General features: G+C 53.2%; 1 protein-coding gene across 1 annotated transcript; it reads right to left on the bottom strand.

The window, feature by feature from the left end:
- Positions 1–23,207: 23,207 nt before the first annotated feature.
- On the bottom strand, positions 23,208–50,766 carry ST8SIA2 (ST8 alpha-N-acetyl-neuraminide alpha-2,8-sialyltransferase 2). The gene is made up of 6 exons (XM_056124648.1): positions 50,635–50,766; positions 34,535–34,597; positions 32,187–32,315; positions 29,268–29,525; positions 26,382–26,675; positions 23,208–24,049 (listed from the first exon to the last, which is right to left on the bottom strand). Exons 1-6 carry the CDS (start codon positions 50,733–50,735, stop codon positions 23,764–23,766), a joined length of 1,131 nt encoding a protein of 376 aa, XP_055980623.1. The 5' UTR covers positions 50,736–50,766; the 3' UTR covers positions 23,208–23,763.
- Between the last annotated feature and the right edge of the window lie 19,832 nt (positions 50,767–70,598).

Raw genomic sequence — 70,598 nt, forward strand, 5'->3', positions numbered from 1 at the left:
GTGTGTGATGTCTTACACACTTCCATTTTCTTGCCTTAGTCTTGAAAGTGGGTTATGAAAGCTTATAAGGTAGGGCTTTTCACTTGGATTCACTGAGGCTGATTTTACTTGCGCAGCCCAGGATTGACCACGGAGCAATATCCACGCAAGGCATGTGCCTGCCACTCAGCTGCCATGTCAGCCACGTGACTGTGACCACAGCGACTCCATCATCAATAGGAACCCTCCCTCGAAAACTGGGGACATTGGTGGAGGGAAGTGAGCACACTCCTGGTGAAGAGACTGGTGGTATTTGGAAGTGGACCAAACCTTGGAGGAGGGAAGTGGACACCGGTGAAGGGATTGGTGTTTGAACATTGCACACCTGAAACTTAATCATAAATAATTTTGTAATTCACAGTGATTCCAAAGAAAGAAATACCACCCTTCTTGGTACACACTGGTGAGGGATGAGGTGTCAGGAACTATGTGCCTGGCAAACTATTATTAACAGTTTTGTACGTCACAGAACTGCCATCAATTAAAGCTTGAAAAAAATAAATCCTCCTTTTTGAAATAAAATTTTTGTCTTAAATTTTTTAAAAATCTTATATATGTGTTACTATTCTTGTTTTTTTGGGGGGCCACACTGGGAAGTGCTCAGGGGTTAGTTCTGGTTCTACACTCAGGAATTACTACTCAGGTAAACTTGAGGAAACATATGATACCCTAGGGAGCGATACTATGTTGGCTGCATGCAGAGCAAGCACTACCAACACTGGATAGCACTACCCACTGTGCTATCTCTGGCCCCTACACAAGTTACTATTTTTTATTTTTGCCTTGGTTATTCTTACCCATTCTTCCACTTTCCATGCATTCATGTATTTGAATCCAGAGCGGCCTTTATAGATAGCATCTATTTTGATACAATTATGAATCCAATCTCTGTATTTTTACTGAAAAGTGCTTTCAGTGTTCTCCAGAAAAACTGAAAAAGTGACAGGTACATGTTTATATACATTGTCTTTACATATGAATACACATACTTGTACATGTGCATGTGTCAATTATGTCTGTAAGTGTATGTGTCAATTATGTCTGTAAGTGTGTATGTGTGTAGTGAAGGCATGGTTGGTCCAAAATCTCATGAAGTTGGAAGGCCTTGGAGACTTGGAAGAGTTTGAGTTTGTCATGGCTTTTGTGGAAGATTTCTTCTTGCTCAGGGATGTCAGTCTTTGCCGTCTGCAGGCATCCCATCTGCATTCAGGGAAGATAATGTGCTTTAGTCAGAATCCTGTGATTGGGCTGTGCTGTTCACCCAAAGAACACCAAAAACCACGTAACACCACTGAGGGTGTCACAGTTTGGCCAACCGTGGTCCCTGTGGCCCTCCCAGGCACCCACAAGCCACATGGCCTCTTCCCTTTGTAACTCAAATAGCTTCTTTAAGACCTTTCCCAAGGACAGGAGAAAGAGAGAGAGAGAGAGAGAGAAGAGAGAGAGAGAGAGAGAGAGAGAGAGAGAGAGAGAGAGAGAGAGAGACCATGGGGTAAGGAGGGCTTCTGCCTTGCTCGAAGCTCCTATGTGGTCCTCCAAGTCCTGTCAGGAGCGATCCCTGAGTGCAGAGTCAGGAAGAAGCCCTGAGCACTGCCAGCAGTGATCCCTGAGAACACCTCATGGTTGTATTCTGGCCAGGAGGAGATCTGTCAGACTGTCCCTTGGTGGCCAGTCTTGCCCCTCCCCCCCGGCCCCCTGCTTCCCTTCTCCTGCTGCCTGCCACCCTTGATGGCCGAGCCTGGGAGAAGCCTGTGTCTTGGTGGCTGGGAGTGGATACTGATACCACCTGGCCCAGAGTGGACAGGCGGATGGACCACATCTTTCTGACCCTTGGTTTTCTCCTCTGCACGTTGGACTCTGCTGTGACTCGGTGTGACAGGCCAATTCTGTGGAATAAAAATGAAATTTGATCTGTACATGATTGCCTCCTAAACATGCACACAAAGTGCTTGGGAGCTACCAGGTGCTTGGCTCTCGGATGCCATCTGTGCCGTATAGAGAGCGTGGTGTGGCGGCTTCCTGTGGCAGCCCTGAGGGAGGAGCAATGCCTTCCATTGTGGTTTGCAAAGCTCCTTGGCGTTGTTACCAAAGTTGGTCCAGGGGACCCACTTTACTGTCACTCCTATTTCCCCCACTCCCCCAAACACATCCACACCCGTCTGTGCTAAGGCCTGACTCTTGGCTCTGTGCTCAGCTACCACTCTTGGCGGGGCGTGGGGGTCCTATGGGGTGGAATGCATTGAACCCAGGTTGGCCACATGTAAGCCAAGTGCTCCTCCCCCTGCTGTGCTAAGGCTTCTACTCTTATTTATTTTTGAGGTGCAGCAGTTTTATTTAAAGGTGAGGAGGAGGAGGGACAGAGAGAGACAGGCAGGCACATGAGTGGAAACATGGGCTTCTCCAGAGCAGGGAGAGTCATGTGTACCCTGGCAAGTAAAAGGAATGACAGGCCCTAAGCTGAGATGCGGTGGATGGGGGTGGGGGTGGGGCAGTGCAGGCCATGCCCAGCCTGGCTTTTTAGAGTTTGGTTTTGTAGGTTCTCCCCCACCCCCAAACTATCCAGCTTGGGGCTTTCTCTGTAGACCAGAGTCCACTGCTTGGGTCTGGTTACTGGGAGAGTTTTGAATTTGTGGGGGTTCACCTTTCTGTTCTCTCTCAGCCTCTCCTTGCCTGGAGGGGTCCAGCCTTCCCTGGGCCAGACTGGTGCCAGTCAGATGCTTACGGGGCCCGAATTTCAGACTCATTTTAGACTCACAAAGTGGGGCCAGCCTTTATGATTTTGGGGGATACTTTAGGGCATAATGACCTATGATTTAGAGCAGCTTCATCGAAGGTAGGATTCATAGTATTTCATTAATTTTAGTTTTGGGGCCACATCCAGAGATGCTTAGGACTTACTTCTGGCTTTGTGCTCAAAGATCACTCCTGGTGGCCTCAGGGGACCTTACGGGGGTGCTGGGATTCGAACCCATGTCAACAACATGTGAGGCAATCACCCTAACCATTGTACTATTTCTTGGGCCCTTGACTTGTGGATCTTAAATGTCCTCCCCACGAAAGAGAGATGGCAGTGATGTCATTGTGTAATACAGGTGATGTTTGCAGTCCTCATACACCCCATTTCCCCTGTGGGTGAGGCAGAGACCAGGCAAGGGTCACTCAAGGTGTAACGGCCAGATTTTATGGTTTGGACCATAGGGAGCAGCAGGATTTCGTCTTCTGGGAATGCTGGAGAGATACACCCACGAGGGCTTCAGAAATGGTGGTTTCTCAGTGGGCCTAGAAAGCAAGCTGCTCGTTTGTCAGAAAGATAATTCGCAGCTTGTCTTCAAGAAGGGGCTCACCCCAGATCTTGGAAGGGGCTGCCCCTTGGATAGAGGAACCTAGTCCATGTTCTCCGGTGGGCATCAAAAGAACAGTTTCAAGAGTGTTTCTTACAGCCTCTGGGCTTCAATAAAATGCTGATGAGAGCAGTCGTGGGGCTCCCATGGCGTGCAGAGCAGCTGTCTGCGAACTCACTCATCTCGCTATAATGGGGTTCCTTATTAGGGAATGAAGTCAGATGGTGCTCCCAACAACTCGCAGTAAATGATTCAGGATCTGTTGCTGGGAGGCTTGAGAGAAGCTACATTTATTCATTTTAATCTCCCCTTCCCCCGCCCCCCACCTCCCCGCTCCTCACCTGCAGACTTGCGCTCCAGGACATGCGATACAAAACCCAAGAGTTTTTTTTTTTAACAGGATTGATGGATGATGTTTTATATGCATGGGCTGTTTTTCAGAGGCACTCAGAGTCACTCTGGTCAGCCCACAGCACGAAAATGCAGACCACTGACCACTGTGTGGATCCCTGTCCATCTTGCTGGCTCTCCAGAGCTGCACTGACCAGTCCAATTTGGCAGATTTTGTTTTGCAGCCACACCTGTGGGTGCTCATGACCTACATTTCCCGTGGGCGAGGTGGAAGATGAAATCAATCTCAGGGCTTGCACCTGTCCTCAGGGATCATTCCTGGCGGTGCTTGGGAGACCCTATGGGATGCTGGTTATTGAACCCTGGTTGGCCGTGTGCAAGGCAAGGCAAATGCCCGTCACATTGTACTGGTGCCCAGAGCTGGGTCTTGCAGATTTTAAAGCAGTTGAAGTAAAATAACTCCCTCCAGTGGCAATGTGGGGCCAGTGGCCACCATATTGGAAAGGACAGTGTTTAAGTGGTGACAGAGACAACTGTGTTGGATGAGGCTGGTGTTGGGTCCTTCTGGGCTCCCTGGATTGATGGATCACTCAGGACAGCTAAGGGATAAAGGCACCCCTGGGCAGGTTTCCTGTCCAGAATTTGGACATGGGGCCACTACTGACTGTGTGGACCTGGATTTGCTGTGTTTGCTCTTCAGTAGCACTGAGAGGCTAAGAGAGGGAGAAGAGGAGGGAGGGAAGAAAGAAAGAAGGGAAGAAGGAAAGGGGGAGAGAAAGATGGAAAGAAGGGGGCCAGATGGTACAGTGGGGAGAGTGCTTGCTTGCAATGTGGCAGACCCGGATTCAATCTCCAGCACCCCATATGGTTTCCCAAACCCACCAGGAGTGATCCCTGAGTGCAAAGCCAGGAATAAGCCCTGAGCACTGCTTAATGTGCCCCGAAAACCCAAACAATAAAAACTATTTGGGGCTGGAGCAGGTAGGCTCTTTGCCTTACATGTAGCCCTGGGTTTGATCCTTGGCATCCCATAGGGTCCCCTGAACCCTGACAGGAGTAATTCCTGAGTGCAGATCCAGGAGTAACTCCTGAGTATTGCTGGGTATGGCTCTAAAACAAAATAAAAAGGGAAGAAGGAATAAGGGAGAGAGGGAGGAAGGAAAGAAAAGAAAGAAGGAAGGGAAAAAGAAGGGAAGGGAAAGGGGGAAGGAGGAAGAGAGGAAAGAAGGATGGAAAGATGGAGGGAAGGAGGGAGGAAGGAAGGAGGGAAGGAAGGAAGGAGGAGAAAAGGAGAGAGGGGGGAGGGAGGAGAGGGTGGAAGGAAAGGAGAGGGAAGGGAAGTTGGGAAAGCAAGATCCAGGTGGAACTTCCTGCACTGGCCAGCAGGCAGTGGTCAGCTGAAGATAGACTCAGCATAGACTCCCCTGGGGGCCCGGCCACTCTGCCCCCCATCACCCGGTGGGGAGAAGGTGCTCTTTATCTTCTGTTGACCCTGTCACCTGTGCCCTGGGCAGTGGCCTTGGACATGGGAGGCTGCCCTCTCTCAGTCACACCGTGTCTCCCAGGTTCGAGAGAGGGGGAGCGACCAGGGCTCCGTCACTTGATCCAGCTAAGCCGGTCACCCCTGGACTGCACCCAGACCTAGAAAACGGACCCCCCTGGGGAACCATTTCTATTCAGAGCTAGGAAAACCGGCCGATTCTCAGCCCCATGGCCTACATTTCCCGTGGGGGAGGTGGAAGATGAAAGGGCAGTCCACCCCCCCCCGCCCCCCGCCAACCTGCTGAGGCCCATCAAAGGTCTACAGTAGAGCACTTAAAGGAGTATCTGCAAGGGAGCACTGGAAATTTCTGGTCCCCGCCACCCGCAGCTGAGCCAGTGCAGTTCAGCACGGACGAATAAGGCATTTCTGCTGGTAGTGGTATGATTGTTGGCCTGTTGCCTCCCCCTTGTGTAGCTGTGCCCCTCTGTAAGGCCCTGGGGATGATCAGTTTCCTCGGCTGGACCTCCAAGAGTTTGACGCTGGGGATTTCATGCTTGGAACTTGCATTCAATGCCCTGTTTCCCCCATCTTGTAGTCCTCTGCCACTCGGGAGGCCTGAGTGCCCATGAATGTCTGTGGTGGTATAAGTGGTGGCCTTGTTAGAGCTCCTTAACCCCCCATGGGTGCCTCATGCAGATCCTGGGGGGTGGTGGTGGGGTGGGTCAGAACAATCATTTGGGGAGGGTGGCTGGTTGGGAAATACCCCGACAGGCCTGGGAACAATCAGCATGTGGCCAAATCATGGGGTTCTCTGTCACTGTTAAAGTGGAGGGATGCAGAGAGATTTCGGACTCCAGGCCTGTGCCCCGGTATTTCTTGCCTCAGTCCAACTGGTGCCCATGGTCACCCCTGGACTTTCTCATTGCAAAAGAGCAGACTCAGTCCCACGGGCAGGTAAAGCACAGGGTTTACTCTGGGCCCTTGCTCCTTATTGCACCCCCAACACCCCATACTCCGAGCCCAGCCACTTCAGAAGGAGGATTGGGGCATGGGTCGGCACCCTCTGTGCTCACAAGGTGACCTGAGTGGAGAAGAGCTGGTTGTTTGATGTCACCAAGCTTGTGGATATCTGTGGCCCATTATAGCCAATGTCAAGGCAGAAAATGTGAGGTTTGCTCACACAAAATGCCAACTGAGACCAAATGGAGATTGGCTGATGAGACAGTAACATTCCTGGAACCAGAGAGCCAGAAGGAAGGAAAGATGGAGGGAAGGAGGGAGGGAGGAAGGAAGGAAGGAAGAAGGAGAAAGGGAGAGATGGGGAAGGGAGGAGAGGGTGTAAGGAAAGCAGAGGGAAGGAAAATTGGGAAAGCAAGATCCAGACAGGGTGACCATGGGCACCAACTGGACTGAGGCAAGAGATACTGGGGCACAGGCTGGAGTCCGAAATTTCTCTGCACCCCTCCACTTTAACAGTGACAGAGAACCCCATGATTTGGCCACATGCTGAGTGTTCCCAGGCCTGTTCCAGAAAGCAATGCCTAGAGCTTAAAAGACAGGAACTTATGGCCCACCTGGTGCAGGAGGCTACCAGGCGGCATCCCCTGCTTCCTCACCATCAACCCCCTACAGATAACGGGTCCAAGTGCACTGGTTCCACTAGTCTTGATTCCCCTTTCCTGCCCAAGACAACTGAAAATCTCCCCTAGTCTCTCCCAGGGCCTGGCTCTACCCCAACCTCACCTGAGGTTCAAGGTTTGAGGTTCATAGAGTCCACCCTGGAGCAACCCTCAGTAAACTTTTCCTACTTCCTTCACTTTATTCGTCTCTGTCCCTCTGTCTGTACCCATCAGGGTTCCGAAATCTATCAGAAATCAGTCTCTCCCTCTCTCTGGGCCACACCTGGAGGTGCTCCTTTACTCGACTCTGCACTCAGGGATCACTCCTGATGGGGACTGGGGAGGCCATATGGGGTGCTGAGGATTGAATCTAGGTCGGCCACGTGCAAGACCAGCATCCTCCCTACTGTACTATTGCTCCTGCGCCAGATTTCCTTTAACTAAAAAGTGCCCAGCACATGTCCAGCATCTGGCACTCAGTTCCCCTATGTTTATTCGAACACTACCCCTAGAGGCCCAACAGACAGTCTCAGCCAGGAGGGACATGCCCAGCCTCTGCGGCCTGGACTGGTCATTTGGTCATTTTGCCCCACAGCCTCAAGTCTCATCTGCATTACAGCCTCCAGTGCAAACACAGTCTCACACACAGACACACACACACACACACACACACACACACACTCGAGTCAAAGACAGAGGCCAGGGACTGACCTGTCTAAATAAAGAATCAAGAGTCATTGGTACCCATATGGTTTAGAAAAAAAGATAGATTTGTAGTATATATACTTACACAGGGAAAATATGTCCATTCATCCATCCACCATCCACCCATCTATCCATCCATTCATTCACCCATCATCTGTTCCTCCATATTATTTATCCATTGATGCATAAATTATATATACTTAGCAAAAATTTATAATTTTATGTTCATGCTATATTACATAATTTTATAAATGTGCATGTAAACAATTATGGCATGATAAACAGATATAAATGATACAAATGTACATGTATGACATATTTAATGAATTAATATGCCAGCAATTAGTCAAATAGTAAATGTGATTATCACAATTATTATAAAATAATAAATGAAAGGAAGAATCAAGATAATGAACATCAAAATGTTAATCTCATAAATACACATAAAATAATAGAAGTAATGTAAGACATTGATGTTCATAAAATTAACATCTATGTCAGTAATTAAGTGATATAAATAAATGTTTAATGTTCAGTGACATGAATAATGATGACTCATGTATGATGGATCTTTGTACCACGTGTACATGATTGTGTCCTGTCCTGTGTACACTTCAGCAAGGCTTGTTTGCCCATCCCCTGTAAAAGAGACCAGCCCTGGCCCTACAGTACCCACCTTCTCACTCTCTTTCACAGATCTGCCCTCTTAAGCACCCCCCCCTCCTCCCCTCTCACATCCTTTTCTCCCTCCCTTTCTCCTCCTCCTCACCTCTCTCCCTCTTTCCGTCTCTCACCTCTCTCTCTCCCTCCCTCTCTCTGACCTCTCTCCCTCCCTTTCTCTCACCCCTCTCTCTCCCTCTCTCTCACCTCTCTCCCTCCTTCCTCTCCAGAATATTGGATGTCTAGGGGCGACAAAGATGAGCAGGATACTTGAATTGTACATGGCTCTCTGGGTTTAGGACCTTGGCACCACATTTGGTCCCTAGAGCCCTGCCAGGAGTGATCCCTGAGTACAGAGACAGGAGTAGTTCCTAAGCATCACAGATGTGCCCCCCCACTCCAAAAAAGACCATCCAATATATGAAAGCTTAATCTATAGTGAGAACAACTCCACACTAAGTCTGTTCTTTTCTATTTCGCCTCCTTATTCCCAGGGATGGGTACCCAGAGAGCCTGTAACCTTTCCTCATCTCCAAATAAAGCTACGATAAATCCTGCCTTGTTATCCACTTATGGACTTGCATTCGGGTGAATTTGAACTTTGTCACTGGAGAAAAGGAATTGGAACTAGTGCCCAGACATGACCACGTCTGCCACACCTGATACCCAGCTCTAGAATGTTCTGTCATTGTTGCCTGTGCGAGGGTTGGGTTGGGAGGAACCTTCTTTCTCCCATCTTTGTGTGTCCCAGAGAACCTTCATTTGTGGCAAACGCCCACCTCTCTCTAATGCCTGGCTTGCTCCCCGGGAGGAGAGGGAGAAGTTGAAGCTTAGCTGCCCCGCTTCTGAAGCTTCTGCCCCCCATTCCACCTCGGGCTTCCCCTCTAGCAGTTCTACCTGGAACCTATGGTGCTACTGACTGAATAGGCATAACCGTTGGTTTGGGGGCTCTCTACTGGGAACCCTATAACAAACCCTTCTTCTTCCTCACTCCCTTTCCCCCATACTGTATATGCAGCCCCCATGGATGGGAACACAGCTGTTTCTGTGTCTTGTTCTCAGACACAAGATCGCAAATGTTCTTGCAATGTTTCCTTCCTGTTTTTCGGATGGCTTCATTTGGATCAGTTTCTGGACGAACAATGGTTGGGTCAGGGGACTTTTAATTTGGGCAGATTTACCTAATTTTTTTCTCAGCTCTTCGCCATTGGTTGACAATGGGAATCATTTTTTTATGCCCCAGTTAACACGGATGGATTCTTTAAAGGGGCGTAGAGAGTATATACTCATTTACTTGCTGAAATATTGTTTTAATTTCCTATCCTTTTATGACTAGTGAAGTTTTACACATTTTTCTGTTTGTTTCTCATCTTGGGTGTGAAGTTTTACCACTCAGGTTCCCCTCCCCCCATTTTGAGGTTCCTGAGGGGTGATTTTATGCCAGGGATTGCAGTCCTTGGGGCATGGCGGATTAGCATGGTGGTGAGTTTGTCTGTACCAGATGTGGCTTTGGATGATGTTGCCTCCACTCCATGGCTGCCCTCTGCCCACATGGAGGTGGGCCCGTGTGCTCTGCTTTCATTCCGTGTACCCCAGCTCCACATGACCTCTGTGGGGGGCTTCTGAAGGGGGTGGGCTGGCCAGTAGCCTGAAGGGAAAGCTGGCCACTCTTCCTAAGACCTGTGATGTTTTGGAGGGTGGGCATGGATGCAAAAGATGGGCTGTGAGGCGGGAAATCCTCTGGGATATGGGGGTGAGCAATGGGTTCCATTATTTTGGGGAACCCATCAAACAGTGCTCAGGGAACCTGGGTTTTACAACAGATCCTGTGTCAGTCTGGTTGCTGAGTGCAGGGGCCTGAGGATGGGTTGACCTGCTGCTAATGGGGGGTCTCCAGGGCCATGCCTGGCAGTGCCGGGGGAATCATGGATGCCAGGAATCAAGTCTGGGCTTGGCACTTCTAAGTAATTGCCGTCTTTGGCTAATGGTGCTGCATTGGGTACAAACCTGTGTCTCTCACTGAGCATCTGGGGACAGGTGTGGCCAGGGTGCAAATGGAGGTTGGCTCAATGTTCAGTGTGTTTACAGATGTCCATTAGCTTTCCCCAGGGTAAGGAGCGCATCATAAGACACTAAATACCCATCTTCCAGAATTGTCGTACCATATTTGATAGGGTTCAAATATGGTAACACCTACAAGGGTGATTAGAGGTCGCCCCAAAAGCCTCTATCCCTCCCGGAAAGACTGGAAAGCTACCGAGAGTATTACTCCGCACAGAAGAGCCTGGCAAGCTATCCATTGTGTATTTGATATGCCAAAACCAGTAACTACAACTGGTCTCATTCACCTGACCCTGAAGGCTTCACCGACATGGCAGCACTGAGAAGGATGAGAAAGGAGAGGCCGACAAAATCTCAAGGCCGACCTAGGCTGCCACAACGAAGGAAGACAAAAATGATCGTCTGTACTTTCAAGGCATGTACTCTAGCATCAGATGCATCCATCGAGGACCTGATGGTATAAGTGCGAATGATCAAGTACGACATCATTGGTCTGACCGAGACAAGAAGGCACGAATCTCACCATACCGTTTTCGACACTGGAGAAGAATTGTTCCTCGGAACATGCGATAAAAGAGGTGTTGGAGGCGTCGGTGTCCTTGTCAACACAAACTTGGCCAAGAGCATTGATTCATTCGAATGCCTAACAACCCGAATCGGACGTTTACATTTGAATAGATGTGGCTCACTGCCTGCAGTTTCTATCTTCGTTGTCTATGCACCAACATCTCATTATGATGAAAGAGAAATCGAGAAGTTCTACATGGAGCTAGAGAAGTTCTATAAAGAAGACCACACCTTCTACAAGATCATTGTGGGTGATTTTAATGCCAAGATAGGACCGAGAAGATCAGCTGAAGAACTTCACATCGGGACCCATGGCCTAGAATGGAACGAACAGGGTGAGAGACTGTCTGAGTTCATCATGTCGACCAAGACCATTCATGGTAACTCACAGTTCCAGAAGGCAGAATCTAAACGATGGACATGGGAGTCTCCCGGCGGACGATTCCACAACGAAATAGACCACATCATATTCAATTGACGGTTTTGCCTGACTGATGTCGCTGTTGTCCCAAAATTTCGAATGGGATCGGACCACTGTCTCCTTCGTGCAAAATTCTACTTCACAGAGCGGGGAGAAAGGGCTGCAAAGTTCAAAAAGAGAACTCCCAGAATGACCACCAACTGGGAACTCTTTGGTACTATTGCGGCAACATGGGAAGATGCCATTGTTGACTACATTGACGAGGAATACGATCGACTGGTTCAGCACCTCCATGAATGTGCGAGGAACACCAAGAGAGAGATAGCCACAAAAAATCGCCTATCTTCGAAAACTCTTGAGCTAATTCTCCAGCGTGGTTTGGCGCATGCCTCAGGCAACTGCAAGCTAAATGTCCGAGCTCGCAAAGCAGTGCAGAGATGCGATCAAGGAAGACCTCAAAGAGAGAACAGAAGTACTGGTAGATGCGGCAGAAGCCGGGAAAAGTATTCGTAACGCCCGCTTGTCCTTCGCCAACTACAAGACCAAGATGACTGCCCTCCGACGTCCTGATGGATCCATCACATCCTCCAGAACGGCAATGGAGAAGATTATCCATGACTTCTACTCAAATCTCTTTGATAGCCATGTCCACTTGCCGACATACCAAATTCCACAGGATGGATATGTCGTTCCCAACATTCTCCCTTCCGAAATCCGACACGCCATTTCGTCGGTAAAGAAACAAACAGCACCCGGCCCAGACAAGGTCAGACCTGAACACCTGAAGAACCTGCCGTCAGTACTCATCAATACACTGGCTCGGCTCTTCACTTGCTACCTGTCTGAATGCAAGGTTCCGTCCCAGTGGAAAACCAGCAGGACCGTACTACTGTTCAAGAAGGGAGACATCCATGACATTGACAACCATCGCCCAATCTGCCTATTGTCTGTCATCTACAAGTTGTTCACTCGAGTCATCCTAAATAGGATTGGCAGAACACTAGATGAAGGACAACCATGCGAGCAAGCCGGGTTCCGCAAAGGATTCAGCACCATCGACCATATCCACATGATAACCAAGCTCATTGAGGTTTCTCGGGAGTTCAAGATGCCGCTCTGTTTAACGTTCATTGATTTAAAGAAGGCCTTTGATTCTGTTGAGACAGAAGCGGTCATTGAAGCCCTAGCCAATCAGGGCATTCAAGCCCAATACATCAGGATCCTCCGTGAGCTGTATTGCGGATTCACTACCAGGATCTCACCATTCTACAAAGAAGTGATCGTTGATGTCAAGAGAGGGGTGCGGCAGGGTGATACCATTTCACCGAAACTCTTCAGTGCCACCCTCGAGAACACCATGCGATGACTGGAATGGGAAGGAATGGGAGTGAAGATAGATGGTCGGCAACTACACCACCTCCGCTTTGCTGATGACATTGTTTTAATAACACCAAACATCAACCAAGCGGCACAAATGCTGGCCGACTTTGACCGTGAGTGTGGAAAGGTAGGACTACAGCTGAATCTTACGAAGACGATGTTTATGAGAAAAGCCTCATTCCTGACGCCCCATTCGCTCTCAACGGAACGACCATCTCCGAATGCAACAGCTATGTGTACCTAGGTCGAGAGGTCAACATGACAAATGACCTGGCACCCGAGCTGCGCAGGAGGAAGAGAGCGGCTTGGAACGCCTTCAAGAACATCGAAGCAATAGCTAAGAGGACGAAGAACCTCCGGCTCCGGGCACATCTCTTTGATTCCACTGTTATTCCTGCATTAACATATGCCTCAGAGACCTGGGGCCTACGCAAACAAGATGAGAACGCTATTCAGGTCTCCCAAAGAAGAATAGAAAGAGCTATGCTTGGAATATCCCATTTCACTCAAATGAGAGAAAGAATCCAGAGTTCTGACATCCGTCGACGATCAAGAATCAGGGACGCTGTCTCATTTGCCAAGGTGTCGAAAATCAGATGGGCTGGTCATGTAATGAGATTTAAAGACGACCGCTGGATTAGAGCTGTTACCAACTGGATTCCATGGGATGTCAAAAGACCGCGTGGCCGCCCACCTACCAGATGGTCAGACTTCTTCGTCAAGATCATGAACGATCGGTTTGAGGCTCTTCATGTTCCCGGAGCGAACAGATGCCATTGGGCTACACTAGCACGCGACAGGGACAAATGGAGACGTTACTGGTGCCCGCTCGAGCAAATCGAGACGACTAACGGGAAGTTAAGTGATTAAGTGATTAAGGGAGCGCATGCCAGGTTTGTGTGAGATGTTTCCCCAGGGGGCTCCCAACTCCCCATGTAACCTCCCTTTTCACTTTTACTCATAAAAAAAAACTAAAAAAAAAAAACCCAAAGTCGGGGCTGGAGCGATAGTACAGTGGGTAGGGCTTTTTTGCCTTGCATGCGGCTGACCTGGGATCAGTCCCTGGCATTCCATATGGTCCCCCAAGCACTGCCAGGAGTAATTACTGAGTGCAGAGCCAGGAGTAACCCCTGAGTATTGCTGCGTGTGATCCAAAAAGAAAAAAAAATCTGAAAACAAACAAACAAACAACCCTCCCCAAACAAAAGTATGTTTGAGCGTGTGCCTGCTTTCTCTTCATTACTGATACGGTGTGGGTGGGGGGGGGGCATTTGCCCATTGACTTTTTTGTCTCTTCTCACATCGAAAATAAATGCACTTCTGGGTCTTTCTCTGCCACAGCCTCCCCATTGGTGTGGTTTCTGCAAGGCAGTTCTGTAGGGGGTACTGCAGGGAACGATTAGGGGAACAGCTGGGGTCGAGGGTGAGCTCCTGAGACTTGACCCAGACTTGCTGAGCAGTAGGCGGTAGGCAGAGTCCCCTTGACTTCTCAGCAGCGACTCTTCCCTCCCTCCCTCCTCAAACAGCAGATTGCAATATCCGGTCACTATGCCTAAAACAAAACACCTTTGAGCAAGCTAATTGCCAGTCAGCCGGTGAAACTGAGGAACCAGAATACCCTGTGCAGGGAATTTCCCCTGGAAAATTGTTCATCCATTATTCTCCCTTTAAAGCTTTATAAACCTAAGCCTGATTGCAATAAACTGACTCCTCTTCCTGCAGAGGCTTCCGGAGCCATTGTTTTATTTTGTCTCTCTTGTCTTTTTATACACTCCCTGTACTCATCCTTCTTCCAGGGGCTGTTCTCCTTCCCTGTCCGGCGCTCAACGGGTGGGATTGGGTGGACTGCCAGGGCACTTTCTCTTGCTGATTCCATGGACCCAACGTGTCAGAACCACACTTCTGCAGCAGGAGGATCTACTCAACACCGCACAGATCCCAGACAGGAGAGGAGACCCAGCGGCTTGGGAAGGAGGCAGAAGGGCAGCCCTGTCCCATTTGCAAATCATCTGGCTGGCTCAGAACTCCTCAGGCAGGTATGTCTCTGGGAGTGTGTTCAATGTATTTAATTGAATCACTGTGAGGTACACAGTTACAAAGCCATTCCTGATTGGGTTTCAGTCATACAATGTTCTAACAGAGTCCCTTCACCAGTGTACATTTCCTATCACCAATGTCCCCAGTTTCCCTCCCACCCCATTCCCCCTAGTTTGCCTCTAGGGAAGATATTTCTCTGTCTCTGTCTCTCAGTCTCTGTCTCTGCCTCTCCTCCCTCTCTCTCTCCTCTCTCTCTCTCTCTCTTTAGGCATGGTGGTTTACAATATTGTTAGTGAAAGGTTATCATGTACATCGCCCCTCCTTTTTTTTTCTTTTTGGGTCACACCCGGTGATGCACAGGGGTTCCTCCTGGCTCTGCACTCAGGAATCACTCCTGGCAGTGCTTGGGGGACCATATGGGATGCTGGGAATCGAACCCGGGTCTGCTGCGTGCAAGGCAAACGCTCTACCCGCTGTGCTATTTCTCCAGCCCCCTGTACATCCCTTTTACCATCGTTTAGCATTCAGTCTTTTCCAGAGTGATAATTTCCAACTGTCTTTGGCATAGTGTCCCCTTCTCTGTCCTAGCTGCTCTCCCCCCCCCCCCCCCCCCCCACCAGCTGTGGTAGCTTCCAACTGTGGAGAGTCCTCCTGGCCCTTGTTTCCACTGTCCTATGCCAATGACTCTTGGCCCCTCCATGTCTGGAAAAAGCAGTCATTTGTCCTCGTCCTTCAGCCTTTCCAAACATGTCACATCAGCTTGGGGGCTGGGGAACAGAGTGTTGATTTCTAGCTCTGTCCTGCTCGTCGGCCCTCCTTCCCCAGTGTTTCCACGATTCCCTGTTGTAGTTTGCAAACACCAGTTCTTTGGGCCTTGTTGAGACCTTTTATCAAGGCCTTCTCTCTTTCCAGGGGTCACCTTTGTCACCCACTCCATGTCGCCTCTCTGGTCAGGATAAATTCCAAAAGAAGGTTGTCATGGAGACCTCACATTCTGCTCCACCAGATTTATCTAATGTTCCCGCAAGAAAGGAAACCTCACAGACTCCCTGCTGGGTGCGGACCATCCACTGGCAGCTCTGAGTCCCTGTGCTCTCTCCCTCCCCAGCCTCTCCTCCCCCACTTTCCTGAGCCCTCAGTCCTGGCCAGACCATCCATTTTGGGGTGTGATGAGAGAATGGGGTTGGTATCTGTCTTTCTTGCAGGATGACACCCCCATTACATGCTAGAAGCAGATTTATAATGAGGCCACATTAGCGATGTTCACTGGGGCCTGCTTCCTCTCTCTCTCTCTCTCTCTGTCTCTCTCTCTCTCTCTCTCTTTCACATAACTTTATTTTTACTTGTTTCTGGGTCTCACCTGACGGTGCGTAGGGCTTACTCCTGGCTCTGCACTCAGAAGTCACTTCTGGCGGGGCTTGGGCAACCCTATGGGATGCCAGGGACTGAGCCTGGGTCATCCGCATGCCAGGCAAGCACCTTCCCCACTGTCCTTTTCACCATGACTCTTGGTACGTGGGTGGAAGTAAACTCCCAGAAACTGCTCCCTGTTTAATCTCCCGACTCTGAGAGTTAAGTGAGTGCCACCCCACCCCCAGGGTAGGTGATCCCTGTTCATCAGTGGCTCAGGGCAGAAGGGAGAAGGCACCTGGCACTTGGAATCCTCAGGAGAATGCGGGGGACGTACTGGAGGACCGGAGACAGCTTGGGCTCCGAAGAGCATTTTTTATCTCTTTCTTTATTTGTGTGAAACTTTCCTGCCACCTCACCGCCAGCAACCCCCACCCCACAGTGCTCAGGGAGCCTGGGGGCAGGGAGGATACTCTCCACAGTATCTATCCCCCCGCAGTGCAGAGTCTCCTACCCCGTGCCTGGCTGTCCTCGCCAGGGCCCCTTGGAGGGGAGTGGGTTGAGTTTTTCCTCCCCGCCCCGACCAGGGCTCCAGCAGCCGAAGACCTCCAGAACCAGCCACCACCATGCTGAGACCACTCTCCGCAGACATGAAGGTACCGGCAGGGGAACAAAGGCATGCGGGTCCCAGGGCTGAGATCTCCAAGCCGACTCGAATCGGGGCTGAGCATCCTCCACCCAGATCCTCCAAATTCCAGTAGGCAGGGGTCACACCCACGAACTGGCCCCCTGGTGCCGTGTAATCCCATCAACGGCCAAGACTCAGAGACTATAAAACCCAGCTCCTGGAAGTGCACGGCCGTAAATGCGGCCACGTGACATCTTATCATCTCACTCCTACTTTGGCAAACTGGCAAGCTACCTAATGTAACCTGCCCACATGGCAGAGTCTGGCAAACTCCCCGTGGCGTACCCAATATGCCAAATACCAGTAACAATGAAGGGTCTCATTCTCCTAACTCTGAAAGAGCCTTGAATATGGCACTTTTTAAAAAATCTCAGGGCTAGGATGAAGGAGACATTACTGGGGCCTGCTCGAGGCAATCGACGAATAACGGGATGGTCGTGATCGTGATCTATCCCCCCACCCCTTCTTGTGGTTCAACCTTAGCCTAAAGCCACATGGGGATGGGGGAAGGCACATGGTACCAGGGCTCAGACCTCACCTGGCCTGCACCTCTTGACCCTGTACCAGCTCCCTAGCACCCACCAAACAGTCCTTTTCAAAAGGGAATTTTCTGGAATTCTGGAATTCCCAACCCAGTGGTGGGAAGTTGGGGCAGGACCCACTGTGATGAGCGTGCGCCATTTGTGAAATCTATTTTTTTTTCTCTTTTCTTTTTGGGTTACACCCGGTGATACTCAGGGGTCACTCCTGGCACGTGCACTCAGGAATTACTCCTGGCAGTGCTCGAGGGACCCTATGGGATGCTGGGAGTCCAACCCGGGTTGGCTATGTACAAGGCAAACGCCCTACCCGCTGTACTACCGCTCCAGCTTCAACCATTTGTGAAATCTGGCCTGTTCACAGAAACCGGAATTCTGAGAGGCTTTTGAGGGGTAGAGGAGGGCAGGGAATGGCATAAAATAACTTAATGGAGGGGCTGGGGCGATAGAACAGTGGGGAGGACGCTTGCCTTGCATGCTGTCAACCCAGGTCCAATCCCCAGCATCCCATAGGGTCCCCTGAACACCTCCAGGAGTAATTCCTGAGTGCAGAACCAGGAGTAACTCCTGAGCATTGCCAGGTCTGGCACAAAAAGCAAAAAAACAAAAACAGAACAAAAACAAAAACAAAAAAAACCCTAACAAACCCAACCCAAACAAAAAACAACCTATAAAACCTACTTAACAAAGAGAAGAAGGGACGTTTTTATTCCTCCCAGAAGACTGTCTCTCTTCCAGCCAAATGCCCTTGGAACGGATTCGTGGCCGCCAACAAGCATCTTTTAAGTGAGGCGGAATTACAAATGAGCCTCGTGTGGTGCCCCAGCTTTTAGTGGCTTTGTCCGCTGCTGGGATCACTGGCTTTGCTCCCCCTTTGGAGGCTGACCAAAACCAGGCTGAATGGACTTGCATTGAAAGCCAGCCCTGTCTTGCAGATGGCAGGCCATATGTTTCGGGTCGTTTCCCCGCTCCCCCTCAACGCCGAGATGAGGCGCTGATCACAGCCCAAGAATAGAGGCGGCGCTGTTCCTCCGCGTCTGCCCTTTCCGGCCACCTCTGGTCCACGGGCGCTTTCCATCTTGGATGCAAGTCGGTGCGTCGAGAAAAGAATCTGAGATCCAGCAGGGCTCTTGTCTCCTCTGGTTTCAAGCCCAGAGGTGCGCAGGAAGACAGTGCCCACGACCCACAATGCCCTCACCCTGGGTTGCTGGAGAGTTCCGATCCCCTTTGATTTCACCGGGCCGCACGCCCTCCACCCCCCACCCCCAAATTCCCCCCAAGCAGAGCGTGTGGGTTTGCACGCAGGGTAGGAGGTCGGAAGGATGGAGTGAGGTGGTCCAGGCCGTTCCTGAGCAAGGAGGAGCCAGGGGAATAGAGGCGTTTGCTGAATTGAGCAAATGCAACGATGAGTCGGGGGAACATCTCAAAGGCAGCAAGGGGTCCCAAACTGTAAGGCTTGATCCAGGTGGGTGACAGAGCGGGGGGGGGGGGGGAGGGGGAGGGGCGGGGGGGGGGCGTGTGTGGCTTTCTCCATTTTTCAGGTTCGATGTGGTTTAGGGAAGACTGAATTGCGAGACTGGTCTGGGCACTGCAGCCCAGCAGTGGGGTGTCCGTGAGCAGGAGCTGGAGGGCGTTGCTCACAGGTGCACGGAGGGCTCTGGATAGGTTCTCTGTCCTGTGGGCACTAACTGATGTGACCCGGCAGGGGTGCCCTGGGTTCCGGCCATTTCTGACTGTGAGCACCGCTCACACCTGGAACGTGCTTACTGTTTCTTGAGATCTTTTAGAAAAATACATTTTCTTTTGCTGTACTCAGGCTTGATGCCTGGATCTGTGCTCAGGAATCACTCTTGGCGAGGTTTGGGGGACCCTACGGGGAGCTGGGGATTGAACCCTGTGGGGTGCCAGGCCAGCACCCTCCCCTCTGTACTCTCTCTCTGAACCCCTTAGAAAAATGTTCATGAATGTTTCCGCTTTGTGTTGGTTATTTGCTTACAGTCGGATGGGATGTTGGGGCTAGTGCTCACACCTCCTGTGGCCTCCCACTCACTAGATTCAGAATCCCTCCCATGGCCTCTGTTCGCTGATTCAGGATCCCTTTTGTGGCCTCTTGATCTCTCCTATGGCTTACTGCTCACTGGATTCAGGATCTCTCCAGTTGTAAGATAACATTGGTTTGTCCTTTCTCCCTTGCCACAGGGAGCTTTGGTTTATTGGGTTACACCCATCATAGTGCTCCCAAGGCACTCCCATTCCTTTGCTTATCTGTAACCTCTTTCTTTGTGCTCTGCTTCCCCAAACAGTCTATCACCTTTCCCCCCTAATCAGACTCTGTTAACTTGTAAAGTCAGACCCTTCTAAGGACACTGGACTTGTATCCATAAGTGAAATATTGCTTTTCTCCTTCTACTATGTCCTTTTGCATAGTTTCATTTAGAGCAATGTTCTTTTTTGTATAGACACAGGAAGACAATTAATGCTATGCTTTTGTAACTGGGAGTTTATTGACTCCCAATAATATTCACCCCTGGGCATTTGCTTTCTCGACTTAAGCCTCAGTTGCCCTTAGTTCCTAGCAACCTAAAACCAGCGTCCCGACGAGGGACTGGATGAACCCAGAGCAAACTGGGAGTTACCCTGGCATCGAAATGAGCAAGGCCAACGCGTCACAACACTTAACTATAAGAGCATGGTCATGGACAAATTCTGTCATGATCCAAAAAGTTAGGACCCTGCTAGGGTTAGGAAAGACCGGCCTGAGCACTGTAGTCTGAGATCTATAGTGAGACGGCCCCAGGAGATACACTGAGCAATCCTATAAGCTTGATGTATCTCTTACTCTGTCCATACAGAGTGACTAATATTATGAATATTTATATGTTTGTTGGACTAAGGAAAGGAGAAACATACCCATAGGTAGAATTTCACGCTTGGGTGGGTCATCTTGCTGAATGAGAGTTTGTCCTAGAAGAAGCTTCCTCTGAGGGAAGGATTCTACCTCTGTTGATTGTATGACCAACCCCTCATGACTTGGGATTTGACTAAGGCTGGAAGAGTGGGCTGGGGTAGGCAGAAGCAGGAAGGAGAAGGATGAAGCAGCAGGATCCAAGAGGAGGATGAGGGGGATTGGGCAAAGGAGAAGATCCAGAGGAGAATAAGAGGAGAATGGAGGTGAGAATGGAATAAACTGCAACTGATATCAACCAGCCTGGCCCTTGTTCATTCCTTCGTCTGCCCATCGCCATCGGCCACCCCGGGGTGGGGGAAGCAGCGGGAGACCACTGAGCGCAGGAGGTGAGAGAGCCACTGTGGCCTTCTGTAATTTATTTTTTGAATACACATTCCGTGACCTCCTGCTCTCTGGATTCAGATCCCTCTGTGGCCCTCATTCTCTGGATTCAGATCCCTCCCAGTGTCTCAGTACAGATTGGGAGAGGTGGCGTATGGATAGTCTTTTTGGACAGGGTTTTGTGTCCCCCCCTCTACACCTACCCCTTGGTGGCCAGTAATGTGGGCCAGCAAACAGTCTGTACAAGTATACAAAGGACTGAAGCCAACAAACATTTATTGAAGCACTGACACGCGTGGGGGGCAGTGATGGAAAGAGGAAGAGAGCGAAGAGTCCTCGTGGGGGTTAGGGGGGCGCACTGTCGAGGGACAGCCATCGGACAAGCGCACCAGAACTATAATACAAGGTGGGATGTGGTCAGTGCGTGAGGAGGGGGCAGTAAAGGGGGACAGTGGGTTGGCGAAGCCCAGACTGGGCAGTGGCGTGTGCGAGCATATTTGGGGGTGCCGAGAGTGCATGAGATGTGGGTATTTTGTTTTGGGGCCACACCCAGCAGTGCTCAGGGCCTCTTCCTGGCTCTGGGATCACTCCTGGGATGCTGGGGATTGAACCCCAGTTGGCCTTGTGCAAGGCGAGTGCCCTCCCCGCTGTACTGTTGCTCAGCCCGTGATGTGGATTCTGTGTGGGCTTTGTGAGGGGAACAGTGGGAGAGTGGAGTGGTTGTGGGCTGGACCAGCACGTAGAGGTTATCTGGACAGTGAGGCCACTGACCTGGAGCTGAGTCAATGGGCAAGGATGGCACTGATGGAGTGAGTGAGCTGGGAAATAGCCCAACTCCAGTTGTGTGCTGGAGAAAGTCTGAGAAGGAAAGGGAGGGGGTCTAGAGAGGAACTTAGAGGCTGAATTTGGCTTCTCGAGGGCTGGGTTAATGCCAAGGAACTGGGGTCACTAAGCCTAGGTGTGCAGGAAGCTGGGGTAAGGGAGAAAGGGCAGAACAGGTCAGCCATGGTCATCGAGGGGACAATAAATAAATCATAAATACACACATAAATACATAAATAGATGAGGCAGGGGCCAGGAGGGGAGGGAGGAGGAAAAGGGGTGGGGAGGGTGCTGTGTCCCTGGCCAGGAGGCAGGCAGGAGAGTGTTGAGAGAATGCCCAGAAGGGGGCCTTTGGGGGTGGAGGACGAGGCTGCTGGAGCTGGGACCAGAGACACAGGGGTGCCTGGGTGGGCAGAGGGGGCCAGACCCAGGGGGAGGCTGTGACGGGTGCTGGACACTCCTTTCTTGGGAACCGGACGAACTTGAGCAGGAGCTTTGGAAGGGAGACCCTCCCCCCAAGCTTCCATTTCTTCCATGTAGAAGGCAGTGATGGGGGGCTTAGAGTGCTGAGGGGCCTTAGGGGGTGATGGCAAGGCAGGGGTCAAAGGTTCCCCCCGCCTTCAGGCAGGTCTATGACTTCTGCACTTACAAGGTGGCCGTTGGGGTACTGGAATGACAAGAATCTGGGACTCTTTAGGGTGGCAGGGGTGGTGGTGGGGGAGGCAGGGGGTGAGTGCTATGGTCCAATTCAACACAAAGGAGGTGGGTCCCCAACTGTGCAGGGAATGAGGGGGCCAGGGCGGTCTTCCAGAGTCCCCCTTACCATACGGGACTGGGGGCTGGGGAGGAGACTCAGAGGGAGCTGGAGACTGGTGGGGTGGCACCCACCCCCCAAGTCCTGCCCTCCCCTCTCCATCAGATAAAAGCACCAAGACCGGGACCCAGAGGAAACCAGGTCTCCCTGCAAGTGGCAGGCCCAGGACCAGCACAGGCCTTCCCTGCCTCGCAGGAACAATCTGGAGTCCAAGCTCTCAGGTCTTATCATAGGGCCCAGTGGGCAGTCCTGCGGGAGGCGGGGGCTGGCACCACAAGCCTCAGGAACGAAATGTGGCCTGGCCTTAGGACTACATCCACAAATGTGGGACATGAGACCCAGGGGTCCCCGGGTCATTGAAGCTCCTGGACTTGCTCCATTCTGCTTCCAGATGCTGCCGCTAACCCAGCACGGGGCTCGGGCTGGGAAGCACATGGCTGTAGGCTTGCCTCTCTGGTGTCACCGCCATGTTGGGTGATTCCCTGGCCACTAGCCGCCACCATACAGCATCTGGAAACACATTTGGGGCTGAGAGCAAGACCTGGAGGGAATCGCCAGAATTCCGAGCAAGCTGCCTGTGGGGTGGCAAGAGATGGTGGGGGAGGGGTCTCCTCTCCCTGCAGAGTGAAGGCGCGGTGGGCATGGGCATTCCGATGACCCAATGACCCGCTGCCAGGTGGCAGAGGCCTTGGAGAGCTGGAGGAAGGGCGTGGCCCCTTGTCTCCCTGCCACGCCCGCAAGGCTATTTTTAAAGGATGACATTTGTCTTCCCAGTGACCTTTCGAGCTTGTGCTGCAGCTTCTCTGGTGACTGAAGGTGCAGTGGCGTGGTCCTGGTTGGAAGGAGGGTGGGATCCTGCAATTTGGGCCCAAGCTCTACCATCAGGGGCCCCTCAACTCGGAACACTCTTCTGCTTTTTTCCAGCAGTGCCCCCTGGCCTCGAAGGAAGCCACTACATTTCTTGAACATGATTCCGGGCCAGGAGGTGCTTTCTTAGTCTCCAGCAGTCTGTGCCTGGGGTTGCCTGCTCTGGTCGCCTGTTCCCCCTGGTCCATCCAATTGGGCCATTTCTGATGTGGATCCAAGGACACCTCCAGCCTCCTTCATTGCATGGCCTGCATTGTCCATTCTCACACTGAAAGCCCAGCTCCGGCCCTCTGTTCACCCCTAAAACCAGGTGCTTCTCCACTCACCCACAGTCCCCAGAGAACCCTCCAAGTCTCAGGGGGCAGCTGTCACCCCAAGTCACGGGCTGGGCTCTTTCCGCCCCGAGTCCTTCTTCGTCCCCCATTCCTGCCCTCCCTGACGGAGGGTGGAGTCTGCATCGGTCCCCGCAGATTTCTCCCAGGGCCTTCTTGCCCGGGGTGGGGTGGGGGGGCGATGTGCCTCACGCTCGATTGAACCCCACACAGTCAAACACTCAGGTCAATATAGATGGGCGGGCCGCGAGAGCGAGGTACGCCGCGTGTCACTGTTTTACACTCGAACAAAGACAACTACCCTGCTGTCCTAGAGAACCCGTGCTGCCCAACTCCCCTCTGCCTAGCGGTGGAGTGGGCAAGAAACGTGAGTCACCGCGTCCGCCGGCTGCGGGCCCTTACGTGGCCCCGTCACACTGGCCCACCGTCAGTTTCAGCGCGCCTTGCTCATGCAGGGTCTTGAGGGCCTTGAACTCCAGGGGCATGGTGTGGGGGCTGGCCTGGGATGTGTAGCCGTACTTGAGGCTGTCGTAGTAGTGGTACTTGACGGGGTTCTGGTTCTGGTCCAGTGGGAAGGGCCAGAAGCCATAGAGATGGATCTGGGTGCAGAACCGCGTGGCCAGGGTGTACATCAGGAGGCCGGTGGTGGGTCGTTTGATGTGGACCTTGTTGGTGAGCCAGTAGCTGCAAAATGGACATAAGGGGTGATAGGAGTTGGGGGGGGGAGAAGCATAAGTTGTGAAGGCAACTGTGCAGGAATGGGGGTGGTGCACAGGCCCTGACACCCCCCCACCTCAAGTTTAAGCCCTAAAACTTGTCAAGTCTCCTATGGGGCTCTGTGGTGTGTGTGTGTGTGTGTGTGTGTGTGTGTGTGTGTGTGTGTACTGAGGGTGGAGGGTGTTGTCTGATAATGATGGTTTGGCAGAGAAAGACCTCAAGACATGGATTTTTTTTTTTGCGGGGGGGGTCTCTCAAGTGGTTGCTCAAGGGTTCTGGGGCTTCCCCCAGTGATGCTTGTTCAGCATCTCTGGATGGTTTGATGCTCTCGCCAGCAGTGAGGGGACCTGTGAGGGCCACACTTAGTGGTTTGGGTAACAAGTCTAGCTCTGTGGGCAGCTTCTGGGCAACCGACAGGACATGTCGTTGTTTCATCTCCAACGCTACTTGTGGGTTACTTCTTTCCCCATGTGTATTGTGGATCAGAGAAGCCTCATGGGGTCCGGCATGCAGCAGGAATTTAGTTGCTGGCATGTCCTGGCACCTCTGAGGGTCCTGCATCGAGGAGGCAGAGGGACACCACTGTGGGGAAGGTGCTTGCTTTGCATGCATGGAGAAGGCCCAGGTTCAGTCCCTGAAACCCCTTATGGTGCCCTGCTAAGAGAGATCCCTGAACACAAAGCCAGGAGAAAGCCCTCAGCACAGCTGAGGTGGGACCCTACCAAACCCCACCCCCACCCCAAGAGCAAACAATGGAGCTTTGACAACCCCTCCTTTCCCGTGTGGGTAACTGGCATTGGGGGGCACAGTTCTGGGGAGTTGGAGGTGGTCCTACCCTTCGAGTGGCGGTATGGAGGGGGTTCTCTCCAGTCTGTGGAGCTCTCCCACTCTGCTTCTTGCTTGTACTTACCCCTGGGTTTCTGCCCCCCCCTCTCTCCCTCCCCCATCCTCTGCTGATCGGCCACCTCCCCTGCTTGGCACCGAGGGAGCTGAGGGAGCCGATGGAGCCAAGTGCCTGGAACCCTCCCGGTTATCATGACAACAGCAGGAACCCAAGAAGCAGGAAACTCTTCAACAGAGGCCAACAGCCCCAATCTGGACATAACCCAAGTGCCCCTGAGTGGATGACCGGGTAAAGGAACTGTGAGCTCTCTGCACTGGGGAATACTGCTTGGCCCCAAGGGAAGATGAAATCCCACGACTGGCCAAGGAGCTATGCTCTGCAGCCATCACAAGCCATCGTCTGAGGTGGTGCTGTGCTGGGAGCCGGGATGCCGATCCCTGTCCTGTCCCTCTTGCACTTCTGGTACCTTCCCCATGGGTCCCTCCCTGGGAGGCTGCAGGGTTGACCCGATTGCTCGCCTCTCTCCAGCGCTGGCCCTTTCAAGAACCCCTTCCCTACACTGGTCACACTGCCTGTCCTCCCACCCCACACCCGGGACTGGCAGACGGAAAGGACCTCGAATCAGGGCCCATTCCAGGCTGGGGCCTCCCACCAGACCTCCTCTTGCAGAAGGCGACCCCCTATCTCCCCATCCACCTCTCCTGCCTGAATTTTCTCCCGAGACTCCCTGCAAAGGAAGATATTACCATCTCTGGAGGAACAGCCTGTTTGTTCAAAGGGCGCCTAATGCTATTTTGACAGATGAAATTGAGTCAATTACAGCTGGAAATAGCGCCGCAGCCTGCGTTTCTCCCAGGTGCGGCCATCCCCCATTGCTCCCCGTGTTCCTCTGACTCCCCAGTCTGGGGACTGGCTTGCACGCTGCCTTCCCAGAGGACGCAAATGGGACACAACTTGATGGCGTGGCGCTCTCTGTGCTCATACCCACCCGGACACGACCCCTGGGAAGGTGTCCAGCCTCTCTGGAGGGCTGTAGTTTTCTTTCCGCCACCCCTGGAGAGGCCTGGCCAGAGGCGCCATCCATGGACTCAGCAGCTGCAGCCCCCAAGTTTACAGTAGAACCCTGGAAAACTGCCTCGCCTGAACCATTACTATCCTACCCGGTGAATCTCAAGGGCCGGCCAACCACTAAGTTGCCTGGCCCTGCCTCTTCGGGGGGCAGCTCCTGGCGGCGCATGCTCGCATCTTTGCAGCCTCTCCCTGGCCTTGCCAAGGCCCTATTTGCTTCCCTGACCTCTTTCTCCAGGAAGAAAGCTTCGGGAGGTTCCGTGACTCACTGGATGCAGGGCGTGGCCCCAGGCGGGATGCTGCATTAGGGACCCAAATGCCCCCGCCCCGCAGCAGCCCCGAGCCTGCCCCTGCAGCCCCCAGGGCACGTATGCGCAGGGGGCTCACCCGCGGGCGGCGTGCAGCAGGCGCAGGGATGGGTAGGCGGTGCGCACGCGCACGCGGTGCTTGAGGATGAGCGCGTTCACCCACTCCACGCGCTCCTTGCCCCCGCGGGCCATGAAGGCGGGGATCCACAGGATGCTGCCGTTCAGGCTGTGTAGCCGCTGCAGCAGCTTGTCCCGCCAGGTGGCGTTGACCAGGTCCTCGAAGGCCCGCTGGATGACCGACGGGTTCATGGTCACCAGGTCCGTCTTGAGCCCCACGTCGCGGGCGTACTCCTGCACCGGCGCCAGGTTGCATCTGCCGGAGGCCAAGGACAGCATATATATAGGTTGTGGGAGGCGGGCAGTTAAGACACCGAGGCTTGCCTCACCTTCTGCATCCCTTCCCTTCCTCCCAGGCCCGCTGGGCTGCTTTCCGTCGCCCCCCTCCTGCCCTCACACACTTCCGGGTTGAAGCATGTGCATAGAAAGGGATTTGGCCCCAAGGGTGTCCAACTTTGGGAAGCTAGCATGGGGGAGAGGACCAATAAAGGCAGCCACCAGCACTCTACTCCACTGCGATCATCATGCTGTTGGCCCAGGTGGAATTCAGCTTTGACACTGTTTGACACTGTCTTGCCACAGTCTTGCCCTTTCGGTGCTTTCCCAGAGCTTCTTGGTGGACAGGGACTGTCCACAACACAAGGAGGGTGACACCTTCCATGTCAGATGGCAAACGAGCAGGAGCAGTGTCAAGGCTGGACTCCTGGACTTGAGCTGGCCTCGCTATGCCAGTGTCCCCAAAGGAAACTGCTGTTGGAACCTGCAGTTTCTGGAACCTTCTGAGTCCCAGAGGGGTGGGGTCAAGGAAAACTCAAGACTTTCATTTGGACAGAGAAAGTGTGTCTGGTACCTGGGAAGCAAGGGCACCTCAAAACTGCTGGCTCCCCAGAAGTAATCTGAAGCCCCAGCCTCACCCCTTAGCTGGTGTCCAATCAGAACAAACCAACCTCAGTTCTCTTCAACCCTCCTGGAATCTTTTTAACTGAAGAGTCTTGAGAAAAGGGGCCTGAGCCATTGGTCCTGCCAGACAGGCAGAACCTGGCCAAAGAACATGGCCTGGAAGGGACCTGGGATTGCTTCTCAGTGTGCTGGCTCACCCAACCATCCCTGGGGATGCCCAGAAAACAGCCTCTGCTACCTGGGGGCTGGAAGCTCACGGATCAGGCCAGTTCTCAAATCTTGGAGATCAAGGTCTCTGCTGGGGGGCAGTCCCAGCAGAAACCTGAGCTGGCTGGGCAGGCTGCAGATAAAAGGCTAAGCAGTGGGTGCCCTGCTCCTAACCAGGACAGAGAAATCTTGTTCCCCTACAGTCTGGGTCTGGGTTAGGTGCCAGGGCAACTGTATCCAAAGTTACCTGGACGATGAGAGCGACATCAAAAACAATGGCCGGGACAAAATCTTGGTTGCACTTGGCCCTCCAACATTCCAGGTCTTGGCCACAGGACAGTTAAGTTACTGGTAGAAATTTTGTCTTGATTTTCAGAACATTTCACAAGGGGGGGGGGGTTTGCAAATGTGAACCAACCACGGGTCAGCCAGGAGACTTTCTTACTGATCTTTTGTAACAGTTGGTAATAAAATAGTTTTCAAAGTTTCTAGGGGTCAATGAACTTTTTCCTCCAAAGGTCTAGGTAGAAAGTATGTTAAGCTCTGCAGGATAAGTGCTCCCTGTTGCAACTCTTCAACTCTGCCCAGCAGAAAGGTTTAACTCTCCCTGTGGCAAGAAAGCAGTCACTAAAATGTGTAAAAATAAAAACGGGTGTTTTCCACCCAAACATTACAGAAACAGAACTGTGAGGTATGTCTGTGTTGCTCCAGTTTTTTTTTTTTTTTTTTTTTTTTTGCTTTTTTGGCTCACACCTGGCAATGCACAGGGGTTACTCCAGGCTCTGCACTCAGGAATTACCCTTGGCGGTGCTCAAAGGATCATATGGGATGCTGGGAATCGAACCCGGGTCTGTCGCATGCAAGGCAAATGCCCTGCCTGCTGTGCTATTGCTCCAGCCCTGCTCCAGTTTTTATACTTATAAAAAAATATAGACTGGGGGCAGGGGGAAGGCAGGGAGGTAGCTCAGCGGAAGAGTACTTGCCCTGCATATGTGAGACCCTGGGTTTGATTCCCCAAATTAAAAAGGGTGTGTGTGTGTGTGTGTGTGTGTGTGTGTTACTTATAGAATGTGGAGAAAGATTGTGTTCTAATAAAACTTTATTAAAACAGGCTTTGGATTGGGGCTGGAGCAATAGCACAGCAGGTAGGGCGTTTGCCTTGCATGCAGCCAACCTAGGTTTGATTCCCAGCAGCCCATATAGTCCCCTGGGCACCGACAGGAGTAATTCCTGAGTGCATGAGCCAGGAGTAACTCTTGTGCATCGCTGGGTATGACCCAAAAAACAAAACAAAACAAAACAAAAAACCAAAAAAACAGGCTTTGGGCCAAAGGAAGCCTACTTCTGCTCCAGATTTGCTACGTATCAGCTGTGTATGTGTGTGTTTGTGTGCGTGCGTGTGTGTGCGTGTGTGTTGGCACCTGCTCAGAGCACTCACTGCTGGAGGTCAAAGACTGAAATTGAATGGATCACTGCTTGACAACTCTCCACCAATCAGAACTGCGCAGGCTAAAACACTTATTTGCAGGAAGCTGCCCGAGTGGGTGCCCAGCTTCCGCCTAGGGCCCATATAAGCACGGCACTGAGGGGCTCAGTGCACACAGGCATCTGTTGCAGTGCTAGGTTGCCATGGTCTGCACTGGAGATGTCAAAAGCACGTGAAAGAGGCAACAGATGAGCCCAGCCTTGCCCCTAGCTCTGTCCCACCCTCGTAGGCCAGCCCCAACCCATGTGCATATACCTGATGACAAAGCTGTGTGTGTCGATCTCAGGCCCACAGCCGCTGTTGAGCAGGACCCCCGAATTGCCCACGATGGCGCAGGAGGGAAAGTGCTTGTTCTTGAGGGGTGAGGTCCTGGGCAGCAGCTCGTAGAGGTTCTGCGACACGTTCATCGTGCTGTCTCGGTCGAAGATGTAGTGAATGATGTCCCCAGGCTTGAGGGTGCCCTTGAGGACAGAAATGTCCTTCTCAGCGTCCAAGAACTTGAGGATTTGCTTCCTGCAGGGAGTGAGATGCGTGAGGACAAAAGCATCCCCGCCACCCTGCGGCCTGGCATTTTCTGTCCACTCTCATCCAGTGGAGGGCACTGAGCCCAAAGGTGACCACTGTGGAAACCAGCCCAGTGGACGTGCTCTCTGGCTGGGAAATGACACCCTTCGACAGTTTCGGTGAGTTTGTTCATGGGGGAGTCTAGCTGGATGGGCCAGGTGTGGCTGGTTTTAGCACCAGAGTCCAACCCATGAGATGCCTTCGTCTCGGACAAACCCACGTGGCAGTCACATGTCCTCCTCCACTTCCTGTGCCCTCTCCTGCCCGCAGATCATGAACAGGAACAAGAACCAGGATGCCTCATATTCCCTCATTCCTGGAATCTTTCTCTGGGAATCAGGGAGGGCGGAGGCAGGGGCGTGTGTCTGGGGGAACCTCCCAGGTGGTCCCCTCTCTAGACTTTGGAGAACATGGCTGGAGTTGGGGTGTTTCCCCCTAAACTTGTCTGGTTAGGGGGAATCTCTGGCCCCAGCAAGCTTGGCTCTTTGGGAACAGAGAGCATCAAAAAACAGCTCTCTGGTCTCCAGGATGGATTTGGTTTCAGGGGAAAGTTCTAGAATTACGAACCAAATACACTAAAAGAGGTGAGTTTCCTCTTTGTGTCTTGGGGAATCTGGTTTGAACCCTGCAGACTGCAACCCCAGACTCAGAGGGTTCCAATCAGGAGTTAGGGGTTACCTACATTAGCATTTCTCCACTTTTTCCAGAGCTCTGACTCCCTTCTGACTTTTCCCCCCTTTTCTGTGACCCCCACTCCATCCACTAGTTGGCCCCCTGGTCTCATGCCATGACCTCCTTCCACCACCCACACAATTTTTGCCTGTGACTGCCTTGGCATACCCTGGGGACCTACACTGAAGAGCTAAGAGGGAGAGAAATGCAGACATACAGAATTGGTACCCCAGAGGGTTTTCTGTTCTGGTGACACCAGGATGGAATCCAGGACCATGTTTGTACTTCTATTCTGTCCCCGCCCCAGAGCCCTGCCCCAGAATTCTGTAGAACAGATTCAAGCTACAAGGAAAAAAAAACAGGTTAGTGCCTAGATCTGCAGAAACTCATTTCATTGCCTGCCAGAGACGGTATGGAGGGAGGTGGCAGAGGGGAACTTTGAGCAGAGATTTGAGATGCTTCTGGACTGTGGCTATCCTGGCAGGCTGCACCCAGAGAATTCAGGAGGCCCTGGGGGGACATTGGAGAAGCCCTTATCTAGGAGGCGGGAGGATGGGTCTCAGCCCACTTTCAGAAGCTACCAGGATAAATGCCCAACCCAGGTTTGAGATGGTGGTGAGGAGGTGTTCTCGGCATAGCCTCTGGGCAGCCGGAGAACTTGCCAGACACAGCACCCTGTGTGCCATCTGTCACCCTGTGTGTCTACCTGGGGGCACTGGGAGGCTTTCCCTCCCCCAGGGAGAGCAAAGGTGCCGCCTCTGTTCAGTGAGCATCACTGCACCTCTTCCGCGATGTGCCACACAGGCCTGGGAGTTGCTGAAACCTTTGTAATTACTCACCTCCTAGTACTGAAGAACAAAGAGAGGCCCCAGAAAGCCCATAAATAAATACCTCTGTGAGTGAATTAATTTCCGGCTAATTAGCAGAGATTACTATCAATTATTAAACACCATTTGCAAGGCGCCTCTCAACCTTTTATTAAGAATAATTTTGGTGATGAATCGACAGACGTGAGAGGCTCATGCCCTGGTGAAGGAGCACACAGTGTTCCTGCCAAGGTGGCATGCGTTTCAGGGTTCACAGGGCATGCCCAAGGAAAGGGGCAAGGAAAGAAGGAGGGACCACAGGGGACTCACTCCTCACTCCCGGCAGTGTGTGGGGAGGAGGGCACAGCCACCACCTCTCTTCATGGCCCTGTGTGGGAGCCAGCTGGGTCACCTGAGACCCCCCTAACCCCCCAACTCTCTGTTTCTTGCCCAGCCCCCTCAGTGCTCCAAAACCTGAACCTTGGCAGGATGCACCAGCCCCTGGGGTGTGGTTGTGTGTGTGTGTGAATGTATGAAAGCACACGTGAATGTGAGCACGTGGGACTGTGTGAATGCACGTATGAGCATGTGTGTGAGTGTGCAAGTGTAAATGTGTGTGAGCACATATGCGTGTGTGTAAGTGTGTGTGTGTGTGTGTGTGTATGAGCATGAGCTCTGAAAACGGGTTGAATGTTCAGGCACAGATGCTGATTGGCTCTGGGTGCCTCAGGGCTCGTCTCAACCCAGGGATCGCACAGACTATGCGTTAATGTGTGTAAGTGTGTGAATGTGTACGAGTGTGTGTGAGCGTATATGAGGAGTGTGAGTGCATGTGTGAGCATGTGTGTGCGTGAGCACATGAGTGTGAGTGCATATGTGAGCGTGTATGTGTGTAGGGGTCTGAGTGCATGTGTGTGAATGTGCATGTGTGTGTCTGTGTGAACGTGTGAGCATGTGAGTGCCTATGTGAATGCCACTGGTGATTCCCAGGAAAGGTGCCCAGTGCGGGGCGGAGCGGGGAGAGGGAGGTCCACTGTGTCTCTAGATGTTGTAGCCACAGATGCCATGGCCATGCTCCAGCGGCTCATACCAAGGCCCATCTCCCTTTACTACCCCGAAGTAGCTGCGTTACCTGATCCTCAGCGAGACAGTCTGGTTGTGTGTCCACTTGGCCGAGGCCTGCTGCACGCTGTGCTTCACGCTGTCATTACCCCTGTCAGCCAGGGCTGGTGCTGAGGAACCGTTCAGTAGAGCTTCGGCTCTGGAAGGGCGGACGAAGGGGACATGGTTAGTGAGGCAGTCGGTGACACGTGGATCAGATCTGGGCTGGATACTCCCTCCTCAGACCGGCCAACTCACAGTTATTGCCTGAGAAGGTGGGGGGTGGGGGAGGTGCTGTCTGCACAGGCACCTCTGTGAGGTAACTGGGGAGTGATACCCACCCCCACTCCCTACACACACACACACACACACACACACACACACACACACACACACACACACCCTCCTACTCCCTACTCTCCAGCCAGCCTTCCAGGGAGACCTGACTGTCACTGTCCCATATGCGCTCATGTCACTTTTGTGAAGCTGCTCTAACAACCCCGAGCCCAGAAGAGGAAATGACCCATCTTCTGGCGCCTTCTCCATCCTGTTTGCAACTCTGATAGCTGCTTCCCTCTTCAGCCTGGTTGCCGAGTTGGGGTGTTGTCTGTTCCCTTCACTTCTGATTCCCCCCCTCAGATCCCTCTTGGGCCCACACAATGGGTGAATGTGCATTTTGTTCTGGGGTGCAGTCTGGAGCGGGCACAGAAGCTGGTGCCCCAGTGTCCTTCAAGTTGGGGTTCAGACCAGCTGCATCCCGACTCAGCAGTCCGTAGCATTCTGGGAGCTGTGTACATGCAGAGGTCTGAAATCTGGGGGAGCGGGATTCTAAGAACGGGGTCATTCGGACGTCTATCATCCTGTCCCTGCAGGCACACATGTTGTGTGTCGGTGATGGTGGGGATGGGGCGAGGGGCTGGCATTTTTGTCTTGGGGTGACTTCTGATCTTCAGGAGAATGATAAAAGGGTGTGTGCAGCCCAATTTGGGAGCTTCAGAAAATTCAAAGCAAACATCTGAGTGCTCTGCATTTGCCTTGAAGGTTCATGTTAAAGTAGATAAAATCAGAGCAAAAGAACAGAGGGGAGACATTTGCCTTACATGCAGCTAACCCAGGTTCGATCCCTGGCATCCCATAGGGTGCCCTGTGCATCACCAGGGGTGATCCCTGAGTGCAGAGCCAGAAGGAAGCCCTGAGCATCGCTGGGTATGGCTCAAACACTGAGATGAAATTCTGGAAACTCAACTGTGTTTTGTGAAGGTTGAGAAAAATTTATCTCAGGGTGTAAAACCCTTTCCCATTCCTTACTGTTCAGGGCTTTTCTGGCTTGCAGAGGACAGAAGGGTGAAGGGTTTGGAGTCCAGCAGATAGAAGTGTTCTCCCGGGTAGAAGGAAACCAGGAGAAGGAACCAAGTGCTGTTTTGGGCTCTGGCCATTTGCAGGGAAAGGAGCAAGAGGATGTCACGGAAAGAACCCACAAGCTCTGTGGTCATGGAGAAACCCCTCTGCCCCTATGGGTCCTGTTGCCCTTCTTCCAGAAAGGAGGGCTGAGAAGAGGCAGCTTGAAGGATCTAGGATTGTCTGAGTAACACTCCTGAGGCTCACACCCGCATGCCCCTTTGGGGTTGCCCTGCTTCTGTATTGCATGAGGTGGGATCCAGAAACTCCCTCAGCACTTCTGTGTTGTGTGTCTTGTCTTCAAGGCTGGCATTGCGAGTTAGCCTGCATCTATTTTAAGAGGTGGCAACAATGTTACTCAAATGCTTTATTTTCCAGCTTGGACTTCCAGGCCAGTCAACTCCTTAGTGACACTGGGCAAACCTGCTGGTTCTTCCCAGGGCTCTGCTGCTCAGTAAAGACATGCATAAGTTTGTTTGTTTGTTTTTTGCTTTTCAGGTCACACCTGATGATGCTCAGGGATTAAGTCCTGGCCCTGCACTCAGGAACTACTCCTGATGGTGCTCGGGGGAACATATGGGATGCCAGGGATTAAACCCTGGTTGGCTGTGTGCAAGGCAAACGCCCTACCTGCTGTACTATCACTCGGGCCCCATAAGTTTGTTTTTGGTCATCGGCCCGAGCCCATAAGCATGGGGGTGGGAGTGGGAGGGGGCGATCTTTTCCAGAACTGGCGTTTTACCCCTCTTCAGAGACTTTTCATCTTGTCAGCCTCTAGACCTGGGGCATTTTGTATGTATCTTTTATTGATCAGTCTGCCCCGTTTGTGTCTGTCACCTAAAAATGGAAGCTGAAGTGGAAAATCAAAGTGAAAAGAAACAGATCTATTTGCTAAGACAGGTGCCATCCAGCCAAGAGGAGAAACAGATTAATAGCTACCTTACAGCAAAAACAAATGAACACAAGACCTAATTTACAAACCTATTAGATTTGCTATGGAAGCCGTTCACAGCTGATCTGATTGTCCCTCTGCCACCAGAGTGCCTGCAAGATAAAAGAGATGCATTATTTATAAACCCAGCGCTTCTTTGCGAAGTTTTCTTCTGTAGCCAGATAGCCTTCCTGGGCCTAGAGAACATGGAGTGGGTGGTAACACGAGCCCCAGTATGTCAGAGGGAGGCAGGCCTTGTGCAGGCTTTTTTTTTTTTCTTTTTCCCAATTCACCAAAGTTTCCTCTTGAGATTTCCATGCGAGTCTTGAGAAAAACTTTTCTTTTTCTTTTAATTTTATTGAATCACCGTGAGGTAAGTCACAAGCTTTCATGTCTGGGTTACAATCACACAATGATCATATACCCATCCCTCCACCAGTGCACATTCCCCACCACCAATATCCCCGGTAGACCCCCCCTTTACCACTCTCCCCCTGCCTCCAAGGCAGACATGATTTCCCAAATTCTCTCTCTACTTTTGGGCATTATGGTTTGCAATACAACCTTGAGAGGTTATTATGTTTGGTCCTTTATCTACTTTCTGCACACATCTCCCATCCCGACCGATTCCTCCAGCTATCATTTTCTTTATGATCCCTTCTCTATTCCAGCTCCACAAATGGGTGCAGTCCTTTTATATCTGTCCCTGAGAGAAATTTTCCTTTGGAATTAATCTTCCCTGCAGATGTTAACAACTGTTCTAGCAGGCAATAGCATTCCTCTCCTGTGACTCAGCATCTGCTCCAGCATGACTCAGCATGCTCCAGCAGGGAACAGCAACTTTTCTGCCATGACTCAGCATCTGCTCCAGGGCAACTCAGCATCTGCTCCACTCGGAAATAGGGTATTTTCCCTTTATCATGACTCGGCATCTGCTCCAGCATGACTCAGCATGCTCTAGCAGCCCCTCTAGCAGCAAACAGTGGCTTCTCTATCATGACTCAACATCTGCTCTAGCATGACTCAGCATCTGCTCCAGCAAGCCTCAGAGTCTGTTCCAGGTCTCCTCTTGCTTTCACTGACTTTTAATGAAGTCTGGCCTCTCCTACTCTCTCCCCAAACCTAGCAGTGCAGTTGGGCCAGTAAGATTGACTCAGCAGTGGTCTTGGACCAAATGTGATCATCATTTCTGGACAGGGGCTGGGAGTGGGAGGTGGTTGGGGAACTGGGGCTTTTGCTCCTCCCTTTGTAGAATAAATTTTGGGATTGGATTATTCTAAGGCCCTTGTCATCCAGTCATGTTGAATTTCCTCATGCAGCCTTATGGCCCCCCTGGTATCACACCCTTTGTGTCACTTGTCCACGCAGCCCACTTTGTACCTTGGTTTTTTTTATTTTTTATTAGTAAAACACCATGAGGTACAGTTGTAGACTTACAAATTTTTGTGCTTGGGTTTCAGTTATACAATGATCCAGTACCCATCCCTCCTCCAGTGCCCATTCTCCACCATTTACATTTTTTAAAAAAATTTTTTGTTAGTGAAACACCATGAGGTTTTGTTTCTAATTTTGCTTTTTTTGGCTTACTCCTGGCTCTGCACTCAGGAATGCCTCCTGACAGTGCTTAGGGGACCCTATAAGGTGCCAGGGAGCGAACTGGAGTCAGCCATGTGCAAAACAAGTGTCTTCCCTGCTGTCCTATCTCTCCCACCCCTTATGTGCAGTTTTCAAAAGCTGCACTTTAGGGGCTGGAGTGATAGCACAGCGGATAGGGCGTTTGCCTTGCATGCTGCCGACCCGGATTCAATTCCCAGCATCCTGTATGGTCCCCCGAACACTGCCAGGAGTAATTCCTGAGTGCATGAGCTGGGAGTAACCCCTGTGCATCACTAGGTGTGACCCAAAAGGAAAAAAAAGATGCACTTTAAACTACTTTTATTCAAGTAAAGCAATTTTTTTTTCATTGGTTGGGAGGATGTGGGGTTTGAACAGAATTTCTTTGTACTTCTCTCAGCATATCACAAGGGCTCCACCCAGAGGTGCTGGGTGGGAGGAGTGGGGTACACCCAGGAAAGTGCCCCCTGGCTGTTCTCGGGGGCAGGAATGTGGTGGTGGGGGTTATGAGATGATGTTTTCTACCACCTGAGCCCATGCTTTTCTCATATATTTTTTTCTAGGGAAATACTACTTTATTAAAATTTAATCTTCTTAGCTCCATTTTGGACATTAACGCTGCATATTAGAAATCATTACTTTTAAGAAATCCCCTTGGAAATAACAATGCAATTTTTTTTTGGAGGGGAGCCAGGCTTATTTCCACTGTGGTAATATTTATGATTTTGATGTTGAAAGTTAGAATACCCAGGACCTATCACCACTTCCTGATTCTAACAATTCAAGGTTCTCAACCCATTCTTTTTCAGGTTTGTAAAATCTCAGATCTGCCCCATCTTTAACCTCTCTCTCTCTCCCCCCCACCTCTCTTTGGTTGGTGGGGGATTGGGCTATCCTTGGAAACGCTCAGAGTTTATTCCTGGCTCTGTGCTCAGGAATCACTCCTGGCAGGGCTCTGGAGACCATATGGAATGCCAGGGAAAGAACCCAGGCCCGATGCATGTGAGGCAAGCATCTTACTCACTGTCCAATGGCCTCGACCCCAACTTTTCTCATTATTTAAAGCTCTATTTGTTCTCTCAGTCAAGCCGTCAGTGTATTCCAAGGAAGCAGTGGAATTCACTGGCAATGTTGTATTTGAAGGGAGCCTGTAATTTCATAAGAATGCTTTGGGGGGAGTTATTGTCCAGTTCTGCTCTAGTTTTAGACAGAATTATTTTCTTTAGAATGAGCATGCCTGTAGACACAACTTTGTGTGTGTGTGTGTGTGTGTGTGTGTGTGTACGTATGTACGTATACATTCCATTTCCCGACAGACTAAAAAGCCTCCTCAGCATTTCTCTCTTTAGAAACAGGCAGGATTCTGATATGATAGCTACAACCCAATGGGTCGACTTTTATATCCCTGTATCATTGACCCATCACAGCCCCCAGCTCAGAACCCAGCCCTCAAAATTAGCAAGACCCACAGAGTCAGATATTAAGCTACGCACAGAAATGAGAAGCATAAAAGCGATGAAGACCAATGAAAGGTTCATGGAACAACAACAACAACAACAATAATAAGATTCATAAATATACTGGCTAGAAATGGTAGATGATTAAAGTCTTTTTTGTTTGTTTGTGCCTTGGGTCATGTTTGTTTGTGCTTTGGGTCACACCTGGTGGTGTTCAGGGCTTACTCCTGGCTTTGTGTTCAGCATTCACTCCTTAGTGCTTTTTGGGGATTTATATATGGAATTCTGGGGAACAAACCCAGGCTGCAAGGGAAGTGTCCTCCTCGCTCCAGATTTTAAAATATCATTTTCAATGAGAGAGCTAGTAAATGGTTTGAAGAAGTTGGTGAATAATCTGGAGGTAAAGTGGGGCCTCCGGGCAGCAAAATTAATTTCTGGTGGATTCTAACCAACTGCATTATGCTCTTCCGGTCTCAAATTCTCACTTGCTGGTTTGCCCCCCATCCATCACCCATACTAGTACCGACTTCATTTGTAAAGCTGATTCAGCTTTGAAAAACATGCCTCTATCCTAAGGAATGCTAACTATGAACGTGTGGTTTAATACCATTATTCTATAGTCATTTGGGTGGGTGTGGGGACCCACCCAGCAAAATCAGACAGCAATTAAGAAACTGTTGGGAACATATGGGAAATGTTGGAAGGATAGCAAGTCTTTGAAGAGGTAGAATGAGTGTGAGGGACTTTTCAAACTTCAGGAGGGTAAGAAGAAATCACAAGAGGAACGCAGACAGATTTGGCTTCATACATATTTAAAACTCTGGTTTCTTACCCCCTCTGGAGAGGTCCATATTCTCTCTTGAGCAGGTCTCTCTCTCTCCTCTCTCTCTCTCTCTCTCTCTCTCACACACACACACAAACACACACACACACCCTCCTCTCTCTCTAAATTTCTTTCAAAATTTTGCTTCACTAGAATTTTTTTTTTAATAATTTTTGCTTATCCTAGGGTTGGCAAGATAGTACTGCTGAAAGGGTGCTTACCTTGCCTTTCATGAGGCTGACCTGAGTTCGATCCCTGGCATCACAAACTCACCAGACCTCCCTTTACTGGGGGTCTCAACGCAGCCACTGTTCATGGTCCAGATCACCCAGTTTGTATGCTCTTCTCCCCGCCCTCCCAGCCCCCGCACCTCTTGTAGCCCTCCAGTGGGTCCCTGCTGGCCATACTCTTCAGAGTGTTCCAACTAATTATCAAAAGAGGAAACTCCAAGAGATAGCAAAGTGGGCGTTTGCCTTGCACGTGGCTGACCCAGGTTCGATCCCTGGTATCCCCTATGGTCCCTTGAGCTCCACTAGGAGTAACCCCTGAAGCCAGGAGTAAGCCCTGACCACCACTGGGTGCGATCCTAAACAGCAAAAAGCGGGGGTGGCAAGAATAGCCGAGATAAGTACCAGGAGGTTCACTCCATGGCTTGGAGGTCAGCCGCACATGCTAAGGGAAAAGGCAGCTGAGATAGAGAAGGGAGCACCAAATAAAGGGTGTTGGGAGGATCCTCCCAGGATGGGAGAAGCATGCTGAAAGTAGACTATAGACCGAACATGATTGCCACTCAATGCAAACCACAGCACCCAAAAGGAGAGAAAGAGAACAAAAGGGAATGCCCTGTCACAAAGGCAGGGTGAGATGGGGGGGGATGGCGGATGGGAGGGATATTGGGAGCACTGGAGGTGGAGAATGGGCACTGGTGGAGGGATGGGTACTTGATCATTGTATAACTGAAACCCAAGCACAAAAATTTGTAAGTCTACAACTCAATTGTACCTCATGGTGTTTCACTAAAAAAAAAAAAAAGCAGGGGTGAGAGGGTGGGAATCCTGCCGGTTTACCCCTGTGCGTGCTTGTTCAGGGTCCTCTGAGGCCATCAGTGTCCACATGAAGGTAGGACCGTCTCCCTTAGCCTCCGCCATGGTGTCCACCCCCTGTCTCCCATCGCCTGATGTGGGCACCGTCCCTCATGTCCAAGATGGTTCCCAGAAATGGGGCAGCTCAGAATTCAGGATGCAGGGGCTCGGGAAGGACCCCAGGCGCTGTTAAGTGTCATTTTCTTCCCTGCCCAGGGTCTGCCAAGGGATACTGGGGGTTACTCGTGAAGTTGAACAATACAAGGCGGGCAGGTAAGACCCACTGGTGGCGGAGGGTTCATGAGGGAGCATGTCCCTGGCTCTGCGGATCTGCCTCCCCGGGGTCCTCATGCCCTGAATGGTGGCTCTCTTGTCTCTCACTTCTCTAAGTGCAATGCGTATGGGGGTTGCGTGTGCCACTTGGCAGAGTGGACTGTAGGGAAGCAGAATGTCTCTGAGAAGGGGACGGGCAGGTCCCCATCCCTAGATGGCACTCCTGGAGCTTGGATGGCCACCCACCCCTCAAATCAAAGGATGGTCCATGGGCTGGAAAGTTCTTGCTGCACAGTGCCTGCTGTGAGCGTCTGGGATTTGAGGGCAGCAAATGGGAGTTTGCCACCAGTCCCTCCGCTCTCAGAGAAGGCAGCTGTGCTTCGCTACGCCCCCCCACTCCCCCTGCTGGGCACAGGGCCCGGTCCTGATGGATGGAGGCTGGCAAAGGAGAAGCCTCATCCACTGGCAGGGGCCGTGACTTCGAGTCCTGGGACTGTGCCAGCCTGGATGCTGGAGACACTGTCACCAGGGCCTCCGTGTCATTGTTCCTGGCAGAGCCTGCTGCATGAGCCATGATCACCAGCTCAGTGGTCATTTACGTGGGCACCACCCCTACCCTGCAGTCATCTCCCGCTATGAGCAGGTGATGAACTCGGACTTGGTGAGGAGCTGGGCAGCTGCTGGAGTCATTGGGACACCAAAGATCAGGGCCGGGCTCCCCAAACACTAGGAAGGGGGAAGTTGGTCTAGGGTCCCTCACCCCAAACACACGTGGGCCGGCTCAGCTGTGACTTTCAGCAAATCTGTGTTCTGGGGTGCAGCCAGGGCAGGGTGTGGCCATGGCGGCAAATCTCCCAGCCTTTGTGGGCCACGAGGGAACAGCCCAGCGTGTGTGCGGTTGAAGGAGTTCAGGGAAATGGAAGGAAGGAATGCCCACCAGGTTGGCGCCTGAGAGTGACTGGGTCCAGCTGCCCCACCTTCTGCGGTGTCTCCCCGACCCCCAGGCCCTCCGTGGCATACTTGCAGCTACATTGAGAGACACCAGTCATGTCATTTTGATCCCAGCACAGGTGGTCCCCTCTGACCACAATGGTTCATCTGCGTATGTATGGCCCCTAAATCTGTGTGTCACAAGTGGGTGTGTTTAGGGGGAGGTCCATGGGGAGAGGGCCGAAGCTTCTCTGGGGTTCCAGAAACCCACTAGACATGGTGGTGATCATGGGGGATACTGTGTGTGTGCAGGTGCAAAGATTGTAATTCTGTTTTTAGTTGGTTTGGGGGCCACACCCGGCGGTGCTCAGGGCTGACTCCTGGCTCTGCACACAGGCATCAGTCCTGGTGGGCTTGGGGGACCCTGTGGGGTGCAGAGGACCAGACCTGAATCAGCTGTGCTCAAGATGAGTGCTCTGTCCGCTGTCCTGTCACTCTGGTCTTCATGGTGTCCTTCCGATGGATGCTGCATCTGCTCCCCAGAGTGGGGGGCTTTTCTGAAGTGCCATGGACAGTGTGGGCTCTTGGCACAGCCACACTTTCCTGGTTGAGAAGGAGACGGGTTGGCAGAGCACTGGGCATTGAGCGTGGCCGGCAGCATGGAGCAGGGGCACTTCCCAGCAGCTGTGTCCTCGCTGTGGCCTCACAGGTCACACCTGCTCTTGGCATGGGGACTCCGAGGAACCACAGTAGCTCTCTGCCTCCAGAGTGGTGCCATGTGGCATTGGGGGGGGTACTGTGATGCCAGCTGGGATGGGGTCAGGTCGTGGCCTTGGCCCACCTCATGGCCCGTGGCTCCTTGGGTGCATCTCCTTCTGACCCCTCTTCCATCACATGTAACTAAGTTTGCCTCCAATGTCAGCCGGGTTGGGTCTATCCATCGGCGTGGAGTTCAGCCAGCTCAGAGCTGCCCAGCTGCTCCCTCGGGGGTACCAGGAAACCAGACTGCTCGGGGCTTGCCCTTGGCCCAGCTTGAGAAAACCTTGCACAGGGGTGACACCCAGACTCTTTTCCGGACAGTCGCCTTCGTCTTTACAGAGCATCACAGCGAGTGTGGCCTCAGCACAGAGAAATGCAAACAAAGCCCCCGGGTGCTGGGCATCCCCTGTTACCACTCATGAGCCTCTTACACCAGGGGCAACACCACAGGGCCTGATCAGGTGGGCAGGGGACACAGACACGTTGGGGACCGGCTCAGAGTCACACGCATCTCAGCCTCCAGACGTCTCTGTGGACATGGGTCATCTGCTTTGAGCTGAAAAAGCCAGAGTGGCCAAGTCAGCAGGGAGAGTCTGTGCTGGATTTGGGGGTTTCGAGCGATCTGTGTGAGGACTTCTGTGGTTCCTGGTGCTGGTTCCCTGGTCTGCCTCAGTGACAGCTATGTCCATGGCCCAGCGCAGCTGAACTGAGCAGGTACCACCCTCCCCCGCCCCATCCTGCCAAGTGGGGGTCTCATCACATTGCCATGGGGCGAATGGGGGGCTTATCTCCTGTAGCTCCCTTGTACTCAGGGATTGCTGAGGGGACTGGTTCAGTGAGCTGACAGGGTCCCTGGGAGCGTGGAGAAGGCTAGAGGTGGGGGAGAGGGAAGGGATGCCCCACCCTGCACCCCAAAATGACAGGCTCAGAGTCTTTGCACGGCAGAAGCCTCTCCTGAAAGCCTTTCCTGTAGGGGATCCCAGATCAGAATAGCCCCCTTTGTCCCCTCCTCCCATGGGACCCTTCCTGCTGTACACCCCCAAAATACAGCACCCCGATTGCTCTGTTGTGGGGGCCCCTAAGAGCCCAGTCCAGAGTGCTCAGTGTTGGGGAGGAAACCCTGCCAGGCGCAGAGCCTGGAACCCTGAGAAACACGGAGTACCCCCACCACTCAGGGCCCCCACTTCCAGCCTGGAGACTTCCTGTTCCAGTAGTCTCTGGGGGAGGCTGGGCAGAGCTGGATTCACCAGGATTTAATCACCCCTCTCCCCCCATTCACACACCTGCACTCACTTTTCCTCTTGTCCTGAGTGTAGGAGTGCAACTCTGGGGAGTAGCGGGCTTAGACCCCTGTGCATGAACTGTGGGGCAGAGAGGAGTCCTGCCCTGGCGGTGGGTGCTGGACCCTCTTAAAATGACCCGCTTTGGGCAGAGCTGCTGAGCGTGGGAACAGGGCAGTTTTGGGGGGTTCTTCCTGGACTGGGGGAAGATGGAAACAGGACAAAGCTCAGTGCCTCACGGAGGCAGAAGGGACCTTCTTGGGGCTGCTGCCCCCCACCCCATTGCCAGGACACCCAGTGGGACCGAGAGCAGTGTCGATGGAGACCACGTACTAGGCAGCGGGGTGTGAGGCTCTTTTCTCTCAGTCCGTCCTGACTCCTGAATGTGCCTCTTTGGAAGATGAGTTCAGGCACAGCTGAAGCCAGAAGTCAGCTGGGCCAGCATGACCGAAGACGCCCCTCCGGGTACCCCAGGACCCTGATTAATCCCCGCCCACAGATCAGCTCAGTCTCAGCCTCCAGTTCTACCTCCCTTCTTCCAGGAGGACGCCCAGCTTCTGAAAATCAGGGTGACAGAACCTTCCCTAGCATTCCTGTAAGGAAGTGTGGGGCAGCTCCCTCAGGCTCGGCCTTGAGCTGTGGGCGGCAGAGCCGTCCATCCTGGTCTCCACAGGCCGTGATCTGGGCAGCCCAGCGACTGGCAGGATACATGGGGGCAGAGGGAGGGGGAACCTCAAAGATGAGGCCGGTAGTGGGTGCATCTCCTCATGTGACCCAGGCTGCCGTGGGGTCCCTGGCCATCCTTGCAGGGGCTCCCCAAGGTTGTCTCGCGGGATGGTGAAACAGTGCTCACAGTTCAGAGCTCATCTGCGGGGTCTACACTGGAGGGAGGGGGAGGCGTGCTTGGGGAGGGACTCTCCGGGGGTTTGGGTGGAGGGGGCAGGAGAAAATAGTGGAGGCAGATAATTCCTCAGTTATTCCACCTCAGTGACTCCATACTTCTCCTGAAAACAGACTCTGCTTAAAAACTCCAGTGAATGCGCCGTGAGAGGCAGATCTGTGCCACGACCAGGAACAGAATGGCCCTGGCCCGTTAAGAGAAAATAACGGAGCGGGCAAATGCCACCAGGGCACCTGTTTGCAGCCCGGCAGAAGGCTAGCCTCAGCACCGCCCCCCACTCCTGGCTTCCTATCACCCCCTCACCCCCACCCCGGTTCCCCCCATCCCCAGCAGCCTCCCGACTCGGCTCTAATGAGTTAGCAGAGTGTGGCAAGAGTTGGCAGGTCGGCTGGGCAGGCAGACAAATCCACTCAGGATGCCCTAGACTTGGGACAGCTCTCAGCACAGGTGCCAGCTGAGCGGCTGGCGCTGTGGATGGCCACCCTTTGGCAAGCTCAGGCCTCAGGGGCCCAGCCGGGCGCCTGCCGCTGCCCGGGAAGCCCCCACCCCCTTGTGTGCTGCCGCCTGGGTTGAGCAGGGCCTGGGTGCAGACAGCGTCTCTGCATTTCCACTCTGGCTCCGGGCCAGTCCTGGGGAGCTGCTGGGGCTCCTGGCTTCACCGCGAGGCTCAGGCCTTTCTGGGGAGCGGGAGAGAGGCAGGTGAAGCCGAGACCAGCCTCTGGTGGAACGGAGTCCGGCCATTTCTGCATGCATTGAAACTCACTTGACAGCTCCACAGAGTAGGTCTGGCTAGGTCTCAAGGCCTAGGCCCAGTGGTATAGACAGACTGTGCTGAAGGGCAGCGCCCCTGCCTGGGTATTGCCATATGTCCTCCCTGCCCCCCGCCAGAGATTTCCCCCTTCTGTGTGTTTCTACCTCAACCCCCCCAAACTGCCTGGAGCTTCTCCAAGTGGTGCTTCTGACAGGTGGTGGTGGTGCGTGTGGGAACCCCAGGTCTGATGCTGCCTCGTGCCACCCCCAGCACCTGCTCGAGGCCAACAGGAAAGGATCCCCACACTGCCTGACCTCTCCCCAGCTCAGCAGGCTCCCAGTGTCTGGGAATCAGCATTCAGGGCCACCCTCCACTCTTCACATCCTCCCTGAGCTAGTCACTACTGAGATTAGCCCATCAGTGCCCACTGAATCTGTTTTCTTTTTTTTGGATTTTGGGTCACACCTAGTGGTGCTCAGGACTTTCTCCTGATTCTGCACTCAGGAGTTACTCCTGGTGGGCTCGGGGGGCCCTATGGGATGCTAGGAATTGAACCCGGGTCGGTCGTGTGCAATGCAAGTGCCCTTCCTATTGTACTATCTCTCTGGCCCCTGAATCCTCATTTTCTGCTCTGGACGGAGGGATGGTCAGGACTGTGTACCCTGCCCCCCATTTCATGCCTACCTGGTAGGTTAGACTTTTAGGGGACCAGGGGGCTGAGAATCGGGGGGCTGGGGTCCTCCTTAGTGGCAGAGGTTTAGAGTCCCGATGGGTTGTTAATCCCAATTTGGTGGGACCAGGACTGGTTCTGGAAGAATGAAGGGTGACAACAGGAGTCTCTTAGGAACCAGGGTCTCCTCCCAGAGCAGCAGAAAATTCTGTGTGTGTGTGTGTGTGTGTGTGTGTGTGTGTGTGTGTGTGTGTGCGCGCACGCGTGCCTGTGTCTATGTATCTGGGAAGAGGGGTGCTCCATGCCCTACCAAGTCCTACGCACATAGCTACATTTACCACAAAAACTTTCTGGCAAAGAAAGGGGGGGCTCTCTCCATGGGACAGGTGAGGGCACTGAGCCCAGAGCAGGTGACAGTTGCTTTCAAGCCAGCAGGTGGTGGAGTTGAGGTGGGGGTGTGGATTGTAGGTTTGAGGGGACCGGGAGGAACATTTGGGATGAGACAGATGCTCCCCACATGCCCCCCACAATAAAGGTCCCGGGAGAGGGTGCAGGGCCCACACAATTCAGGGCTCTGAGGAATGGTGCCGGGGCGCTCTCTGCATGGCTCCCTCTGCCCACCAGCCAGCCTCATCCAGAGTGGTCCTCTGGGGAGCTGAGCCTTCAGCAGCCCGCGTAGGGACATTCCAGCCCCCACCAGCACATGAGGAAGGGTGGGGGAAGGCCTAAATCCCAGCGTTGCAAGGAGCAGGCTTCTGGAGCTGGGCGTGCAGCCAGCCCTCATCCTCCAAGCCACTGAACACTGCGGTTCTCGGGGCCTGCCCCCATATTGGGGCACTGAGACCCCCGTTCACGGCTGACACATGGAGTTGCTGAGGCTGTGCTGGTTCCCTGGGTGCCGGGCAGAGAGGGACAGCTACTCCTGTGCCCGCAAGCAGGAGGGGTGGCGGTGGGGGTACACGGAGGTATGGATGAGCCGTTCTGTCATGGGGCACACGGGCAGTCTGGCTGCAGGGGGGCCTGCCCAGGAGGCCAGGAAGCAGGGCAGGGCCAGCTGAAAAGAGCCTGGTATACAGGTGGCCAAGTCCAGAGAATCCATCCTCCGAGAAGTATTCTTCATCTGCACTTTGAGACATTCCCAGTTTGTAGAGCTTCAACAGCTTAATTTATATTTATTTATTTATTTACTTTTTGGGTCACAGCTGGCGATGCTCAGGACCCTGGAGATGATTGGGGTGGGGGGACATATAGGATGCTGGGGATCGAACCCAGGTCGGCCACGTGCAAGGCAAATGCCCTATCCATTAAACTATGGCTCTGACCCTTTAAAGTTATTTTTATATTTTTGGTTTCGGGGCTACACCTGGCGATGCCCAGGGCTTCCTTCTGGCTCTGTGCTCAGGAATGACTCCTGCTGGGGCTCAGAGGACCCTATGGGATGCCGGGGATGGAACTCAGGTTGGGTGCATGCCAGGCCTTTTGCCCTCCCTGCTACCCTGTTGCTTCGGTCCAGGCTTCAACAACTTGAGACCAGCACCTGGGGACAGAAATAGAGAGGCCCTGCATTGGACGGGATTTCTTTTCTCTTGTTTTTTTGGGTCACACGGGCCGTGCTCAGGGCTTCCACCTTGTTCAGTGATCACTCCTGGTGGGGCTTTGGGGGCCCTATGGGGTCTGGGGTTCGGGGATCCCTCGGGGGCTGGGGATCGAACCTGGACTAGATGTATACAAGGCAAATGCCCTGCATGCTCTCTCTCTCTCTCTCTCTCTCTCTCTCTCTCTCTCTCTCTCTCTCTTCTCCTGCCGCCCCTGCCCCCCCCCAGGACATGTTTTCTGAGATGGATTTTTCACTCCCACTTCATTTTCAAGGCTCGGGCTCAGGGATTTGGAGCCAGGCATTCAACACAGCCACGGCTCTCTCTTCTTCCACCTTTTACCCTGTTGTCGGGGTAACGGGGCAGTGCATGGAGTGGGAGAATGGGGAGAAGGGTGGGGTTCCTCTCCCAAAACTTCCTTTGTCTTTTTCTTTGTTTCATTTTTGGGGCCACACCCGGCGATGCTCAGGGGTTACTCCTGGCTTTGCGCTCAGGAATTATTCCTGGTGGGGCTCAGGGGACCTGGGTTGGCTGTGTGCAATGCAAGTGCCCTCCCTGCTGTCCTATGGCTCCACCCCACAGTTCTGGGACTTGAGCACACAGGCCACAGCTCACGGCCCTGTCCACTAGCATAGGGTTGCCCCCCTCTCCTGCTGGGCTGCTCACAGCAGGTCTCGGCTGAGGATCAAAGCTGACCCCCTCTTTTCTTCTACTTGCGCCCACTGGAGTGGGTGCCCTGGGGCCTCTGGCCACACTGAATGGTCTGATTTGGCTCCCAGTCAGCTCATTCTCACAGGTCATGCCCATGTGACCGGGGTGGTCCACAGATAACTGCCTTTGTTTGGGGGCCATATTTGGTGGTGTTCAGGGCTGACTCCTGGCTCTGTGCTCAGGGATCACTCCTGGCGGAGCTGGAGGAGCATTTGCAGTGGTGCCGGGGGTGGAACCAGGGCTGGCTGCGTGCAAGGTAAGTGCTTTCCCCCCTCACGCTCTCCCTCCATCCTCAGCCTCGGTCCCCGGTTGGTAAAAGTCTTGATGGTCGCCCCTGGCTCAGCCCTGGATGTGCAGTCCTGAGGCTTGTGGTATGGGAAGAACTGGGTGGTGCTCTCGTGGCATCAGTGGGGCTGAGCTGGGGAAGGTGGACACTCCACTGTTCAGGGGCTGGGCTTGGGATTCATGGATGCTTCCTGTCTGCGCCGTGGTTTCCTCGCCCGCAGGGCAATAGAGGTTGGGGGAGCAGCAGGCACAGCCCTCGATTCGCCTGGAATTCACGAGTTCTAGGGGCTGCTGGCAGGCGACCATGGGGTGACCAGGAGAAGAAAAAGTGCAGGGCCCGGAAATGCTCAGAGGGGGTCTTGGGTCCCTGCAAGCACGTGGTGGGTGCCGGTGGTTCAAAGGGCTGGCTCTGTCAGGTTGCACCCGACATGATTGCCGACTGTCCATGCAGAGCCTGGATGCTGAGGAGCTACTCAGGATACTGGACACTGATGGGGCTCCCCAGGAGGAGACCAGCCTGTCAGTTACCCCAAAGGAAAAAGGCGACAAGCTTGCTTTCTCCCTTCCTTCCTTCCTTCCTCCCTTCCTCCCTTCCTCCCTCCCTCCCTTCCTTCCTTCCTTCCTTCCTTCCTTCCTTCCTTCCTTCCTCTCTTCTCTTCTCCTTCCTTCCTTCCCTCCCTCCCTTTCCTTCTCCTTCCTTCCTTTCCTTCTCCATCTTCCCTCCCTCCCTCCCTCCCTCCCTCCCTCCCTCCCTTTCTTTTTTCCTCCCTCCCTCCCTCCCTCCCTCCCTCCCTCCCTCCCTCCCTCCCCTCTCTCTTTCCCTCCCTCCCCTCTCTCCTTCCCTCCCTCTCCTTCCCTCCCTCTCCTTCCTTCCTTCCTTCCTTCCTTCCTTCCTTCCTTCCTTCCTCTTCTCCCTCCTTCCCTCCCTCCCTACACTCAGGGATCACTCCTGGCGGTGCTGGGTTTGGGGAACCTTGTGTGGTATTGTGGTGCTGGGTATTGAACCTGGGTCAGGCACATCGACAAAGCAAGTACTCCCCCTCCCCACCACTGTATGATCTCTCTGGCCCCTTGAACAGCATTCTCAGGGGAGCCTTGTGTTCCCTTCTGACCTGAGTTTCGGTGACATCAGCTGGCCCCAGGGTGCCCAGCACACACTCCTCACTGGGCACTCCCAGGAAGGCCCTCTCCCTTGCACATTTATTGATTGTATGCTGTATGCCGGTACTGAGGTGCCTGGCAAGATAGATCTAACCAACTCACCCCCAAGATGTGCCTGGACCCCTATTTCTCCTAGAGACAGCTTGGTAGGGGCCAGCAGTGTTACTAGGTTCCCAGGATGGTTGGGGCTTGAGTGGGAGGGCAGGCCGTCCCCTCAGTGCTCACTGTGCCAGGGCGATGTCCCCCTTCCAAAGTCCCAGCTGGGTGGGCATCAAGGAGGGCATGAGCTAGTGTGCTTGAACCCAGGGGGGGCACAGACAGGCAGGGCGCTGGGCTTTCTGTCCTGCCCACTCATGCTGCTCACGAGGGCTGCTGGGTCATTTTACCCAAGGGAACAGGTGGGTCCCTGGGGTACCCCCCACAGGAAAGAGCCCCAGGATTCCAATAGCAAACTAAGCACCTTCATTCTGGGATGCACCCCAGGAAGGAGCTTATTTGGGGGGAGAAATTGGGGTCTGGTGCAGAAGGTGTCACGTTGGTGATACTATGTGCTCTGACTTTCTGATGTGAAGTTCTCACAGGAAGGCAAAAGGTGTTTCCGAAAGTTCCTGGACCCTTTCTCTACCTATGGGTGCTGAGTTCCCCGGGATGGGCAGCTGGAGCCAGGGCCCCACTTTCAAGGTCAGGCAAGAGGGTGGGCACGGGCAGGGGTGGCTGGAAGATGATGGGGTGTGGCTGAAGGAAGCCCCCCACCACTGGGGCTCTCTCACCCCGAGGCTGGGTTTCTAGGGGTTTCTTTTGCACCCCCCCTTCCAGAAGTCGCGCGTGTTCCCCGCGCTGCATGGGGGCCAGAGGCAGGTTGCGAAGGAGCTGGAGCGTCTCCGGGAAAGTTTTCGGAGAGCGCGCGCGCGTGCGCGCAGGGAACCCGGGGAGGACGCGGTGGTGGCGGCGGCACGGAGGTGGGTGGGTGGTAGGCAGGGGGGGTGCTGACCTGGGATGGGGGAAAGGGAGCAGCACAAGGGCAGCAAGTGCGGGGTTTGGTCCTCAACAACCCGGGACTGGCCTTTTCCTTGGAGGAACCTCAACTCGCCACCAGGACAAAGGAGACGCGCACGCGGCCCCACGGAGAAAAGAAAGGGGCCTCGCGCCTGGGGGGCGTGGGGGACCCCACCTCCTCTCTGCCCAGGGGCGGGGCCGGGCAGCTGGTCCTGGGCTTGCCAGGGCCCAGACCCGGCTATCTGCCCACGGCTCCGCGGAGGCTCTTTGTGAGCCTGGGATGGGGGTGGGGGGTCCCACCGCGCGTGCCCCTCGGTGGTAACGCCCCGCGGCCCAACCCACCTCGAGAGAGTTCTGCGCCCCCGGGAGGGCCCCCAAGACCAGCAGTAGGTGGGGCAGACTTTCCCCAAAGGTTCCCGTCTCGGGGGTCGGGGCCTGAGGAGCTGCAGGCTTGGCGAAGGTCGGGGGGGGTCCTCAGCTCGGCCCCGCGCCCCCCGCGCCCAGCTCCCGGCTGTGCGCGTCCGTCGGCGCCGGCGACACGCCCCTTCCCCGGAGCCCGCGCCCAGCCCCCGCCCTCCGCTCCGGCCTGGGGGGCTGGGGGGCGTGGAGGTCCCCGCTTCCAGGCCCCCCGCGCGCCCCCGGCCCACTTTGCCCAGGCGAGCAGGGCGGCCGCGCCGCAGACAAAGAAACTCCGGCCCCCGCCGCCCGCGCGGGCCCCGGACACTCCCCGGCGCCACGCGGGCCCCCCATCCCGCACCCCGTCGCCCCCCGCGCCCTAACCCGCGCGCCCCCACCACCGCCCACCCCGCCCTCCCCAGCTCGCGGGGGCCGCGGCGCACACAAAGCGGGGTTCGGTATTCACCCGGGGTCCTCGCGGATCTCGGAGATGTCGGCCAGGAGCAGGAGCAGCGCGAGCAGCGAGAGCGCCGCCAGCATCCAGCCCCGCGGCGGCAGCGGCGGCATCGTGGCGGGGCGCGCGGGGTCCCCGCGTGCGGGCGCCGGCGCGGGGCGAGTGCGGGCTCGGGCGGGCGGGCAGGGGCGGCTCCGCGGCCCGCGGCTCCCCGCCCTCCCCGCCGGCCCCTCCCCGCCCCTTCCCCGCCGCCCGCCCTTCCCCACTCCCGGCGCGCGCGATCACTTTGACAGCCCCGCGCCTCCCTCCGCACCTCGCGCCCGCCGCGTCCCGGCTGCCCCGGGGGGCCCCCACCGATCCCCGCGAGCTGGCCGCCGCCACCCCCACGGGGTCCCCTTGCCCGCTCTTTGTCCAGAGCCCTCGCTTGCTCGCTCGCAAAGTTTTGGTGACACAAAGAGCGACACGTGGGGACAGTCCCCAGCGCGGGGTAGTGAGGGGGTGTGGGGAGAGATAGAGGGGTGCAGGGGAAGGGGAGGGAAGCAGAAATCGCCCGGAACTCTAGGACAGGCCAACTTCAGTGGGTGGAAGCCGGTGGGCGAGGGCGTGGCCTGGGGCCCCCACAGGCCACATGGCATCTCCTCTGGGCTCAGAATTGGTCCCAGAGGCGCCCTGAGTGGTCCTGAGGTCACCCGCTGCCTGGCCAGGCCTGACTCCTCGCCTGACCTCAGCAGTGGTCGGAGCCTGCTTTGGGGCTGGGTTTGGTCCTTGTGTGGCAGAGGTCTGTCTCCACCTAAAGCCCTCCAGAAAATACAGCGCCCCCTGGCACCCCTTAATGCCTAGCAACTAGGCAGCAGGCAGCTTAGCACAAGTGACATTTGGCTGACTTTCATCAGGGGTGGGGATGATGACCCCCCCAACATTTTACTGAATTTGGCATTTGGAGGTTTATTTTCCCCTTGCACTGAACCATCCTTTGGTTTATGAAGTTGCTAAAGAAACTCACTTCCAGGGCTCCCAGGAGGAATCAGTCAGCTCAGCGTTCTTCTTTGGGGGAGGGAGGGGGTGACAGCACCACTTGTTAGTGACAGGCTTACTCCTGGAGAGGGGGACCCTATGAAATGCCAGGGATTCAACCTGGGTCAGCTGCGTGCCAGGCAAACCCCTTCCCCGCTGAGTTACTGCTTCAGCCTTGCTGGCTTTTTTGTCTTGTTTTTATTGGGTGTGGGGGTGGGGGGTGGAGCACAGCCAGAGTACTCAGGGCTGACACGTGGCTCTGTGCTCAGGGCTCACTCCTGATGGGGTTTGGGGTGATATAGGCAAGCAGGCAGATAGGGGAGGCCCCCTCCCAAGGCAATGACAGTCGATTTCCTGGGAAGTAATAGCCCTGAAGTTGCAAAAGCCAACCTTGCAGGAAACAGGAACTAGGGCGGATAAAAGTCTCACCTGGCACCAGCAACAGACCCAGAGAAGCTCCAGCAGAAACAAAAGGCCAGGAAGGGAATTTCAAAGAAGACCATCGCCACTCCCAACCCTTGGCAACCTCCTTAGCAACGGACTTTCACTGAGGTAGAAGCCCCAAGTGGGGACAGGTTGGAAAAACCCTATAAAAGCCACCTTGAACAAAGGAAGGGTACGCCATATGCCTGAGCCCATGTGCTGCTTGCGCCCACGTGGCCAAGCACAGGTGGCACCTGAGCACAAGTGTATCCCGCATCTCCCCTCCTGAGATGTGTATTTTCATGCCTTTATGTCTAATGCTGGGATGTGTGGGGGGCTCTCTCCACCCTTGGAGAAGCCCGGGTTCTCTCGTGAGCACGCTCCACTCTCTCCCACTTTCTCTTCCTTCTTCCCTTCAACACCTTCAAATCAAGTCTGTTTTACTTCACTGCTTGTCTACTCCTGAAATTATTTTCTGCGAGGTGAGACAAGAACCCAGTAACCCTGGGTTCCAGGTGGCAGAAGCAGATCGGGAGAAAGTGACCGTCTTCCTCCTTCCCGCTTCACATAAGCCACCCATGGAGCCCACTGACATCAGGGGGACACTATGGGATGTTGGAGATCTGACCTGGGTTGGACACGTGCCTCACGAGCGCCCTTCCCCACTGTCCCATTGCTCCGACCCGGGTCGGCTTTTTGATCCCTCTCTAGAGCCAGACCCAGGCCAGTGTCCAGTGTCTTCCTGCCTCTTCCCATTGTGGAGGAGGGACCTGTGCAGGGCCCTGAGTGGGGAACAGGTGAGACGTGGGCAGTGGAAGATGGGCAGTGGCTCTGGGCCATGGGCTGGGGGCTGTGTACCCCCCCTTCCTCTCTCAGCCCTCCTGCGGTCCACACATGCTGCCTGTATGCCTGTAGTGCTTGGGTGAGGCTTCCTGATGTGGCGAGACGCCCTCTGGGTGCCAGTGGGGGCCGGAGATACCCAGAGAGGGCCTGGCCATCCTTCAGCACCCACAGTCTCGGCTTTGTCCTGGGCCTTCCAGCCTCTCTCTCTTCACCTCTCAGGGACCAGCCTCGGGGGCAGGGCTTGCAAGGAGCCCCGAGACCCAACGCTCACAATGAGGGTCAGACAGGCAGGTGCTTGGTGGGGGTCTGGGGTGCCCTCCCAGCTGGGAGCTTTTTTTTTTTTTTGCTTTTTGGGTCACACCTGGCGATGCACAGCGGTTACTCCTGGCTCTGCACTACTCAGGAATTACCCCTGGCCATGCTCAGGGGACCATATGGGATGCTGGGAATAGAACCCCGGTTGACCACGTGTAAGGCAAATGCCCTTCCCACTGTGCTATTGCTCCAGCCCCGTAGCTGGAGGCTTTGGTGATGTTTCTTAGTGTCATTAGGGGCAGAGCAGGGGAGACTTGCAGGTCGTGGCCATAAGTTCTTCACCAACTAGAGGCTTCTGGCTCTGAGTGCTGGCATGGGACATCTCTACTCCCCCAGGGGGCAGCCCCACAGCCACGCCAGCTTCCCTGCCTTCCTCTTCCGACTTACGAGAGCTGTGTGCAGAGTGGACAGTCATCTCCCGCACCTGGACACCCTTGGGACTTGGCCTGCTGAGCATTCATCCTGCACTGGGTGGGTGGGTTTGGGTCTCCCCAGACCCTTCAAGTCCCTGAAGCTGAGTCACCGGTGCAAATCGGCCTGCCTCGGTTTCCCCAATAGTGCCTGGAGATTCCCCACATGGACCGCTGGCTCTGGCGGGCAAAGCCTTTGAAAGTTTGGGTTCCCATTTAGGGGTGACGTGGGAGTGGCAGGAAATTGAAAATCACCACATACGCCCTGTTTGCACTGTAAGGCTGGTTAGTGGCATCTCTGAGCCGTGCCGAGCCTGTGAGGTGATAAGTTCAGAGGTTTGTGAGATGCTGCCTGGCATGTGGGGGCCGGGAAGGGATCTCAGACACGCAGCCTTCCTCATTGCATGGCATGGCCAGGAGACCTGGAATTTATTGGAACCCCAAAAATCTGTTCTGATACTCCCCGCCTCTGGGCGTGTCGGGTTTTCCTCTGCACCTCATCATGAGAGAGACAGGGAAACCTGACACGGTCCCTCCTCTCCGTAGCTGCCATCATCAGTTTGCGTTTGTGGAAACTGAGGCCCCCGCTGCTCAGCAGGCAGAGAGGGGGTTTCAAAGTCTCCCTTCTGGTGTGATGGCCTCTGGGCGGGGACATAGGCTCCTCCGGTCTTGCTGACAATGCTGGGGTTTTCTTTCCCAAGAGCCAAGGTCTCTCAAGATGAGACTTGCTTTATTCCTTTGTAACACTCAACAATATGCCTCTCGGAGAGCCCAGCAAGCTACCGAGAGTATTCCGCCCGCATGGGCAGAGCCCGGCCAGCTCCCTGTGGTGTATTCGATATGTCAAATACAGTAGTGACAACAGGTCTCATTCCCCTGACCCTCCAATCATTGGGAAAAGACCAGTAAAAAGAGGCTGCTAAAATCTCAGGGCTGGGAGGAATAGAGATGTTACTGGCGTCCGCTCGAGTAATTCAATATCAACAGGATGACAGTGACACAGTAAACCCTCAATAATAGTGACACCTCCTTCCTTCCTTCCTTCCTTCCTTCCTTCCTTCCTTCCTTCCTTCCTTCCTTCCTTCCTTCCCTCTCTTTCTTTCTCTCTCTCTCTTTTCCCTCCCTCCCTCCCTCCCTTCCTTCTTCCTTCACTCTGGGATTACTCCTGGCTCTCAGGGATCACTCCTGGATGGTTCCCAGAGGACAGTTTGTGGAGCTGAGCATTAAACCTGACTTCCTGGATCAGGTTGACTGGACTCCATGCAAGCATCTTGCAAGTTGGTCAGTTTCCCAATCAGTTTCAGGCCAGGTCAGCTTAGTCCTGGTCAGTTTCCACAATGGCCATAATTCCTTGCTGTCAACTACCATGCCCTTTTCCTGTCTTCCTGTCCCTGAAGGGGACTGGCTACAGACATTCTAGTCCCTTATTCCCTCTCAGCGCCCATCGGGCATGTGTTGGGCAGCCCAGTCCTCATCCCAGGAACACCCTGTCTTCTTGGGACACAGAGCTGAGGTGTAGACTTTGAGTTTTGTGGGAATTTGACCAGTTCCTCTCCCATGTCCTCTACAATAATGGAGATGCTGCATAAGACACTGAGGACCCCAGATCATGGATGTAAAGTTCCAGCGTCGAGTCATTATTTCAGATGAGGCCAAGCAATAAAGAAGGCCACTGAACTGTGGATGGCAATCAATCCAGATGGTGAAATACTTGGGTTGATCTTTATTATTTTTTCTTTTCACACTCCTCTGGATTCCTCCCCATTTTTCCTACAACTATCATCAATTACCTTGTACTCAGGAAATATAAAGTTATTAGTGTTTCTAGTGCCGATTTTCTCAGCACTAATTTTTTTCCTTGCCAGAATTTAATATTCTTTTCTAATAGCTCGATACAAGCACACAGATATAGTTGAGAAAATTGTTCAAGGTTTTTAACCTTCCTTGGCTGTCTTGTGAGCAGTGGGGCTACAGCTCACAGTGTGATTTTCAGGGCAGGACAGCTGCGTCTGTGAGACTACGTGTGGGCTCCGGATACGCTGGGATTCGAACCCTCTCGGCACTAACTGTCACCCCCTTCTCCCCTGACCCCTCCAGTAAGTCACCCTGTGGGGCGGGAATGTTTCTCTTGGTTGCTTTTTATTGGGGTTGAGCTCCAGCAAAGGCTCTGTCCAGAGAACCTTGGGGGAAACAAAGGTGTCACTCAGTATCTAGGGGTCGACGGGGGTCTCTGACTCTCCCCGCCTCCCCACTGCTGCTGTCCGTTAAGATGAGGGATGGGTGGAGGGCCTGGCAAAATCCGAGTCTATCAGGCTACCTGTCCTGTTGAAGTTTGAAGAGCAAGCCACTCCTTCCACCCTGCCTCAACTCACTGACTCACCTTTGACCTCCACTTTGCAGCTGTGCTGTTGGGGAACCCAGTGCCTTGAGCAAACAGGACATTGTTGGAGATAGAAACAGGTTTGATGCAGAAAATCCCAGTTGCCGCACCTCCCCTCCCCCAGCCAGCTCTCCTAGCCGCCCCCCATAACACACGGGGTCTTTAATGACTGGGGGCGTGGAGGCCTGTCTGCAGCCGGATGGTCTTGCTTCCTCCTGTCACCAATCTCACCCCCCGAAACGTGGAGATCTCACTTATAATTGAAGCTTTGAATGAATGTTTGCCAACAGGGAGATAATTTTGACAATTCTCCATGATTATAGAGATTTGCAGCGGGGGTACCTGCCTCGATGTCAGCACTCTCTTTGTAAAGACTGTGATTTCTCTGGTTCCAAGGCAGTGTTGGTCAGTAACAGAGCTCCCAGCTGTCCAAACTGGGGGACCCCTACACACACACTCACACACACACGCCCACATACACACACATGCATGCACACACAAACTCACACACGCACATGCATGCACACTCAGACACACATGCGCACACACACATGCATGCACACACATGCACACAGACACATGCACGTGCAGACACATACACGCACAGAGACACACATGCACACACACATAGAAACACACATAGACATGCACACACATACACACGCACGCATATGCATACATACAGGCACACACATGCACATGCACACAGACACACATGCACACACAGATACATGAATGTCTGGAAATCATGAAAGTGACCGGGTAGGGTGAGGGTCACTTTTTAAAAAAAATTTGCCTGTTTTATTTATTTATTTATTTGGGCTGGAGCAATAGCACAGCAGGTAGGGCGTTTGCCTTGCACGCGGCTGATCTGGTCGGCCCAGGTTCAGTTCCTCCGCCCCTCTCGGAGAGCCCGGCAAGCTACCGAGAGTATCTCGCCCGCACGGCAAAGCCTGGCAAGCTACCCGTGACATATTCAATATGCTAAACACAGTAACAACAAGTCTCACAAAGGAGATGTTACTGGGCCTGCTCGAGCAAATCAATGAACAATGGGAGGACAGTGCTACAGTGCTATTTATTTGTTAATTTCAAGATATTTATGATGGTTTGTTACATTCAATAGTCCAACACCACCAGCATTGCACCTTCCCATCACTTTTATCTTCAATTTCTGGGTGTCCCTGGGCACGTGGCCTCCAGCCCTCCAGGCTGCTGTGGCTGCCCTGTGAGCACTTGCGTGGAGCCAGAGAGGCGCCGTGGGACTCCCCAGACAGCAGTGTCCTGCTGCTTGGAGGTCAGAGGCCAGGCCTGTCTCATCTCTTTCCTTTCTGAGAGAAGAGGCTAGTCTCACAACTCGACAGGCCCACCCCCAGAGGGTTGGGGGTGGACTCCACTGAGCTTGGGGTGTCCTCGACTGCAGTTTGAATCTCTGAGAGGGCCTCGCTTGGCCCTGCCAGTGATTGGGCTGTGGGTGTGGGCTGTGGATGTGTGCTGTGGGTGTGTGCTGTGGGCGTGAGCCGTGGCTGTGCAGCTGTGGCTGTGCACCATTGGTGTGTGCTGTCTCACGAACATGCTTTGTGAACATGTGCTGTGGATGTTTACGTCACAGCCTTTCCCTATGGAGCTGGGGTGTGGCGAAATGGGAATCCCAGACGTGCTGGGCGTAGACCCCTCCTGGCCCAGGAAGACATACGTCCCTGGCAGCATCTTGGGCCCCAGGATGTCTATGGCTCTGGGGGGTGGGTGGGGAGGGGCTTGACCTTCACACACAGCGACTTCATCCACTTCCCTGCTGGTTCCCGCACTCCCTTCAACCCCTCAGGGTTCTTCTCCGACTTTCTGTGCTGAGCTACTGGTTTCAAAGGAGATGATTGTGCGCCCCCGGGGCTGCAGGCTGAGAGCTAAGGAGGGACCCTATCCACCACCTAGCCTGGACCCTGGCACAGTGGGGGGGGGGGGGGACACAAAGCCAGAAAACAAACGTGAAACTGCTTTCATCTTGAACTCAATGAGGGGTAGGCACTAGACAAAACAATGGATGGGCAGGACAAGGCTGGCAGGAGAATGTCTGTGTCCTTTCATGTCTAGGACAGAACCGGCCCCCACAGCCAGGGTGGGCCAGCAGATGAGATCAGGCCCCTTTCGCTGTCCTTCCCAAAGCAAAATGTCAGTGGGTTCACCTACAGGTCGAGTTGGCCCACTAAGGACAGTAGTGAGTGTTGGCTAGGAGGGAAAGGAGGGCCACTCAGGGTTATGGATGCTATAGGCTTCATCCTAACTTGCAGGAGAATAGCAAACCAGTGTGCAGTTCTGCTTTCAGGAGCAGACTGGGGGGAGGAAAGAATTGAGCCATCTGAGCCTCCGCGGGCAAAAGCAGTCCGGGAATCTCAGGGGTGTGAGAACCGCGGGGGCATATCAATGTGTGTGAGATAGTCCCTATGTATGTGAGCAGCATCCTTCCAGACTCTGCTTTTACAAACAACTCAGGGCCATGTAAGGCACCCCCCCCCCCCAGAGGAAGAAGGATGGATTTTCCAGCCACCCACCCACCCCAGACATTTCCAGGGGGCATAAGCAGTAGCCGTAATAGCTGCTTGATAGTCACCAGGCAGTGCTGTGTCTGATTTGCAGTGGACACATTAGGGAGACCCCAGGGAAAGATGAGAATGAGGTGGGTGGGCTTGTGTTACAAAATGTGTGTGTGCTCTTGCAATGCGTGTTTGGTGGTCAGGCCACTTTCCCACTCTGAATGGCCTACAGCGATGGACAAAAGAAGGAGGAAACGAAGGCCAGGCTGGCTGGTGGTCAATTGCCACTTATTCCAGTCTCATATTCCTCTACCTCCTTCCAGTCTCACTCATTGCCCATGTTCCTCCCCCCCCCCCAATCCCCCGCCCCCAGCCTTAGTTATATAGAATAATCACCAAGGGTTGAGGGTAGAAATTACACATAGGTGAGGTAGCACAATCAGCATATGAAGGTCCTTCCTTCTGGGGAAGCTCTTCTAAGACAAAGATTTCATCCTGCTAGAAGATCTGCTCAAGGGTGGAATTCCATCTAGGACATATTTCTCCTTTCTTTAGTCCATATACATTGAAATGGTCATCTTAAATTTGCTTCTTAATAATCTTTCTAGTCATATTGTATGGACACAGTAAGAGATATATTGTTTATAGGGTGGCTCTCCTGGGGACATCTTGCTTTAGATCCCAGACTACAATCCTCAGATAAGGTTAGTCTTTCCTAACCCCAGCAGGGTCCTTGTCCAGTTACTTCTCTTTGGGTCATGACCAAATTTGTCCATGACCGTGCTCTTAACTCCTTATAAGCTTTATGGTGCTTGGCCTGTCCTGTTTCCATGCCAGGGTAGCTAACAACTTTCCCTGGGTCCATTAAAGTTCCTTCGTCGGGACCCTGCTTTGGGGATCCTAGGAACTAAGGGCAACTGAGGCTTAAGTCGAGTAAATATGGCAGATGCCCAGGAGTAAATATTCAGAGTCAATTAACTCCCAAGTTATAAAAGCACAGCATTAACTGTCTTTCTGTGTCTATACAAAAAGGACATTGCTCTAAAGTAAACAAAACACACAAAGGAAAGAAAAAAGTAATATTTAATTTACAAACACAAAATCCAGAGGCTCTAAAGAATCTGATTTTGCAAATCACAGATTCTGATTAGGGGAAATGAGTGATTAACAGATAGGGGAAGCAGAGCACAAAGGAGAGTTTAAGATGGATACTGAGGAAATGGGAGCGTTTTGGGAGGACTGTGATGGGTATCACCCAATAAGCCTAAGCTCCTTGAACAGAGGAGAAAGGGTGGAGGAGAAAGGACAAACCAATGTTATCCTACCGGTGGGGATGGCCACCCCTCAGGGCACCAGAGTCTTATTTTTGGCTTGTTGACCTGGGTTAGGCTCCCGGACGCCAGGTGGCTGGGAGAGGCATGAAGGCATTGTCTTCCGAGAGCATCCATGCGTGGAGATGGGCCCATGGCCCCTGGAGAAACGACTCCTTCGAGGGTCAGCAGAATTGAAACCCAACGGGAGTCCACTTAGACCATCAGGGCGGTGATCAGATGGGCACCTTGCTCAGTCACCGCATGGAGAGGGGCTGTGTATTTGGGGTGTTTTAAATTAGAAAAGTTAGAAAGGATGTAGTAGGGGCTGGAGAGCTAGGGCAAGACAAATACCCTACCCACTGTACTATCATCCTGGCCCCTCAAGTTTCCCTCCCTTCCTTCCTTCCTTCCTTCCTTCCTTCCTTCCTTCCTCCCTCCCTCCCTCCCTCCCTCCCTCCCTCCCTTCCTTCCTTCCTTCCTTCCTTACCCAGCAATGCTCAGGGCTTTCTTTTGGCTTTGCACGCAGGGATCACTTCTGGCTGTGTTCCAGAAGGGTTCCTAAGGGGTGCCAGGAATCAAACCTTCATTGGCTGTTGTGCAAGGTCAGTGCTGTCTTGACTGGGCTATCTCCCCTGGGCCCACTGTCCTTAGAGATGGAAACCCCCATCCCATTTTAGGCCCTGTCCACTTTCTCAGTAAAGCGGCCCAGACCCACTAACCCAATCGTTCTGGCAGGGCTTGAGTGACCAAGGCCACTGCCAGCCGGGCCTCATGTCCTGCTGGAACGGACAGTGCTTGTGTCTGTGGTCTGAGAAACCAGAACCAGAAACCAGAGTGGGGCCACCAGCCCGTGCCCAGGGCCTGTCCTTCTTCCTGGTCCTGCAGGGAGGACTCCTCTAACTCACCACCCTGCTGTGGAACAGTCTTGGGGGCAGGTGAGAAGCGAAAGGGTGGGGTGTGTGTGCATAATTATTGGGAAGCTAAACCTGCCCTGCAGGAGGCCTGCATGGAACAAGCAGTGACCAGCAAGGCCTTTCAGATGCTTCCAGCCAAAAACAGATGGAGGGCACCCAGGATTCTTCAGTGGGAAAAGCCTGGGGCGGGCTTATAGGCTCTGGCACACCCCATCTCTGCGGGTGTCTTTGAGGCCCTGGGGCACTTCCCACCTGCCTGCTCGTGGGTATCTGGACCCTCCCAGTGCCTCTGAACCTGGCCTGGATGGATGGACCCGGCAGCTTCCCGGTGGCAGTGGCGGCCCTGTGGCTTCCCCGTGGGCCCTGGTGATGCACATTCTCCCATTCTCCCAGCCAGCCTCATGGCTCGGGGAAAGGGGGGACAGCGGAGGGGGGTGTTTTATTCTCTTCTCCTTTATCTGAGAAGAAAAGACTATTTGGACGTTTAATTGGCACGTAACGAGATAACTATAGCATATTAATTAGTTCTCCATTAAGACGTGTTTCCCCCAACTTCCTGGATGTATTCTCTGAAATTAGAGGCTCCTAATAAACGCGGAGGCGGGGCTGCGTGGAAACGCAGGGGCCACCCGCCTGGGGTGTTGGGCGCTGGAACCCAGGACCACCACGACGTCATGCCTGGCCCTGGGTACAAGGGCTGAGAGACCAGGAATGGGGCTCAGCAGGCAAATTTGGATCAAGTCTTTCCTCCTAGTGCGGCAAATCTTACTAGGGTAAGTCCTGTTGTCCCAGATTCCCAAGCTGTCCTGACAGCAGCAGGCGTGCACCCAGGTGGCTGCACAGAGCTGTGCTGGTGACAGGCCAAGCCCCAGTGTGTCCTGAACTGAGGGAACTTTGCCCTGATGAGCAGGAGACTCAGTTAGGCGGGAAAGGTGCTTGCTTTGCCAGGGGCCAACCTGGTTTCCATCCCTGGCACACAGCATACCGTTCCCTGAGCACTGCTGGGGTGGGGTGGGGTGGGGTGCCCCTGAGCTCAGAACCCGTAAGCATCACCAAATGTGGCACTCTCCGCCCCCCCCCCCCCCCCAAACACACACACTTCCAAAAAAGTTGGTAGCTAGCAGAGGTTTCTCGTGTAGAAGCACTTGGCTGGTGACTGGCACGGTGGGGTGCCTCGTCCCAGATCATTTCTGGCCGGCGCAGAGAGCTTCCTTCGAGTGTGACCCAGAGAAGACAGAAGGGTCTGGTGCAGAGTGGCTTATTTTTGTCCTGGAGTTGTTTCCCTTGAGTAAATGGCATGGTTGGGTGAGGTGGAATGCTGAAGAAGAACGGATAGCGTTTATCAGCGGAGCCCCGAGCAAGGGAAGGTCAGGTGGGACCTCAGTTCCCAGGCAAAGGGGTGGGGAGGGGAGAAGGGCCCAGGGAGGAGGGTCTTGTCTGTGCTAGCTGGAGGCTGGGCTGGCCACAGCAGGGCCACTTATGCATCCAAAGCCACATGGCCACATCATCAGCAAGAGAGGGGGAATGGGGGGAAAAGAAGATAAACATGACAAACTCATTTGCATTTTAATGAATTTTTAATTGACCCGAAGTCTGTTGTTTCTGTTTAAAGACGCCAGGCAGACTTTGTGGGCTGTGCCGCTGAGAGGCGTGGGAACTTAATATGATAAAAACAAAGATAATTCTGAGCTTAATTCAGAGAAAACTGAGAAGACAAGGCAGGCTGGGAGGGGAACAGGGAGAGGCGAGGTTCGCTTGCTGTGAGCTTAGAAATGGGGTGGGGTGGGGAGAAGCCGGCGGACCCCAATACCCCAGGACACTGTTCAGATTGGTCTCTGCTGGGCACAGTGTGCCAGGCTGGCATCTCCCGAGGGCATGCCTGAACTGTGTGCAGGAACCAGGGATTTCTACTTGGACTTCGTGTTTCCTGATCACCAAGGTAGGGTGGGTCAGGGGAAGGGAAGCCCTGTCGGGGGGTGGGGGATTGAGGGGGAGAGGACAGGCCTTATCAGGTGCCCCTCCCCCAAAAAGAACTGTCATGGTCTCTGACAGCCCCCCAACCTCATCCGAGCATCCATGGGTTCAGACAGAAGGAAATTGAGCCACGTCTGGCTCAGAGGGATGTTCATGGGACACTAGCCAGGGTGGCTCTCATGTCCTGAGTCTCGGGGTATGAGGAGTGAGGCTTGTGGGCCTCCAAAGGGTTGCCCACCCTGGATTCTGTTACAGGTGAGGGGCCCATGGTTTCTCCAGGGCACTCAGGAATCCTGCTTGGGGGTCAGAGGTCCCCTCTTCACCCAGACTCTGCAGCAGACCCAGCTGTGGGGTGGGGGCGGGGAGGCGCTGTCAGCGGTGGTCCGCTGTGCTGGAACATTTTGGGGGGGGTGTGCTGAGTCCACACACGTGTGAGTTCCAGCACCTGAACTTCAAGCTGGGTCCATGGTCACGGACAGCATCCTGCTGGCCTTGGAGTGAGGGTGCCCAGGGTATGCTGTGAATGAGGGGGTATGTTCCCTGGAAGCAGGGAGGGCAGAATCCACAGAATCCACCTCCTTTTGAGTGCTTGTCTGGAGTAGAAAATTCTGGAATCTGGGTTGGTGACTCTGCATTTCTCCATTTGCTCCTCAAGGCCTGTCCACTGTTCCCAGCACCCCCACCTCCACCCCAGCTTGCTCCTTACTCCTCGGTCTCAGGAAACGAGGGAGTCCAATCCCACTCTGAGGCAGTGTCCTAGGGCATGGAGGGACAGCAGCTGTGTCCCTCTGTGTCCCTCATGTTCAAGTTGTCTTTGGGGTGGACACAGGCTCCAGGCTGTCCTGTGAGTTCCAGACTCACTCGCACGCTCTCCCTCGGACTCATCCTGATGGCCTGTCCTGAAGACATTGTGAGGACAATGGAATTCCAGGGATTGTTAGAATTATGTACAGTCAGATTCCTGCTGTGGCAAATTTCTTACCATCCAGCCACCCCATATCTGTCAGTCCACCCATTTATTTATCAATGACCTCTCTGGTCATTAATCTCACTGTTCACCCACTCATCTGTCACTCACTCACCCATCTATCATCCACCCGTTCATCCCCCTCCATTCACCCACTTGTTCACCCATCAGCTCAGTCAACCGTCCAACAAGCTGTCCACCCTTCCATATGTCATCCACCCAGTCGTCACTCATGTACATATTCATACATCCATTTCTCTGTCTGTCATCTATCCATTAATCCATCCACTCACTCAGCCACTCACTCATCCAATTACACATGTATTTATCCAACCATCCACTCACTTTTTCATCTACCCATCCATCCAATTATCCATCCATCCATCCATCCATCCATCCATCCATCCATCCATCCTTTCATCCATCTGTTTATTCATATATACACACATCCACCAACCCACCCATCCATCAATCTATCCAACCATCAATTTATCCATCCATCCAACCATCCTTCCATCATCTATCTCTCTGTCCATCCACCCATTCATCCATTCATCTATCTATCCAAGTGATTCTGTCTCTGTGATTTATTTAGATCACTCTAGTGATATATTAAGACAGAAGCATCTGTGAGCTCTGTGGCTCTGTGAGCATAGAAAGGAGAGGAAATATCCAACAGGCGCTTCTTCTTGGTGCTCTTTCCAACACTGAACTCTTGCCTCCCACCAAGTCTTTTGAAGTTGAATAAATTCTCTGACCTCTCAGAAACTCTCAGGCAGAAGAGGGGAGCCAGTCTCTTTACACTGGTCCCATGTCTTCCTCCTGATCAGACTCTCTTCAGATAGAGCCTTTGCATCTTTACATCATTACACCAAAACCATCATGAGTCCAACTACAGACTCCAAAGCCATGTTGTACAGGTCTAATTATTTTTAGAATCTGTTTTTATCTAAGGTGAAAGAACACATCTTTAAAATTTTCTAGGGGGACTACTGAGAATTCTGAAAGATCTGTGAAAAAAATGTGAACATTTTAATTTCACTCTTTCTTTTTTAAACACTCATTACTTTTTAATAAAAATATAAGTACATACTATAGCTTGAATTAACATTTTAAATGACTTAGCTTTTTAGAAATAGAAGTTTTATAGCTTTTGCTCTTGTATTTCTTAAAATTTAATCACCTTGAGATGCACAGTTACAAAGGTTTTTATGATCAGGTTATAGTCATACAATGTTCCAACACCCATCCCTTCACCAGTGTACATTTCCCACCAATCAATGTCCCCGGTTTCTCTCTCTCCCCCTAACTCCCTCTCTCCTTCCTTTTGGGCATTATGGTTTGCATAATGCAGACACTAAGAGGTTATCATGCATATCTCTTTACTTCCTTCCAGCACTCAGTTTTTGTCCAGAGTGCTCATTTCCAACCATTATTATCATGGCGGTCCCTTCTCTATTCTAACTGCTGCCCCCCAGGCCCTGCCAACTTGTGGCAAGTGCTTCCCTTTTTATTTTTTTGTGTTTTTTTTTGCAACACCCAGCAGGGGTTACTCCTGGCTCTCTGCTTCGGAATTACAACTGGTGGTGCTTGGGGGATCCTATGGGATGCTGGGGATCGAACAAGGCAGGTAAGTGCCTTCTCTGCTGTGAACAAGTAGCTCAGCAGCTTTGTAAAGCAGCTTATGTCTTTCCCTGGGGAAACACTGCTTTCCAGAAACAACCAGCCACACAAACTAAACAGGACAGCTTAGGAATGATTTAAGACAAGAGATCTTTGCTGTCCAGTTGATCACAGATGGTCCACACGGATACAGCACAGATAATGACACTGACCAGAAAACCAGAAGACTCATCCTTCAACTGGGACAACGTCATTCCAATGGTTTTGGGGGGTTATTGAGTCAAACCAATTGGTGCTCTTGAACTGTTCAGGAATCCCCATGTGATACTGGGGTTCAGACCATAAACCATAGTCATCTACATGTAAGCCACATGCTTGAACCCGTCATATCTCCCCACACTCAATGTTAGTACTCAATTATCATAGCTTTGTTTGTTTGTTTGGAGGCTACACCTGGCAGTGCTCAGGACTTCCTCCTGGCTCTGTGCTCAGGGATCACTCCTGGTGGAACTCTGGGGATCCTATGGGGTGCCTGTGATCGATCCCAGGTCAGCCATGTGTAAGGCAAGCTCCCTCCCCACAATGCTATAGCTCCAGCACCTCCCACCCACCGCCCAAAGCCCCATCTCCTGCATTACAGATTCAGGCTGTCTAAACTAAGGCAACAGACTCCTCACTCTGAGTATGCCTTCCTGTTCTCTCTTTACCATCTATAACAGACTCCCTGGAGGGATAAAGGCAGAAAGACCTGGGGATTTCTCTCACTACAGGTCCCGACTGATGGTGCCACCAGCCTTCCCTGCCCACACCCCAGCCACATTCTCGTGGTTCTTAACTACAGTAACAAACTGATTTCGCCAAGGAAAGTGGTGGGAGTGATTGAGAACTGCCTCTCATATGCAGACAGTTCTACAGCTTCACAACAGGCTTTTTCAGCCACATGCTTCGCTTTGCACCTTAGCACAAACATGCTTATTCATGAGAGCAGGAAGCATCCACTGTAAATGAGGCTTGTGGCCCAGGTGCTCCTCTGCTACCTTTTTGGAAAACACTGTTGCATCTGCAGAGTACCCATCACAGGACCAAGTACTCCTTCATTACCGGGAGGTGATGGAAATTGCTGTTGAGAGAAAAAGTTTGTGAAAATCATGGCACAGTTTTGTGAGCCCCAAATGAATCATTTTCAAACTTGTAGTCATCATTGGGTGGCAGGTTAGTCTCTTTCCATGTATTAACGCAGGTGAGACACAAAAGTCTGGGCTCTGGCTGAATTCACTGGTAGTCCTGAACTGCCTGCCAGCAATTCCTGGGATGAAAGAGAAAAACCCGCAAAGAGAGAAAGAGCCAAAGTACGTGATGGATCCTGGATGGACGAGAACTCCATATATGTCTGAGGGGATGTTCACAGGGGTCATTATTCATCACAGAGGGACAAAGTGGCAATATCAGACCCATGGAGGCCCAGTAGGCTGGCAAGAATAGAAAGTCAGGTAATGTTGAGTGCTGGCAAAGATCGGGGCCAGTAAACCTGGGGGATAGCTGCCAGGAGCAGATGGGGCAGGCACAACTGGTTTTCTCATCATCCAGTGTAGATAAGTGTCTGTGGAGTGGTTCCATGGCTCAGAGGTTCCATGGATCAGCAGTTCTGTGGCTCAGTGGATCCATGGCGCAGTGTTCCGTGGCTCAGTAGTTATCATTCAGTTGCTCTATGGCTCAGCAGTTATGTGGCTCAGCAGTTCCTTGGGCTTGCCAGTTCCATGGTTCAGTGGCTCCGTGGCTCTCTATGCAACCCAGGGAAGTGCCCTTTCTCTCCCCTCTCCCCCGACTGTGACCCAGAACCTCACTCTTCATTGTGGTCTTGTTGGCAGTGTCAGGAAGTAGACTATCACTCAGACGCTCCAGTCCACAGATAGAGGTCATGGATGGAGAGACCACTCCGCAAAGCTGAAGCTCGGATACAACATAGTGACCGTAGCCATGACAACGTGGATGCGAGCAAGATTCTGGACCAAGTGAGAAAAATAAGTAGCAGGAAGAAATGGGAAATGCAGCAGAGAGTTGTCGCTCCTGCAAAGCCAGCACAGCGAGGGCGCACACAGCACTGAAGGAGCCGAGAGAGAGTCCAGCTCTTGCCTTGCATGTGGCCAAACTGGGCTCAATCCCTGGTACCCCACTGGGTCCCCCAAGCTCCTGCAGGAATGATCCCTGGGCTCAGAGCCAAGGAGTAGCCCTGAGCACTGCTGGGGATGGACTCCAAGCCAAAGAAAGAACAGACGTCAGCCTTGGTTTCTCTCCTGGGAAGGTGATGGTGCACACGGGGTCCCAGCAGTAAGAAGGTGATACACCCAAATGAAGTGGTTTTGGGATGGGGAGATCTGCAGAGTGCAGGAGGAACTGGGGATCAGGAGAGCCCTCATAGGGACAGGCTGGCAGAAGCTGAACCATTGGTTCACCTTCACTGTGGGGAGGTTCTGGAGGGGAGTGGGTCCTCAGGAGAGCTGAGGGACTCCTGGAATGCTTTGGAGACTCGCAGGGATTGGGCTGTGTTCCCTGTTCTTGGTCCAGTCATGCTCTATCTTGGCTCAGCGGAGAACCAGGATAGGTTCAAGCCTGCCTCGTACACACCACAATGAGACCAGCACTACACTGGGGCCGTGTTTGGGGGACACACTGCAACCGCTCCCAGGAACAGGTTCCAAGGAGAAAAAACACAGTCATACAAGTGAGGGAGGCCCTCAAACAAAGGGATGCCGTGCCACCAAAGATACCAGGCCTGAGAGAGGCTCAGAGGGCTAAGGTGCATACCTGCAGACATCCCAGCTTCCATCCCCAGCACACCTGGGAGAGGCCCTACAGAAGGTCCAGGGGTGTCCCCCCGGCCCTCACATCCTATGGCTCTTATATTGGACATTCAGCCCAGTTGTCTGAGAATCACCAGGAGGAAATCCCAGGCCTACTCAGGACCTCTTGGGAGACCCCCGCATCCCCCAAGTAAAGAAAAGATGCAGGCAAATGATTTTCTCCTTGGAAGACTCCCAGCTGAAAAGGAAATAGACACTTGTGCCACGTGCTGTCCCTGCGTGTCTTGTACGTGCCCAGGGGCCTCTGGGGAAACACGTGGGCAACCGGTGGTCGGTCGTCCAGAATAGCTGAGTTTTGGGAACAAACCCTGTGGAAGACTGATCTGTGACATGGGGCGTGGGTGCTGGAGAATGGCCACACCTCCACACCATTATGATGATTTACAGCCAGAGGGCTGGTGCCTGCCCGGTGTCCCTGCAGCTAGGATGGACATCACCCCCAGAGACCACTGCCCCCTCACTGCCCACTGCCTGGCTCTTGAATAAACCCAGCATGTGCTTGGAATGGCGGATTGTCTTTGTTTGAGTCAACTCAACTTCCTGTCAACCTTTGAGATACAGTTCAGTGGAACATCTGAACTAGTTTTTAAAAATTTTATTTTTGGTTTTCAGTTTTGGGGCCATACTCTGTGGTGCACAGGCCTTACTCCTGGGTCTGCACTCAGGGATTACTCTTGGCAGTGCATAGGGGCTGTGTGTGTGTGTGTGTGTGTGTGTGTGTGTGTGTGTGTGTGTTTGTGTGTGTGTGTGTGTATGCTATGGGATGCTGGGGATCAAACCCTGGTCAGCTGCATGCAAAGCAAGTGCCCTCCCCAGTGTCCTATCTCTCTGATCCCTTAAATCAAATTTTTCATGCAATTTTTGTGGAACTGGGTGTGCATGGAGAGGCGGGGGCAAAATGTGACCAGCTTTGAAATTTCAGGGCCAGGCCCCCCACGTGTCCCTCCCTCTCTACCCTCCTTCTGTTTACGCACCTCCCTCCCCTCCGACCCCCTCATTTAGCCTTTCGCAGAGGAAACCTTGGCTCCAAGCACTGAGCTCCAGCCTCTGGCCTGAAAATCATCATAATGGTGTAGAGGAAGCAGTGGCCACACCATTAGCATCACTGGGCATCCTGCCAGGGACTGGCACCAATGCAAAGCTACAACTCGTTGGTCACAGGTTGAAACAGCATTGGGGTTTCTGGTGCCCATCGGCCCTCTTCAGTTGACCATAACATGCAGGCAGGCACTAGAGAAGATAGTTCCAGAAGAAATAGAGAGGTGTCCCTGGGCATGGTAGAACAAGTCAGGCCTGAGGGGGGCCCTCAGGAGGCCCCAGGGAGGCTGAGCTGCTGAGGGGCTGTACCTCCAGACTGGGGGGCTTCAAATGGCTGCTTGAGCTGAGGTACTGCTGGGGCCTTGCAGTGTGGGGTTGCCCAGGAGCTGGTGGGTCCCTGCAAATGAGGGACCAGGGCACGGGGATGAGCCGGGGTATCTCTGGTGGGCCAACTTGCAGCATAAGCAGATAGGAGTGTTCGGACTGTACCATGAGACTCTGCATGTGAGGTTGGACACTCTGCTGTGCCCAGGTTTTTGGGTCATGGCGTGAATGGACACAGAGTCAGAGAGATGGTAACGCAAGTGCAAAGGAGTTTTATTCCAGTTAACTGGGGTCAACAATCTCACCCACAAAGTGGTCTCTTGATAGCGACCACAACCTCCAAGTGTAAGCAGTTCATATAGGTTCCAAGGTGGAGCAAGCACTCTGATAGCAGTGATCAAGCAACAGTCATCAGCGATTAGTCAACATTTGATAACAGTTAGTCAGTTTCTGGTTGTTTAAAAAAATGGACATAGTGACCCTTCATGACCAGTCAGATGATCTAGCAGTTTCTTCTTTGGGAAAGTTACTCAACTGGGAGTTAACCAGAAATTGCAAGTTCAGGTTCTGGGAAACAGAGACTTAGGTAGACCTAGTCAAAACTTAATGTTAAGCTGCGGCCTGTCATGGCTGCAGTCTAGGTTTCGGGTACCTACCTAACAACTCCAGCAGCATAGAGGAAGGCTGGCGCTATGGAGGACGTTAGGTCCACCTGCTTCCTGGGACAGCTTCTGTCCAAAGGGCATTTCCTTGCCCCTGAAAGTGTAGACACCAGGGCCAGCTGAAGCAATAGGACAGGGGGAGGGTGCTTGCCTTGCACACAGACGAGCTGGGTTCGGTTCCTGACATCCCACAGGGTTCCTTGAGCCAGGAGTAACCCCTGAGCACTGCCCAAAGCAAAAATTTTATTTTCCTCAAAGCAAAAATAAAGCTTAGACACTGAGTCAAGTATGGAGTCGTTTCAAAGATCAGCTTCGAATGTTGTAGGGAGAGAACAGTGAATGGGGAACAGAAGTAGGGGTGTGATTTTTTTTGGAGGGGGCTTA

Source organism: Sorex fumeus, unplaced genomic scaffold (assembly GCF_029834395.1).
Source record: "Sorex fumeus unplaced genomic scaffold, SorFum_2.1 ptg000051l, whole genome shotgun sequence".
NCBI classification, from domain to species: Eukaryota; Metazoa; Chordata; class Mammalia; order Eulipotyphla; family Soricidae; genus Sorex; species Sorex fumeus.

Excerpts from the sequence above, each read along its gene's own strand:
- ST8SIA2 (XM_056124648.1), bottom strand. The coding sequence starts at position 50,735 with ATGCCGCCGCTGCCGCCGCGGGGCTGGATGCTGGCGGCGCTCTCGCTG. Across the intron at positions 34,598-50,634 it reads GAGATCCGCGAGGACCCCGG|GCACTCTGGTGGCAGAGGGA; the intron begins GTGAATACCGAA and ends TTTATCTTGCAG. Across the intron at positions 26,676-29,267 it reads ACACACAGCTTTGTCATCAG|ATGCAACCTGGCGCCGGTGC; the intron begins GTATATGCACAT and ends GGCCTCCGGCAG.